This window comes from Suncus etruscus, chromosome 6 (genome assembly GCF_024139225.1).
Source record: "Suncus etruscus isolate mSunEtr1 chromosome 6, mSunEtr1.pri.cur, whole genome shotgun sequence".
NCBI classification, from domain to species: Eukaryota; Metazoa; Chordata; class Mammalia; order Eulipotyphla; family Soricidae; genus Suncus; species Suncus etruscus.
This window is the reverse complement of record NC_064853.1, coordinates 94,921,760-94,993,689: the sequence shown is the minus strand read 5'-3', so window position 1 is coordinate 94,993,689 and position 71,930 is coordinate 94,921,760. Positions and strand designations below refer to the sequence as shown.

General features: G+C 44.2%; 1 protein-coding gene and 2 non-coding genes across 3 annotated transcripts; 2 read left to right on the top strand and 1 right to left on the bottom strand.

The window, feature by feature from the left end:
• Positions 1-38,614: 38,614 nt before the first annotated feature.
• TRNAK-UUU (transfer RNA lysine (anticodon UUU)) lies at positions 38,615-38,687 on the top strand. The gene has a single exon. It is a non-coding gene; the product is annotated as a tRNA-Lys (tRNA).
• Positions 38,688-41,972: 3,285 nt separating this feature from the next.
• LOC126012923 (U6 spliceosomal RNA) lies at positions 41,973-42,079 on the bottom strand. Its single transcript, XR_007497266.1, has one exon. It is a non-coding gene; the product is annotated as a U6 spliceosomal RNA (small nuclear RNA).
• An 11,086-nt stretch (positions 42,080-53,165) lies between these two features.
• On the top strand, positions 53,166-54,530 carry MAGEF1 (MAGE family member F1). Its single transcript, XM_049775884.1, has one exon. The coding sequence runs from the start codon at positions 53,323-53,325 to the stop codon at positions 54,223-54,225; it is 903 nt and encodes a 300-aa protein (XP_049631841.1). The 5' UTR covers positions 53,166-53,322; the 3' UTR covers positions 54,226-54,530.
• Positions 54,531-71,930: the final 17,400 nt, after the last annotated feature.

Sequence of the window (71,930 nt, the reverse complement as noted above, 5' to 3'; positions counted from 1 at the left end):
GACTGGAAGTGAGCATTTCTCCTTTAATTAGGTGCGAAATCTCCGTATCTATTTCAGCCTTTGAAAAGTGAAACTCAGGAAGGCAGCTACCCCGGCAGAAAGGAGAGGTGTGTGCAGTTAATATTCCATCTCCATTTTTCCTGTGTAATTTAATAAGTTGACTAAGCTTATCAGGGGCGGGGAGAGGGGTTCCGGGTTGCACGGAGCCCCTGAGCCAGCTGGGTTCACGCTGTCACCTCACTTGGTCTGACAAAGCTCACATTAGAACGGTTCACCGGTCTGGCCAGGTGAGTTGGGGTGAAGGTGAAGATGAGGGGGCCCTCTCATCTCATGTGTAGTCAGTCCCAGGTTTCCCTTTGCTCCCAATATGTCTCTTCTTCTTAGAACCTTCTAGCCAGATCCCTGAGCAGCCAAGGATGCCACTGCTTCCACCTTGTCTGCTGGGTTCTGAGTCTGGGCCTTTATCATCTTCCTTCTCTCTCAGCCAAGGCTTGGCCTCACAACAAAAGAAAAATAAGGGCTGAAAGATAGTCCAAAGGCCCTTCCCTTCCATGTGGCCAATCCGACTTTAATCCCAGCATTATATATGGTGCCCTGAGTCTGTTAGGAGTGATCCCTAGAGCTAGAAATAAGTCCAGAGTTTAATAGGAAGAGTGGGGAACACTGAGACTATGATGGAGGAAAGTAGACACATGTTCAAACAGTGTTCAAACATTGTATGCGTGAGACTCTTTCATGGACAGTGTTGTAAATCACAGTGACTAAAATTAAATAAAAATAAAATAATTATCAAAAATAATAATTATTACTTTTTTTTTTTTTAAATCATTGGGCCTTACAGTGGGTAAGGCTCTTGCTTAGCATGTGGCTGACTCAGGTGTATTCCCCATAATTCTATATGGTCTCCCAACCATTGCCAGCAGTAATTTCTTTTTTGTTTTTGTTTTTGTTTTTTTGGGCCACACCTGGTGATGCTCAGGAGTTACTCCTGGCTATGCCCTCAGAAATTGCTCCTGGCTCTGAGGACCATATGGGACGCCAGGGGATCGAACCAAGGTCCGTCCTAGATCAGCCCAGTGCAACGTAAACGCCCTACCACTGTGCTATCACTCCGGCCCCTCCAGCAGTGATTTCTGAGTATGGAGCCAGGAGTAAGCTTTGAGCATTTCTGGGTGTGGCTCCAACCTAAAAAGTAAAATAAAACCACTATCAAAAATAATAATAAAAATTTAAAATCAGTCCAGAGCAAAGGCATCTGTCAGGAGAAGCAAGGTGACCTGGCTGAGGCATCTGTCACCCCATTGATCTCCAGGCTTGATTCAGCTTATCTGGCTGGGTAGGCAGGTGTCCCTGTCTCCCCTCACCATTCTATGTGCATTGCTCCTGAAGCTTCCCTCTTGCTGGAGGATGGATGGCCTTTCCCAGATAGTACATATGTAGCTGTGCTCCTCTGCTAGAACTTACAAAGCTTTCTGGGATGAGCACTTATGACCCCCAGCAGCCACACACGCCCTCTTTCCCCCTCTAACTAGAGAGCAATCCCAGTAAAGGCAGTTAAGACTCCCTTTCACAAAAATAAAACTTCCATAGAAAACTCCAGAATCCCTGGCAAGTATACAAATTGCTGTCTGTCTCCTTTTGAATATCCTCGAGGATCAACTTCGCTTGAATCAGTATGGAAGCTGTAAGTAATCAAATGTACATTTTCCCCCCTGAACACTAGAGCTGAAATAGATTTAAGAGCCGAGCAAGGCTGGAGCCATAGTATAGTGGGTAGGGCATTTGCCTTGTATGCTGCTGACCTGGATTCGATCCCCAGCACCCCAGTTATTCCCAGAGCACCGCCAAGAGTGATGTGATATCTGAGTGCAGAGCCAGGAGAACATCACTGGGTATGGCCCCCAAAAACAAACAAACAAACAAAAAACACTACACAAAACAAAATATCAGCCAATTCAATGACTTTGCAATGAGTCCCTAATAACAGTCTAATAACTCAGTGAATTTGCAAGAAGGATCAGGACATTGCAGCCGTTTAAAAGTGGTTTAAAGCAGAGGGTCTAGAGTAAAAGGGCCTGAGTTCAAGTCTTTGCTACATGGTATAGCTGGGCCAAGCTATATGCAAATTTGAGGCAAAGTTCCATCATCTGTAACATGGAGACCCTTCTCAGCACCTGGTGAGGTCAAGAAACCAGCTAGAACATTAGCTCCTGTGGCAGGCCTTGGTTTCCATTACTGATGCCTTCTCAGAGACTTGGCAATGTTCTGGGATACCTGGGATACCCTCAGAAATGAATCCTTAATAGGTACCTATAGCATGGTAGTCTTAGTCTCATGGCTCTCTTTCAAGGGTTCTTTGGTGGTGGTGGTGGTGGTGGTGGCGGTGGTTTGGGGCACACCCAGCAGGGCTTACTTCTGGTTCTGTACCAGGGATCACTCCTGGCAGGGTTCTAGAGAAACCCTAGAAAGTACCAGAAATTGAATCCGGGTCAGAAGCATGTAAAGCAAGTGCCTTACCTGCTCTACTCTCTCTTCAACCTTCAAGGTCATTCTTATCTTTGCTTTCTTCAAAGTACTTTCTGTTCAACAACAATCACCCTTTCTGTTCTTGTACCTGGGCTCCTTTCTCTGTTTATTTCTCGTATCCTTCTGTACCTGGGCGCTCCTTCCTGCCTGACACACAAACACTCACCTGAGTGTTCTGTGCTGCGGTTTCTTTCTTTCTCTATGTCTCCTCTGACCTGCAGGGGGAGAGGGAGAACTACGGGGCGGGCGAGTGGCAAGTCCAAATCCTAGTTGCTGCCCAACCCCCACCCCAGCCCCATTCAGCCTCCAAGCTGCAGCTCCCCTTTCTAGATCTGAATTCCTGGCCCATTCTTTAAGCTTCTCTGTGAGACCAAATAAATCAGAGGCTGGTTGAGAGAGGGGGGGGGGGGGAGAGAGAGAGAGAGAGAGAGAGAGAGAGAGAGAGAGAGAGAGAGAGAGAGAGAGAGAGAGAGAGAGAGAGAGAGAGAGAGAGAGAGAGAGAGGAAGGGAGGGAGGGAGGAAGGGAGGGAGGGAGGAAGGGAGGGAGGGAGGGGAGGAGGAGAGAGAGAGGGAGGAGAGGAGAAGAGAGACTGAGAATAAGAGAGATTGAGAGAGAAAGAATGAGAGAATGAGAAATTGAGAGAGAAAGAATGAGAGAGGAATTGAGAGAGAAAAAGAGGAGAGAGGGAGGGAGAGAGAATGAGAGAGATTGAAAGATTGAGAGGGAGAGAGAGCAACATTTATTTCTTGCAGAGGAAAGCTGTCTACTTATTTTTGCTTTATTGGTGGCAAAATTAGGACCCTCCTCAGCTAAGAGGGAAACAGAGTCAATGTGAGGAGAGTGAGGGTAAAGAAGGGTGGTATGTCCCATGAGTCATGGGGCACCCTGACACAGGTAGTATATTGGTCAGTTTTCTCTTCTGTTCAGGTCCACAGTTTCAAGAAAACTCAGAGCCTCAGAGACACACCTTCATTTGAGTCATCTGGGTGGAGCTGAGGGTTTTATCTGTGTTATCTTCCCCATGCACAGTCCTTCCAGCTGAGAGCAGGGACACCTCTGAGAGGGAATCTCTGGTCTCTTCTGCCTTTGTGGGTAAAGATCCTGGGTTGAAAACACTAGGAGTGAATTCTCCAGTTCTTCCAGCCACCCCTCCTCCAGTGGGATTTTGGGTTTGAAGTCAACCTGAATGAGTGATACACCCTAAAGGGTGAATCTGTAGAAAATGGAGGGATTGGAGGAATCTGATGGCGACTCAACCCTGCAAATCAACACAAACTCACTCGCTTAGACCTGAGAAAATTAGGTGCCAGGTAAATGAAAATGTGCTTAATACTAGAATCGATTAATGTTCATAAATCAAGCCAAAGGCCACTCATGATCTTCTAGACTCTAGAATCTAGAGACTGGATTGGTGGGTTCAAGAGATACACTGTAAGGTTATTTTTTCTTTTTTTCTTTTTTGTTGTTTTTTGTATTTGTGTCATACATGGCAGTGCTAAGTGGTTACTCTGGACTCTGGACTCTGCACTCAGGGATCATTTCTGGCAGTCAGTGCTCAGGGCACCATATGGGATGCTGGGGATCAAACAATGTAGTGATTTTGACTTTATAGTCCAAGCAAATAGCAGGACTTTTGTTCTCTTAACAGACATTACTAAAAAGCAGGTTGCATTGACTTTCATCTTCTTTTTAATGACTGAGCTGAATAAGGGTCCTAATTTACTAAATTAATGGAAATATGGGCTCTGTGCAGATTAAGTGGTTTCCTTTCTTTCAAGATTGGCATCCCCTATTTGTCTGAATTTAGATCTTAAAGGGCACAGTGCCTGTAAGGGTCCAGTACCCCCGTCCTACCCTCAGCCACATGGAAAGCATGTTGGGTAGCCTATCTTGAGAACTCCGTCCCTGCTGGAACTAGAAAAGGTGGGGGGAGAGTCTCTTACCCCTACTGAAGACCCCCACACACACCCGAGTGCAGGGGATGGAGCTCTGGAGTTAAGAGTAGGCCCTGGGGCCCGGAGAGATAGCACAGCGGTGTTTGCCTTGCAAGCAGCCGATCCAGGACCAAAGGTGGTTGGTTCAAATCCCGGTGTCCCATATGGTCCCCCATGCCTGCCAGGAGCTATTTCTGAGCAGACAGCCAGGAGAAACCCCTGAGCACCGCCGGGTGTGACCCATAAAAAAAAAAAAAAAAAAGAGTAGGCCCTGGCCAATGAGTTCTATCAATAGACGCATCAGTGTCACAATATGGTTTGCATACTTGTATGTGTGTTTGTGTGTGTTCCCAGCCTCCCCCCCTCCCCCCGCCCCCGTCACCCTATGGGATGATATTAGAGGGGACTTTGGGAGAAGACTTTTTTCCCAGAGTATAGTCTTTCTGAATGAGGTGAGGGGGCTCCCTTACAAGCAGGAAAGCTCTCTCATTCCTTGTGCTGTGGGAGGGTCACCCAAGAAGAGTGCTCTGTGAACCAGAAACCATGCCCTCACCAGACACCAAGTTAGCCAGTACTCAGAACTTGCAACCTCTGGAACTATGAGAAAGAAGCATTTGTTATTAAAGTACTAACCTGGGACTGGAAAGATAGCACAAGGGTTCAGCGCTTGCCTTACATGTGGCTGAACCCAGTTCAGTCCCTGGCACCACATGGTCTCCCAGAGTAGCTCAGACAATTCTCAGCAATGCAGAGCCCAAGCAACACCACATCTCAGACCTTTGCATTGAATCTCTGTTCCGTTTGACTGAGAATCCCTGGCAGGGTTTCCTGGGTTCCTGGAGCTACATTTGTGAAGCCCCCAAATAAGTTAAGTACTATATTCTTTATTACTTTTGCATTCAGCCTGGACAGATATGATAGGAGGGCTGAAGTGAGCCTTGGAGTCACAGCTTTGGGGTTGTTCACCCCAGGCAGGACCCCAGGTTGCTCTGAGTTCAGCTCTGTATAGCCTGAGACTGTCCCCAAATAGATGCCAGGCTTTCTGCCAGCTCTCCCTGGATGGTCCTACCTGCACTTAGGTAGGCTCTGATTCTTGGGTAGAAGTCCGATTGTGTTTCTTCTTCTTGGTGGCCTTGAAAATTTCATCATTTTAACCTCCAGAACAATCTATCCCCCCAGGGACCAGAATCTACCTTGGTTTCTAAAACTCCCTCCACCTCAGATGCACAGGACACCATGGTGCTCTAGACTTGGGGGTTTAAAGGGCATGGAGAAGAAGCAAAGGCAGCAGGAGACTAATAGGAAGGGGTGCACATGGATACAAAGGAATCTGACTTGGGAGGATAGAAGAAAGAGAGTTATAAATACTCCTTTGGGGTATGGCAGAGGCCTCTTCAAAGTATTAGTAGTGGCAAGTTGGTGAGTTAAACTGACTTCCAATCACATCTGACAAGAACAAAGACACCCTCCCCTTGAGAACCCTTAAAATGAGGTCTGATTTGTTTTGTTTTTGTATTTGTCTTTTGGGTTAGGACCATAGCGGATTCAAGTCCTGGTTATGTGCCCAGGAATCAAAGGGTGCCATATATGGTACTAAGAACCCAGATTGGCTCTGTGCAAAGCAAGCGCCCTACCCACTATACTATCTTTTTGGCTAGCAGACTGAATAGTTTAGCTTTTAACTGCGAACTCTAAGAGCTGACAGAAAGAAATGGCTGTTAAGAACAATTCTTTCAAAGAACTAATTCTAAGAACAATTCTTTCAAACTCTGTGTAGCAAGCTAAAGCCCTTCATGTCACCGCTCCCCCCCAACCTCCTCTGTTAGCTTTGCTGTAGTTCCAGGAACGTCCTTGACTTTCATTTTGTGGGCACTCAGTGTGTCCAGCAATCACCTGACTTACCTTGGTGCTCTGTGACACCTCACAATGGGCCTCGTTTCTAGTGTACGACCTCTTCCAGGTCAACACTCTGGACTCACGGGCAGAGAGAGGAGAGAAAACAATCAGGTCTCAGAAGCAAACTCTGAATATCTGCCTTTCTGACCTGTCATGGGTCCAAGACTCTGACGCAGATATGACGGATATTCAAGTTTTCACCTGATTACCTTAGACCTGACATACACACCCTGCCCGCCCCCACTCCCCAGCCCAAAATACTTGCTTGCTCCTATTGAGCTGAGTAGGAAATAGAAAATAGTCCTTGTGGGGTCCTTTTTGCTTGTCCCCTTTCATCCACAATCCCTGAAAAATATCCTCTTCAATTATCTTTTTAAATAATGACAATCTGCGTGGGGTAACTTACCTATCAAAATTTCTTTCTTCATTTTGTTTTGGTTTTGTGTCACCCCCAGAAGTGCTCAGGGCTTACTCCCGGCTCTATATTCAGGAGTCACTCTAGCAGGTTTCTGGAGACCAAATGGAATGCCAGAGATTGAATTCAGGCTGGCTACATGTGAGGCAAGCACCCTAGTCTCTGTGCTATCTCTCTGGGCCCTCAAATTTTCTGAGGGTAGCACAAATCAGAGAGAGCCACTATAACTAGGTAAGAGAGTCAACATATAAGGCAACCTTCATAGGTTGACAGGAGCAACTGAACTGAACAAGTTGAAATTGACTCACTGTCAATATAATAGCTTTGTGAACAGCACAGCTTCAGAGCTTCGAATTTGGAAGAGGAGGCTAAAAGGGCTATGTGTTGATTGCAAAAGTCAATTTGTGTCAAGGGAATACCGTGACCCTCAGACCTAAGGATATGTAACCTCATCATTGGAAATGCAGAATACAAAGGAAGGAGATGATGATCCATCCTGTTCTTCTCGGCATCTGGACCACACCTGATGTGCTGCTGGGCTTCTGACTCCATTGAGCCTGGAAGCCTGAGTACAAAGTATCTGTGCATCAGAGGGGCGGGAACAGGAAGATGGAGAATGTGGGAATTCGAGCAAATGAGGACATTCGAGGTGTTTTGTTTGGGGGTCACATCCAGCTGTGCTCAGGATTTAGTCCTGGCTCTGTGCCAGGAATCACTCCTGGTGGGTGCTCAGGGACCATTGTAAAGCTAGGAATGAAACTCAGGTCAGACACATCCAAGGTAAACACCTTCCAGGGGTCTCAAACTCAATTTACCTGCGGGCCGCAGGAGGCACAGTCGGGGTGATCCTTGAGTGCAAAGTCAGTAGTAAGCCTTGAACATTGGGGGGTGTGACCCAAACAACTAAAACAAAGCAAAACAAAAAAAGATTCCTCTAGGGCAGGGCCACAAAATGTTGTACGGAGGGCCTCAAACGGCCCCCGCGGGCCTCGAGTTTGAGACCCCTGCTGAAGTGTAAACCCTGTACTGTCTTTGGCCCCAAGAAATGAGGACATTTGAAAGAACTAAGATGTAATACCAAGAGCAAACAAGAAAAGGGGATTGGTAAAAAGATCTTGGGAGCCTCCTAAAAAGTGCTCAGTGGGCCTCAAGGTATTTCATTGAGTTTCAGTCAACTCAGCTGATGGTTCAATGCTCAGGCCCTGTGGTGCCAGGACCACAAATTCCACCCTGGCCAAGATCACAGGCTCCAAGGCTCCATGAAGTTGTGCTGGGTGAATCATGTGGTGTCAGGGACCACACCTAGGTCTCTCTCATGCAAGGCAAAAATAGGCCCTAACCCCTGTGCTGTGTCCCTGGCCTCTGTAAAAAGATTTTAAGGACAGAAATCATTTGAGGAACTTTCATATATATAATGGATAAAAGTGGGGCCAGAGTGATAGTACAGTAGGTAGGGCATTTGCCTTTCATACACCCCCAAACTAGGTTCATTTTATTCCCGGTAACCCTAGATGGTCCCTTAGGGCCCCAGCAGCAATGATCCTTAAGTGAAAGAGCAAAGTGAGCCCTGAGCATGAGTGGGTATGTTCCAAAATTAAAAAATGTGAAACAAACCCAAAACTTTTCTCCTCATGTCTAAACAATATTTCTCAACCTTCTTCCCACCCTGGACCCCTTTCGACCTTATTTTATCTTTTTGTGCTTCTCCCCTCATTCCTACCAATTGAAATCTAGGCTTATATGCAGATCCCAATCAATATGATTGATTGGCCCTGAGGCCAATCACCCGAGGCCCCTTGGAATATCCTGGGGGCCACAGGCCATATGAACCTCAGTTGAGAAATGCATCTCTATAAGACATAAGTTGATATGGGAACTGGAGAGGTGGTAAGAAGGTAGGGCACTTGCATTATATATGGTTGACCTGGATTTGATCCCATGCTTCCTATATCGTCCCCTAAACACAACAAGAGTGACCTCTGAATGCAGAGCTCTGAGCACAGCTGGGTGCAGCCACAAAACCAAAATAAAACTGAAGATATCTTTGGTTTGGGAGTTACAGGGAAAAATTTACAGAAGATAATTTTGATCAGAACAGAGGATGAGATTTCTGTTTTTACAGAAAGAACTGTCCAGAGTAGGGATGTCTATTCCCTGAGGTCACAAGTTCCCCCTCACTAGGGGATTCACACATGAGGGATGCTGCTGAGAACACATTTGTCAGAGGTTAGGTGAGATGCCTTTTACCGAGTCTTCCTGCTACTTCCTAGCAGTCTGGGGACTGCTACAAAACATATCTACTATGCTCAGCCCCACCTCTGAAAAAAAAAAAAATCAAGTTCCCTTTGGTAAAGAAATAAAGCTACTGAATTCTGGAACTCTTTCCCATTTCTCTTTTAGATTCCTTTTTATCATTTCAGACAAAGATTAAAGACTCTGGGAACAAGATTCTAGCTGTTACATATTAGCTGTGTGACCTTGAACAAGTTCCTTTACCACTCTGGGCCTCAATTTCCACATCTCTGAAAAAGAGCTGATAACAAGACCCACTTCATAGGAGTGTTATGAAGATTAAAGAAATTAATATGTGGAAAGCACTCAGAACACTGTCAATGTATATTAGGTTTTAGAAAGTGTTGGCTAAATTTAACAAAGAAAAGATCATAATGTAACATGGTTGAAAACAAAGAACTGGAATGGTCTCAAATTTAACGTGGTCCAAGGATGTTCTCCCTCACCAAATCAGACTCACAGTTCTGGTTGTTAAACAGCCAAGAACATAGAAGTGGCCAAAAAAAAAAAAAAAACAAGGATGCAAAACTCACACAGGCTTCCTACGTTCTCAGGGGGAATCCTGAGTGGCCTGTTATTAGCTTACGGTAACCTCTGAAAAGGCCTGTGTATTTAATGACACCAGTTTATCCCCACGCCCCCTCCTCTCTTCCTGGAGTTGCCAGGAGGCCAGCGGTGGCTGCATTGTAATAAAGCAGCGTCTGGGGCAGACACACAGGGCCTGTCCGCGGGAGCTTAATATCCTCTTACTGGAATAACTATTGTCCCAGCTTCTCAACAAATACCAACCATCATTAATAAAAGGGCTAATAAAAGCATTTATTGCATTCAGGCAATGGCCTCCCTTTTTCTAGCTCCAGGGCCTTGGCAGAGGCAGCTGTGGAGGATGAGGGCTGGGAAAGCAAAAGTCCCTGAACAGTGCAGGGATTAGCCGCTGGCCTGGTCCTGGACCAGGTCCTTCTCAAGGTCTGGGCAGCTGAGCAGTGCAGCTGCAAAGCAGGAAGCAAATGCATCATGGAGGCATCAAGCTCTTCTTGTTCAATGGTAAATATGGGGGTGAAGATAGGGGGATGCCTAGAAAAAACCTTGTCTTGGACCCTAGAGATGGGTCAGGAGGTAGGTAGAACACAGGTTGGGAGTGTGTGAGGCCCTGAGTTCCATCCCCAGAACCTTGTCTCTGCTCCGGCCCTGTTCCTGCCATGCTCTAGCCCAAGCAAGAAAATGTTAGTCTTTTTATAACGCTTCTTTAAGAAGTACAGCAAGTGGGGCTGGAGTGAGAGTACAGCAGCCAGGGTGCTTGTCTTGTGCATGGCCAAATCAGATTGAATCTCTGCCCCACCATGGTCCCCTGAGCACTGCCAGGGGTGATTCCTGTGTGCAGAGTCAGGAGTAAGCCCCGAGCATCACCAGGTGTGGCCTAAAGACAAAATAAACAAAGTATTCAAGCTTTGGATCTTTTTTATTTTTGGCCCTACTTGGCAAGTTCATTATATCCATTTTCCTCAAGGGAAAAATGAAAGCTCACAAGGGTAGTAGAGCCCAGGCAGTTCATAAGACAGTGCAGATCCAGGCCTGTAGCTCTGAAAGCGACACAGGGTGAGGCTGTGTCTATCTCTGTCCGGCAACGATGGGGCCATCACGAGTGCTGTGATCATCACCGCTGCTCCTCTAAATTATTATTGTTGTTATTATAATAACTAGTGGGTAGAGTCAAGTGGGTGGTGGATAGCAGATAATTACTAAGACCCCAAAATTAAACCGTTGAGTCTTTACTTTTCACAGCTGGTCAAAGATGAGAATGAAAGCTGGTTTTCCTCAGATCCCTGGGAAGAGACCTAATCTTAGCAGAGTCCAAGATGGGAACTTCAGGAGAAAGGCCTGTCTTGATAGTCTAAAAGGTCAGTCCTTGAGAGTTTGGGATTGTTGGCTGTAGATGGCATGACCACACAGGAGGTGCAAAAGAAAAAACAATGACCCAATGTTTGGGGTTCAAATCCTGTCTCTGCTCTTCCTTTGCTCTGTGGTTATGGGAGAGTTACTTAATCTCTCTAAACTTCCTTCACCCACCATCCCTCTCCACTTGAGCTGTTGTGAATGAGGATTAGAGGCGAGGCCAGAAACATTAAAAAAAGAAGAAAAGTGTGGAGAAGAAAGAGCCCATCTTCCCCTCTCTGAGAACAAAGCTTGGCCAGAGAGGAGGACCTGATTTTGTGGAATCTGACTTTCCGGACATCAAGGTGACACTAGGTGGCACAGTCATTGTCTCAGGCCTCTCCGTGCTCCCTGGAGAATAACCTTGGCCTTAGTTTTCCCCCTATTTAAGACAAGGCAACCGAATCTCTGCCCTGGACTCCTCCCTGGCCCTGAGGGTTGTCAGATGGACGAAGGAGATAGTAGCCTGGGAGGAAAGGTGGGAGTTAATAACAGCACCCTGGATCTCTGTGATTATTGTCATTATTCCAGCTCTGTCCAGTAAGCAGCGGGGACCCAAGTGACTCATCGTCTGCTCGTTACAGCTCCGGATCCTCCTGTTGGGACTTGCACCTGCAAGGATGTCACCACCTATGAGACCACGCCCCTTGTGCCAGCTCCTCCCAGAGCCTCTGCATCAGCCAATGGGAAGCGGAGGCAAGGGAGCCTGTGCACTGCGGAGTGGCCAGCTCTGAGGGGTGTGGATTTCTCCTCTCCAAAACCTGAGGATGGAAGGTGTGGGGCTGGTGGTGATGCTCAGACAGACCAATCACCATTTGTCAGAGTTGCTCAGATATTTTTCTTCTTTTTCCTCTTGCCCTGAGCATGCAGAAACCAGGGTTAGAGAAATGAGAGATTCAGAGTTCCTGGAGCTTAGGACTGGGCTCCTGGGCAGAGTATAGAGAGAGGATGACACTGTGAGGAGTGAGCGATGCCCCTGTCCATCTCCAGGGAGCTGTTCCACAAGGCAGAGGCCCCTGGGCAACAGGAGCCACCTACAAGCTGGATGGCATCTAAGGATCGCTTCTCAGCTTCATAATTCAAACACCAGGACCTTGAAAATCTCCACACTGCTGGGGCAAATGGGAAAGGGAAGTGGGGCGCCCCGCCTTTGCCAGCCACGAAGCCCCCTCCCCCCAGCCTTGCACGCCACTCTATAAATGTGATCTGAGCATCTGTGACTCACTCGCACACACCCCTGCAGTTTCATGGTGAGGACATGGCTAATCATAGCTGGTGTTGGGGGAAGAAGGGAATTTTTGCCACAAACCGCCTTACAGCGGCTCCCTCTGGCTGCAGGAGCCCAAAGCGGAAAGGACTGGCCAGAGTTTCTCCTCCCTATGGATTGAATTGGTTCTGTAGAGAGAAGCAAGTGTTCCCTCCCCCAGAAGGGTCGTTAAGTGTGGGTGGGACTCCTTGGCTCCTGATCAGAGGTCAGGCCAGGAAGACAGGAAGTGGATCCCTACCATCATCTCAAAGTTGTTTGTTTGGATCTGATTTCATGAGAGCTGGAAGGCACCCAGTTCTGGGACATCACCTCACGTTGCTCACCTGGATGAGGAAACTGAGGACTGGAGAGTGTGACATGACTTGTCCCCAGTGGTTTGGGTTTTAGAGGCAGGGACACCCGACTCCTACCATTAGGGTACCTGGGATGGAACCCAGGTCAGCAGCATCCAAGACAAACACCTTACCCTGCTGTACCTTCTCTCCAACTCCAAAGTCCATTTAAAAATTTTTTTATTCTGTTTAATTTGGTTCTTGTTGTGGGGCTCATACCTAGTGGTGCTCAGGGCTCTATGCTTAGGGATCATTCCTGGTGGGCTCAGAGGATCATATGGGATGCCGAGATCAAATCCTGGTTGACCAATGCAAGGCAAGTGACCTGCCTACTGAACTCCAGCTCCTAGGTTCGTTTTTGAGTTTCCAAGAAACAACCATGATCTCCACATCAGCTCTGGTTCTTAGACCAGCTGACTACACCAGTTATTAAATGGGATACCATTATGAATATCTAAGGCCCCCAAATAATTACTAAGACCCCAACATCAGGACAGGAATTTAGGTGAGAGGCTCAAACATCAAAAAAGGGGGAGCCAGAGACTGGAGAGATAGTATAGTCATAGTGGGTAGGGTGTTTGTCTTGCATGTGGCCAAGGATTCAGCCAGCCCAGAGTTTATCCTTAGCACCTCATATGGTCCCCTGAGGCTGCCAAGAATGATCCCTAAGCTCAGAGTAAGGAGTAAGCCCTAAGCCCCACTGGGTGCAGCTTAGAAAAACAAACAAAAAAGGCCCAAAGATCAGTTGCCCATTTCCTTCTAGGTCTAAGACAGGATTTTTCTGTGGTATGCGTTTTCTGATTCACAGACATCCAGTCTATACTGCTTTCCAACTGAACTTTCTCTGTGCCAACTCCTCTACCTGGCCCTGGGAATTCAGAGATGAAAGAGGAAGGGAAAAGGAAGGTGTCCCTGACAATGCCCCAGAATTAATCATTTATTAGTGCTATGGACTAAGGATCAGGACCACAGAGAAAAGTGGCCCTGAGGATGTGGAGAAGACTCCCAAGTACACTTAAGTAGGGCTTTGGTGGGTGAGGTAGGATTATTGATTGGCCAGGTAGGATTATGGATAGGAGAGGTGATGGGAAAGTGAGAAAATAGCATGTGGAAGAGCCGAGAGCAAAAGTGCTTTGTGTGTCAGGAAAGTAGTTTAAGACAGAGTGTGGCAGGATAGAGGACAGAAGGTGGGAGATGACACTATAGAGTGGGCTGAGTCAGTCTGAAGAATCTACAGAGTCCTCCACTCAAAAAGTGCATCTCTGGGGCTGGCAAGGTGGCGCTAGAGGTAAGTTGACTGCCTTGCAAGCACTAGCCAAGGAAAGATCGCGACTGTGGTTTGATCCCCTGGCGTCCCATATGGTCCCCCCAAGCCAGGGGCAATTTCTGAGCGCTTAGCCAGGAGTAACCCCTGCGCATCAAATGGGTGTGGCCCGAAAAACAAAAACAAACAAACAAAACAAAAAGTGCATCTCTGAGTGTCTTCTCTGAAAGAACTGGGATTCTAGGGCTGGAGCAGGGTAAGGTTATTTGCGTTGCATGTGACTGATCAGGCTTTAATCCCCCAGCACCCCATATGGTCCCCCCCCAACACTGTCAAGAATAATTCTTGAGTACAGAGCCTGTAGAGATCCCTGAGCATCATTGGATGTGGCCTAAAACCGAAAAAGAAATAAAAGAACAGGGCTTCTGTTCCATGCAGGTTTCGTAGGTTCATTCTCCCTCTATCCTGCCCTAGTTCCCAACTTCCCTCCCCCCACCACCATTGGACTGGGCACCTGCAAACGTGTTTGTCCACCTGGGATGCTAATTAGGCCCTCTGGGAGTGTGACACTAACAGCCAGCTGTGGTCACCACCTCCAGCTCTTGGCCCTGGCACAGGAACTTTCTTGGGGCTCCTCTGGTGTTCCCCTCATTACGGGACATTAGCAGGGTCTTTACCCTGTGGCATTGGGCTTGGGTATGCTCTCCAAGAACACCTGTTGCTGACTGGCCATGTGTGGGGTCTCTTGTGGGGCTATGGAACCACAACAACTCTGCTGTTCCTGTTCTGCCTCACTCCCCCTAACACAGCTCTGCACCCCAGGAGGACCCCCCGCCCTTCCATCCACTTTCTGTTATGAAAACACACCTTTCTTTGCATTTTCCCTGGACACTTTCAGCCCACGCTACTCTGGGAATCCAGCAGATTCTTCCTTCTTCTGAAGGAGCTATAAAGAGATTCTCACCCACCAAGCTTATATTTTCTCCTTTTCGTTTGTTCGTTTGTTTGGGGGTCACACCCAGCGGTGTTTGAGTTCCTCTGGGTTCCTCACTTAGGTGCTCTGGGGACCGTGCTGTGCTGTGGATCGAACTCAGAGCTTCCCCTGCACAGAGCATACCCCATTGCCTTGGTCCAGTTTTCACTTTTGACTTTAGCTAATCCTCCCTGGGGAGACTTCTGGAAAGCAGACAGAAGCTGCATTTCGGAACCTGCCTGGCCTGAACCCTGGTTGTGTGGCCTTTAGCCAATCCCTTCTCTTCTCTGCAGTCAGTGACTGTCTGCAGAGCCAGACCATGGGCCCTCCCTGCGCAGGGATTAAAGGCACTCCCACACAGGATGACAATCAGAAGGGCTGAGCTCGCACTCAGACCCAAGCAGGAAGGGACACATTCCTCAGCTTCCTCTACCTTAGCTAGCACCTGAAAAACATAAACAAAACAACATGCATTGGCAGACTAGCCCTGCACAGCTGAAGGAGACTCAGGAATGAAAGGGCTGGTGCCACCCACTTAGAAACCCCCAGAAACTCTGGCGGCCATAGAAGGTAGGGACCCTGGTACTGGGGGGCATTAAAGGCTGTGGCCAGCCTCCTTCAAAGCGCCACACATAGGTGGAGCTGAGGCTGACCTCTGCCAGGCCGGGTGAGCCCCAGTTTCATGGTTCCACCCCATGCTGCAGATCTGGTTGGTGGAGTTGGCTTAGAGAAGGATATTTTGTTATTTGGCTTTGCGAATGACTAATGAATGAGCTGTCTTCACTGTAGGGAGAATTATGCCACTTAAGCAAAACCCAGCCGGGCTGGTCGGCTCGGAGATAGCTAATAGGAAATGCCTGTCAGAGCACTGACGCTTCAAAGCCAAATATATTCTCACTGTGCTCTCTGTTTGCTAAGTTTACTTTATGCAAAATAGAACTCAGCTGAAAATATGTTGATGGCACCCAGCTCTTTCCTGCCCTCTGGAAGGAGTGGTAATGGAAGATAGCAGTTCCCATTTAACCCTGCTGGACCTGCCTTGGAGAGGACCTGCCTTCTCTGCCAGAGGGCACAAACTCCACCAGAAGGAAACCCAGGCTTCAAACCCAGGCCACCCCTGCTACTGTGGAGCCTGCAGACAATGGAAAGAGGGAGCTTGGATAGCAAAGAGCACCCACAGCTCACCCCCTTTTTCAGTCAAGAGCTGCAAAGCCCCAAAGGCCCCTAGCTAATACATTGAGATGTTTGCCCTTTAGTGATTTGTTTTTCTTTGTGGCAGTGCTCAGAATTTACTCTTAGCTCTCTGCTCAGGAATCACACCTGGCGGTGCTGGGGGGGACCATATGGGATGCTGGGGATTGAATTCAGATTAGCCGAAAGCAAGGCAAATGCCCTAAACACAGTGTTATCTCTCCAATCACACCTCTTTAGTGGTCTTACCCCAAAAACTACTTCCTCACAGTGAAGACGAAGTCCTCAGACCAAGCAAAGACCCAGAAAAGTTAGAGCTCTCCTGAGACCTAGCTGGGCAGCACTGGCCCCAGGAGGACAGCAGAGCAATGGAATATGTAGGGAGAGCACTAGAGGGGATCAAGGTCTCCTGCCTCTTGCCGTTTCTCTTTGAGAGGACATACTTACACCCAGGCCTGGGCTTCACTCTCTTCACTCAGGCATTGCCGGGGTCACATAACCTAACACTGCTCAGGTACAGATAGGCTGGAACAGCTATGCAATTAAGACCCACTTCTCAATGTCATGCCTTGTAGGTAGCTGAGCCCAGTTGGAACCTTGACATCATACATATATGGGCTCCTGAGCATGACCAGGAGTGATGAGTGCAGAGCCAAGAGTAAGCCCTGAGCATTGCTGGTTATAAGCCTTAAATGCCACTGAGTATGGCCCCAAAACCAAAGGGGATGGGAGATTGCATCATCTCCTTAATTCTATAGAGAGAGTTGGAATTTCTTTACACTGGAGTGTGTTAGATTTCTCAAAGCTATAAGGGAACAGAAAGGGTCTCCTCTGGCCTATGTTTTCAAAGCACAGGCATGGCCACCACACAATTTGGTGTTTACTTGTCTCCTCCTCCCCAACTCCCTCCCCTGGTGAAAGGTCTTGGGGATTCATTCCCCTGGCGCAGAAGCCAGAGTTGGGCTGTAAAAGCTTTGGGCTTCCCAGAAGGCCATAAGAACAGGTCACCAGCAGTGACAGTGCTGGCAGGGTGGGAACATAGTGTCCACAGCTCTGCTCTCAGTGAGCGCCCAGCCTCCTCATGAGCTGAGCATGCAAAGGAAATCATACAAGCCACAGGCTAGGCACAGGGCACGTGTTAAAGCATTGGGAGCAGACAAAGCCCCTGGGCTAGGTGAGGATGTCTTAAGCTTTGGTCCTCATATGTTAAATGAAGATAATGACCACCTGCCATGGCCAGAAGCAAAGCATGGAAAAGAACTAATACATTACTTGGTGCATCCTTATCATTTGATAAAAGGAAGCTTTCAGATTGGGGATGTGGCTCAGTCATAGATCACATGCCTTGCATGTGTAAGGACCTGGGTTTGAACCTTGGTACCACACAAATACACACAATTTATTAAGTAATCAAAAATATATTCTGTGGTCAGCAAGAAAAGAGCTTGCCTTGCATACAGCTAACTTCGGATGGATCCCCAATATCAGATATAATCATCCAAGTACTTTCAGGAGTGATTCTTGAATGCAGAGTCAGAAGTGAATCCTGAACATTGCATGGTAAAGCCCCCAAAATAAAACCAAAAGAGAGGGAGAAAGAAAAGAAAGAAAGAAAGAAAGAAAGAAAGAAAGAAAGAAAGAAAGAAAGAAAGAAAGAAAGAAAGAAAGAAAGAAAGAAAGAAAGAAAGAAAGAAAGAAAGAAAGAAAGAAAGAAAGAAAGAGAAAGAAAAAAGAAAGAAGGAAGGAAAGAAAGAAGGAAGGAAGGAAGGAAAGAAAGGAAGAAAGGAAGGAAAGAAGAAAGAAAGAACAAAAGAAAGAAAGAAAGGCAAAGAAAAAGAAAAAGAAAGGAAGAAGGAAGGAAGAAAGAAACAAAATACAAAACAAAAAATATAACAATATAAAAGCTGTTTTAATTTAATTATTAAAAAGGAAGTAGACTGAAGCAATAGTATAGCACTTAAGGAGCTTGCCTTGCACACAGCTGACAGGTTTGATACCTAGCACCTGATATGGGTCCCCAGGCCTGTCAGAAGTAATCACTGAGTGCAGAGCCGGGAGTAAGCCCTGAGCATGACTGGGTGTGAATGACCAAACAAACAAACAAACAAACAAAGGAAACAGAAAAGAAATAGAGTTTATTCTGGGGATGTAGCTCAGAGGTAGGGTACTTGTCTTGAGTGTGAGGCCCTGGGTTCAAAATCCAACACTGCAAAGAAATAAGAGAGAAGGGGGCAGAGAAGCTGCTCAATGGTCTGAACACATGCTTTACATGAGGGAGACTTGGGTTCCCTGTCTGGCACCTCATGGTCTCTTGATTCTGCCAGAAACAACCCTTGAGCACAGAGCTAGGAGTCACCCTTGTGCACCATCAGGTATGGCTCACAAACAAACAAACAAAAAGAAGTGAGGTTCGGGGGTCATAGCAGTAGTACAATGAAGCATTTACCTTGTACATGACTGACCCTGGTTTCATCCCCAGAACCACATAAAGTTTCCCAAGCCCACCCGGAGTGATACCTGAGTGCAGAGCCAAGAGTAAATTTGAGAATCATCAGATGTGTCCCAATCTTCCCCATGCCCCCAAATAAAGAAGTAAGGTGATATAAGGGGACATAAAAGATCTGAGGGCTCGAACCTGGACAGGGGCCCAGCTCCTTCCCCTTAGTAACTAAGTATGTCTGAGGTGACCCTTAGCCAGCCTCAGTTATTTGTTTTGTTTGTTTGTTTGGGGCCAACATCTGGTGGTATTCAACGGTTACTCCTGGCTCTATGCTCAGGGATCACTCCTGGCAGGTTCTGGGGACCATATGTGATGCCAAAGATCAAATCCAGGGTTTAACCATGAGCAAGGCAAGCACTCTACCCAGTGTACTATCAAAACACCCCCTTAGCTTCAGTTTTCTGATCCCTCATAGGATCAGAAAAGTGAATGAGTAAAGAGTAAATGAGGCCATTTATAAAGTTTCTGGAATTACCAAATGCTCACAGGACTGGGCCAGCCCTGCAGGATTCAGGTTCCCAGAAAATAGAAAGGGATTAGAGGCTCAGCGGGCAAAACCTGGTAGAAGCATAGTCTTAGAGTTGCTGTGAGAAAGAACAGTAAAGGACCCTGAAGGCATCCACCACAGACATCCCTGATGACCACCACCTCCTCCCTACTGACCCTTCCTTGAGTAATGCCATCTCTTCCAGCCTCAGTCAGCTCATCTGCAGAATGGGGACATAATGAAGACAGCAGAACCTGCCTTTTGAGATGACTGTTATGAAGACCATAGAGATAAAGCCAACAAGAGGGTAGTCAGAGATACAGTGGGGCTCAGGACTGAGACCTGAACCCCAGCTCATAGATCTTTCAAAGTGAAAATACTTTCTCCCTGCAGAACTAAAATCAGAGGGTGCTATGGGGATGCCCTGGAAATGTGCCCTACACAGACCTTTGAGAGCTTGGAAGGATATTCCATTAGATGTGGCCAAACTGGCTTAGAACTAGGTAAGCCTGCCTGATGATGGAGTGCCACAGCCAGAAAGGGCCAATGGAGGGAGAAAGATTCCCCTCAGCTCAGTGAGGGCCTGAGTTCAAATCTTATTCTTTCTGTGGCAGAGCCATAGACACAAGGGTTAGCTATCTGGTTAGGGTCTCTATGCCACCCCTACTCCCCCAAAATGAGCCAGGGGAAAAGCACTGAAGTTCACTCAGTGGGAGTAACAAGCAGAGGACCCTGCATAGTGCCTGCCATGACTCAAAGAGGTACTGAAAGTTGGGGTTTCAACTGAGGACACAGTGATAGCCTGGGAAGGAAAGAGACAGATCCAGCTCTCCCTCTGGCTGTTTGGCTCTGGAGCAGTTATCTATTTTGGGTGGTGGGGTCTTCTCTCCCCTCTTCTGTAAGATGGAAATAATAGAATCTGTGAGGTTTAAGAGAAGCTGAAATACTAGAGAACATGCCTAGCATGCTCAAGGTCCTGGCTTGGACCCTCCTCTCAAATCTGCCCTTCCCCAACCAGAGCACCAATTAAAAAAATAGTACTTGCTCTCAGGGTTTGGGGTAACTATTAAATTTGATGACATACAGCAATCCTGGATCTTAGGAGGTGTCCAATAATAGGTGGTATTGTTTCATCAAAGTGAGATTCTGCAAGAAGCTTGGAAGAGATAAACTGCAAGCCTTAGTGGTTGGATATGGGGGAAATGTTAGTCCCCTCTCTTCCCACTTCAGGCAGCTGGAATGCAAGGAGTCTCTGTTGAGGGTCAGAGCTAGAATTTCCTGCTGCGAATGGAGCTCTGGCATGGGGTGGCTTGGCAAGCACAACTGAAGTCCCTTCAAGCCAGGAGTCACAGCTCCTTGTCTGAAGCTAAGCCGAGTTCAGTCTCCAGGTTAAATGCTTCTACTTTGATTTTCTCCAGGTTTCCTCGGATGGCAGCTGGAGGCTTGCCCTAGTGCCCCAAGCCAGCATGCATGTCAGTTCCCTTTGGTCAGGGCAAGCTTTGGGGGAAAGATGCTAGACCAGAAGAACAGTGTGAAACCATCACCCTCTGCAGATGCAAGAAAATACAATAGTGAACAAATTCACTATTTTTTTTAAACTGACAGAGTTTTTGGTTCTGTTTTGTTTTTTAGATTTTGATTTTGGGGTCACACCCAGCAGTGCTCAGGGGTAACTCCTGGTTCTGCATTCAAGTGGCATTTGAGAGACCAGATGGGATGGAGGGAATTAAACCCAGGCCGGCCACACGGAAGGCAAATAAAAGCCCTTCCCTCTGTCCTTTCGCTCCAGCCCCATGACATCCCTTTGAAGCTGGAGCTGCCCAGACATGTCTCCTCAATTAGGATCAAAGATACCCCCCCAACAGACACACACACCAGGTCTCCAGCCGAAAAAGAACTGGAATTCTCTTAAGATTTTTTTTTGGGGGGGGTGAAGGAAAGTGGTTACACATAGCAGTACTCAGTACTCAGTGCTTACTCCTGACTGCACTGATGGGTCACTCCTACTGGGCTTGAGGGAACATAGGAGGTGCCTGGGATTGAAACCGGGTCAGCAACTTACCACGCAATTGCTGTGGTAAGTGCCGCTGTACTATTGCTCCGGCCCATCTCTAAGAATTTTTAAGCCCAGAGTCTCAGAGAGAGAAAGAAACCCCAGAAGATTCAGTCAGGTGAGCAAATATGGCCAAGGCAGTAGCGTGTAAGATGGCAAGCCTGCAGATCAGCCAGTCCACCTGCACCCAGCATTTTCTTCATGAGGCAAACTCCAAAGCAGTTTTTGCTTTAATCTGGCATTTGTAACCAAAAGCGACACAGTGCCACCCCCCCCACCTCAGCCATCCCACCCCAGGGGTTGCCATGACGACCCAAGTTCTTAGAACATGAAAGAACTGCCTCAGCAGTTTCCCTCTAAAACAAAAGCGAACCAGTCCAGGGTTTAGCAGCCAGGCCTGCTACTGGAGAGCAGGTTCTTGGGAGTTGCTGGTGATGAAATAGGAGCCCTTGGGGATGGGGCCTTCAGTAAAGCTGGGAAAGAAAGTGGGACTGACAGGATCCTAGAGCCCACCACAGCCTGTGGGCCAGGCAAACTGCTGCAGTCACCGCTGGCTCTCCCCTCGGCTGGGCCTCATTTGCCCCTGCAATGAAGCACTGCAAAAGAAAACACATCTTCTTGCCATGTGGAAAGGAGCAGGGGTAGAGAGGAGCAGCTCTTTCTTGCAGGGCTCCCCTTGGGCAGCCAGAGAAAACATTTTGGCCAGTGCTCTGCCCTCATTGACCCTCACAAGATCCCAGGTGCAGCCAAAGTCCTCTTGAAAGCTAAAGGTCCTTCTGATAAGACCAATCTCAGTCTTTCCCGGAACCAGCAAAAGCAAAGCTGTAAGAGCTATAGAGGTGACTGGAAAAAAACTACAGAGGTGACTGGGAGAACTGGAGCACATGCTTTGGATGAAGGAAGTCTGGGTTGGGTTCAAAGCACCACGTGGTTTCCTGAGCTGGGAGTAGGTCCTGAGCACTGCTGAGTATGGCTCAAAAACAGACAAAAAGGAGGTCTTTCCCTGTCTTGCATGCTCTCTGTCACAGTGCTTTCTCCACCTGGGAAAAATCTCTCCAGATCTGTCTGTCCCTCCAGACCCCCTCACCTTTGCATGATGCTTCCAAAGCTTCCCCATAAGGATCCTGCTGAAAGGCTGTGGCTCTCTGGCTCTGGCTGGGGTTTGCCACAGGGAAGCACCCACAGAGATGCATTATTGTGAGCAGGGCAGAGAGAGAATCAAAGTTACTCCCTCCTGTAAGATCCTACACGAAGATGCATCCCAGGAGGCAAGGAACTCCTATTAAGAGGACCTGATCTATGGGGCCAAAGCGATAGTACAGTGGGTAGGGCACTTGACTTGCAGGCAGTTGACTCAGGCTCTATACCCAGCATCCCATATGTCCCCCAAGCACTGATTTCAGAGTGCAGAGCTAGGAGTAATCCCTGAGCATCACTGGACATGGCCCCAAAACAAAAAAAAAAAAAAAAACTGCCTCCTCATGCTTCTTTTGGCCCATGGGTTCCACAGCTTTACTGCATTTGCAATTTGCTCCCCAATCCCCTAACCCACCTTTGCAAACTGCCCACTTTGTTTATTCACCCTTCCCAGCCTTCATTCCCTGTTGGGACCTTGACTTTGTGCTAAACCTTAGCCCATTCTTGAACCTACCTCCTCCAGGAAGGCTTCCTTCTCTTCATTCTGAACTAGCCACCCCTCTCATTGGCACCTAGAACCTGTGTGTGTGTGTGTGTGTGTGTGTGTGTGTGTGTGTGTGTGTGTGTATACCTTTGTGATGGATCTTTAACACTTCATTGAACTCTAGAGTATGTGGGGTGGGGTGGGGGATCATGTATTATTGCTCATGCATTGCTGCACCCCAAGATCTGGCAGAGAGCAAGCCCTTAGAAAACACTTATGAAAACAGAAACTTAGAGGGAGGCACACTGAGTTCATCTTGGAAGCCCCCTGCTGCAGCCGTTTGTTGGGTCCCTATCACAGAAACTGGCATTCCCTTCAGGTGAGCACAGGAAGTCACTCCGATCACAACCCAAGAATGACCCAACATGCAGGGCCTAGGACTGCGTCCGTGTGCTGGGCCAAGCACAGAGCCCTGTTGCTTTCTCCCCCACCCACTGCTGGGCTTCCTGGGAGGAGAGTGGGGCCTCTCTCAGCCCCAGGGAGACAATGAAAGTGTCCATTCTTGAACTGGGAGCCCTGAGAACCTGGCGTCAACCCCTGGAAAACTCACACCCAAGTTCCAAAAGACCCATTCTCACTGTCCCCCAAGCATTACACAACCATTCATTCATTCATTCATTCAACAAAGTGTTGATGCAAAGCACTAGCCTTTGAGTCACTCTATTGAAATTCTATCCAGGATATAGCTCAATGATAGAGTACATGCTTTGCATGTATGAGACTCTGGGTTTGGGTTCTTTCCCCAGTAATTCTCTCTCTCTCTCTCTCTCTCTCTCTCTCTCTCTCTCTCTCTCTCTCTCTCTCTCTCTCTCTCTCTCTCTCCCCAAAGATGAAAATATCTTTTTGAAGATTGTTCTCATTAAGTAGGCACAGGTCAGGGACCAGGAATCAAACCTGTGACTCTCACATACAAAAGTGCATGCTTCAGTCCTTTGAAGCACTTTGCCAGCCCAAAAAAAAATGCCTTTTTCTGCCTTCCAGCTTCAGTCTTGGCAAACCCTTAGGAAGAGGAGAACTTCCAGCTGAAAAGGTGCCTCCTGGGACCAGGACCAGCATGGAGGTGGATGGCAGACTCTGTCCACTGCAGGGAGACAGCACTAAGGTTCTGTGCTCTGACTCTCTGCAAACTTGACCTATTATTTCCAGTACCCAACATCTCTATGACTCACTTTCCCAAGTGAAGAAGGCTGGCCCTAAGGGACCAAGCTCAGAGAGCTCCTGTGATAGTTAGATGAAAACCAGAGTCTTCAGTAGATAGGTTGTCTGGAGTGGAGGATTCTATACCTATCGGGTCAACATACACTTTGGTGGAGGGGAGGAGAGTTGGGGCATAACTGGCAGTGTTTGGACTTGCTTTGTGGGTACATACTCAGCGATAACTTCTGGTGCAGTTCAGGGCATTACATGGGGTGCTGGGCATTGAACATGGGTCAGCCTTGTACAAAGCATGTGCCTTACCTGTACTATTTTGCAAGCTCCCTAACGTGTTCTTATATTGAATAATTGTTTTCTAATTGATTGATTGGTTTTTGGGCCACACCCAGCAGCACTCAGGGGTTACTCCTGGTTTTGCACTCAGAAATCACCCCTGGAAGACTGGGGGACCATATGGAATGCCAGGAATCGAACTGTGTCCCTCCCAGGTCGGCCGCATGCAAGGCAAATGCCTTACCACTGTGCTATCTCTCTGGCCCCATATTGAATAGTTTGGAAGACCATCTTTGTTTTTCTGAAATGAAACATACAGATAATATAACACATCTACACATATAATTTTTATTTTCTTATTTGTTTCCTTATGAAGGGTAGCATACCCAGCATTGCTCAAGGGTTACACCTGGCTCTGCACTTAGGATCCACAACTGATAATGCTTAGGTGATTCACGTAATGCGAGGACTCAAATCAGGTCTCGGCCACAGTTACATGCTAGAAAATGCCCGAACCCCTGTACTATCTCCCCAACTCTACAACATAACTTTTAGAGCAATATATGGCCTAGCTATAAGCTGAAGAACTAAAAAGAAATAACTTAGAATAAAATAATATGCATTTGAATCTACAAATGTCAAGCAAAACTACACCAGAGACTGTAAAAGGAATGTACCCACTGATGACGATGGATACACTTGGATTTAAGAGAAGTAAAACAATACACTCTGGTGAACCGTGGACACTTTTATATATCTAAAACAAGATTAAGTACTATAAATTCATACAGATATGTAGGTACACAGATGAAAAAGAAGCTGTTCTATTTGCAGCTTAAACTTAAAAAGGAGAATTTTGCTGCTAATATCACAGTTTTCCAAAATGGTGAACAACCTCTGATCAAGGTTGTTCAACTCTGATACAGATAAAAGAAATAGTGTTAGTCTCTCAGTTTGAATAGCAGTTTCATGAAAACGCGTAGTGTGTATTAAAACTGTACAAAAGTAAAACGAAGCTCAAGGTGAAGATCAATATGAAAAGACTTTCCACCTATATGAGTGTCTAGTGGGGCATTCAAATCTTGCCTAAAGTACAGGACCAATCATGATGCTCAGCCCAGCCCAAATAGCAGAAGCCGCCTCACCATCAACACAGCGCACCTCTCAAACATGCCTCTAGGGGGCAGCACTGACTCCATGAAGAGGAGTAGACAGAGGTTATGGGGTTATCCAACTGATAAGAAATCCTGGGTGTGATAGCAGATAAATCCTCCAGGAATACAGAGCAGACAGCCAGCAGGAAGGATCTGGCAGCACTCTTCCCTCTGCCTGCCCATACTTCCTTACTCAGCTGCTCTTTTGGACTGTAGGGTAAAGCCATTCTCTATGCCTAAGAAGCTCAGTCTCTCCCTGGAAAAAGTGTGAGGAAGTAATCAGCAACAGAATAGACAGAGCTCCTTCGCCTAAACTTCCAGGTAGATCAAAGGTTTCTGCAGACCACTCACCCCTGTATTTTACACCTCCTGGGCAACTATTAGGGCCACTTTGAAGAATCTGCCATCAACATTCTACAAAGAACCTTCAGTTTACTCACCTCCAACTCCATCATGAATCAGAGCTGCAGAGTATTGCACAATGTGGTGACGTTTTTTGCTTCTTAAATGAAAGCATCTAAAAAACAGAGCAAAACAAAACTAAACCATTGTCCTTTGTGGCTGTAAACCGTATTTCCAGCAAGACCAGTGGAGGCATTGAGGTAAGCGGCTGGGTGCCCACCGTGTTCCTTCCCAGAAGCAACTTCCAGGAGCCACAAAACAGTGCTGGAATCCTAGAGATGATTTCCCACACACACAAATAATAATAATAAAAAAATAATAATAAGGCAATAAACACTCTCCCAGGAAGTTGAAATTCTTCAAACAGAAAACACAACTCCAGATGGTGACTCCATGTGCAGGGTCAACTCATCTCCTTGCCTTGATTTCTCTGATGTAGTCATCTGAAGGGACTTTGGAGCAGGCTCTAAAATCGGTGTGATCAAGTCATATCTTGTAAAACAGATTACATGGAGTCATGTAACTCTGTTTATTTCTCTTTTGGTAACCCCAATATGAGCTGAAGGCTGACCTAAGGATCCAGCCTGGGTTAACTTGTGTGTGGGCTTGAGGGTGATTTGTGGCAGTGATGGATGAGTGAGAAAAACCCCAAAGGAAAATTCCAATGGCCTCCTTCCCCTGTGATGCTCCTTCCTCTCATTGCCTAAGCTCAGAGGGCCTGAGTCTGATTCATCACCTTGAGGATCCAGGTGAGCCATGAAGAAGGGACTGGCCATGGGCTAAGTTCACACTGTCAGGTGATCAAAACTTGACACAGATAGATTTTGTAGCAAAGAGACTCAAAACTGAGACAGTCTTTGGGGGTGTCTGGAGCACCCTTGTGTCCATTTTGACAGAAGACCATGTGGGGGCCACCAACAGTTGCTAGTGGGAATTTGACTTTGAGAGACTGTTGCAATGCATAGGCAGAAAAAAATTCCTCAGTGTTTGGAGAGGGGGGAAAGGTCAAGAGGGAAAAGAGAAGAAAATACGAAGAAACAACATGGAAATAAAAAAGTTATTTTCTGAGTTTGCTTTTCAACTCTTCCCATGGGAACAAGACCTAAAAAGTTCTTAGCCTAGAGCAGTGCCTTTCAAATAGTGGGGCGTGTCCCCCAGGGGGGCATGAGGCTCCCTAAAGTGGGGGGCGCATTTGACCTCGGCAAATACTGTCATAACAAGCTAAGCCCCATGTTTATGTCTCTGCATGTCTCTGGAGCTGAGAGTTGCTGTGTCCTGCTTCAAACCCTTCTACGAGAAGCTATGCATTGCAAAACATGCTCATTGTAGCCATTAACCCAGACATCACCGCTGATTAAAAAATCAGCTCAAATGATTTTATATATTTTTGTTTTGTAGGTTAAAATTTTTTAATAAAGATACAGGGCATGACAGAAAATAATTGAGAAGCACTGGCCTAGAGGCAGGAGGAGTTTTGGGTGCAGGGCCAGACTGCTGTTTTGAAACAAATTGCCAATATCCTTCCCAAATGTCCAGAAATATGTGACCTCCAGGGAGATAGAATTGAGAATTGGGAGTCATTCTCTACAAACACACACACACACACACACACACACACACACACACACACACATTGGAAGGCTATATAGAGATAGTACACAGGGTAAAGTGCTTGCCTTGCACACAGATGACCCAGGTTTTATTCCCAGCATGACATGCAGAACCCTGAGCCTGTCAGAGTAATGAACCTGCTAGTGCAGAAGCAGAGGCAAGTCCTGAGTACTGCCAGGTTTGGTGGGCTTCCCATCACCACCAAAAAGATGGGGAAGGAATGCTTTGGGGGCTGGCAAGAGCAGCCCATTGAATCGGTCCCAGCATTGAGTGTCTTTGCTACAAAATCTCAAGATTTACTCCTGGATTGGTGCTCAGCAGCCACTAGTGGTGGTGCTGGGAGAAGGGGGAACCGTAAGCAGTGCCAGGATTGAATCAGAATCAGTCACATGCAAAGCAAGTGCCTAACCTCTGTTACTCTCTCTGGCCCCTGAAATCTTTCTTGTTAGCAAACACTGCAGTCTCCTGAATATTCTTGATATCTCTACCCTCTGGCCTTCTGCTCCACATAGCAGCCTCCCCACCCTGAGGTCCATTTTGGGAAAGAACCAGAGAAGACCACGAAGCAGACAGAGCTCACAAAGGCCGCATGCTCCGTCTGTGGTTCTGAGCTCTGTGTGTGTGTTAGCATCACCTGTGCTGCTTTTAAACACTCCCAGACCTGGGACACACTGGCAGAAATTCTGATTTAATTGGCTTAGGGCAGAACCCTGGCTTGGATATGCTTTCAAAGCTCCCCAGGTAATTCTAAAGTGCAGCCTGAGCTGAGCGCCACTATATAATACAGCGGGAGAGGCCCCAGGTTTTTGCTCAGATCCCAGTTCCTCTTAATTTATAGATACTTCTAACAACCCAGTTGTCTAGTTTTTCTAGCTGGTTTAAGATTAAAAGCTGCACATTTATAAGAGGAGAGAAAGGCTGCTAATGAAAAGACACCAAAAGCAGCAAGACATAACAAATGAGAGTCTAATCACAAGTGCAAAGATAGAAAACCTATAAAAAGCCAACACAAGCCAGCACTCAGCCCCGCCCCTCTCCAGCTGCTCTTATTTACCATCAGAACCTGAGGGCATCAGCAGAGAGTCCGGAGAGAGGCAGTGTGAGGACACTGACTGCCCACTGTGTCTAAGACAGTCCTCAACAGTCTCAACCAACCTGACCTCATTTAATGCCCACCCTAGTTCCAGGAGGTAAATAACATTACCCCATTTTACAGATGAAGAACTGAGTCTTAGAGAGGCTCATCGGCTCTTCTCAAGTGGTACCAGTACTGTCCAGCAATGTTGAGTTTTATCAGGTCCCACAATTGTCACCATCCGTTTAAGTGAAAAGCTCATCGTCATCATTGGTTTGAATCAGAAGCTCACGTATGTTCAACATACTTTGTCTGCCTGGTTAGTTACTCCTGTTCCTAATGCTAACCCCAAGTCTAGAACCAGATCACTCTCAGGATCCAGATGTTCAAAATACTTATTGTAAAAAATAGTAACACACGTATGCTTTTTAACAGTGATGAAAGGATAGGACATCCATTAGAGAAATAAATAAATAAATAAATAACACAAGTCATTTCCCAGCTCACACCATTCATCCAAACAAATACCAGATGGCTAGAGATGGAAATGAAAGCTTAAAGGTACTAGAGGATTATAGAAGTGAATATTTTATCATCGCAGGATGGCTAAGGTCTTTCTAAATATGTCAACAAAAGCAGAAACCATACAGGGAGAGATTGATAGATTTGACTACATAAAAAATTAAAAACTGCTGTACATCAAAAACCACCATAAATTGAAAAAATATTCAGCCTCATGAGCATTCAAAGAAAGGCAAATTAAAACAGCAATGAGAGACTTTTTTTTTGCTGATCAGATTGGCAATGATTAAAAAGAATGATAATGCTAAGATTTGGCATGGGTAAGGGGAAGTCAACACTTATACACTGTTAGGGGGAGGATAAATGGAGACTATCTTTTTGAAAGGCATTTTGGCAATATGTATTTTTTAAATCACGAAAAATAGCACATACAAATCTTTTGACCTAGATTCCATGTATGAAAAATTTATCCAAAGGAAAAATTTAATCTACCCAGACTAACTGTACACACAGACTTTTTATCACAGATTTTTATTATTTGGAATACTAAAAAGCTGGAAACAATATAGATGTGTGCTACATACATAAAAATAAATATTATGGAGTTACCAAAAATGATGTCATTTGGATGTGCACGCCAATTTGAATAGAACAAAGCTTAGAAACAGACCCAGGCATATAGGAGTTTGTTAGTGATAACTACCAAATCAGTAAAGCAAAGAAGACTTGTAAAATAAATGCTATTTGTTTAACTAAAAAAAGATTGAAGCTGGACTAATATTTCACTTGAAGATAACCTTCAGTAGAATCAAAGATTTAAATGCACAAAATAAAAGCAAAAATTACCAGAATGATAATAGAACTACTTGCAATCTTGGCATAAGAGATCTTTAAAATTAATTCAAACACAGAAGTAAAGAAATTAAAGACATATCCATACAAAATTTTAAAACTCCTACATGGTGGAGCCAGAGCAATACTACAGTGGATAGGGCATTTACAGTGCATATAGCCAACTAAGGTTCAAACCCCAGCACTTCATATGGTGCCCCCAAGCCCTGCTAGGAGTGATCTCTTAGCACAGAGCCAGAAGTAATCCCTGAGCAGTGCCAGAGGTGCTCCTAAAACTAACAAATACCTAAAACTCCTATATGACAAAAAGTATCATACACAAGCAAAAATTAAAAATAAAGCAAGATTCCAAGGAACTATACCACTATATATATCCTAGGATATACTCTAGGAACACAAAAATACAATACAAAAATCCCTTCCTCACACCTATATTCATTGCAGCACTGTTTACAATAGCCAGACTCTGGAAACAACCTAGATGCCCTTCAATAAATGAATGGCTAAAGAAACTGTGGTACATATATATACAATGGAATATTATGCAGCCATCAGAAGAGATGACCTCATGAATTTTTCCTATACATGGATGTATATGGAATCTATTATGCTGAGTTTTGAAATAAGTCAGAGGGAGAGAGATAGATGTAGAATAGTCTCACTTATCTATGGGTTTTAAGAAAAATAAAAGGCATTTTTGCAATAATTCTCAGAGACAAAAGAGGAAGGCTGGAAGGTCCAGCTAAAGAGGGAAGTAGAAAGCCTGTCTAGAGCACAGGCCGGGGTGCGGTGGGGAGGAGGGACACTTAGGACATTGGTGATGGGAATGTTGCACTGGTGAAGAGGGGTGTTAAAAAAGAAGAAGAAGAAGAAGAAGAAGAAGAAGAAGAAGAAGAAGAAGAAGAAGAAGAAGAAGAAGAAGAAGAAGAAGAAGAAGAAGAAGAAAATTGTTTGTCTGAAACAGACTTGAATAACTGTAATTAACAGACTAAAAAGAAATCAATAAAATAATAGTGACAGTCTGGAGAGACAACACAAGGGATAAGGCATTTGCTTACATGTAGAAAACCCTGATTTAAAAAAAAAAAAGATTCCAAGGAACTGACCTGCAGGGTTATCACAACTCATTTAACAAAGGGTCAATAGTTCCAAATACATATTTTGTTTTTATAAATTCAAGAGATCAAAAACAAAGTAAGTATCCAGTTTCAGAAAACAAAAATTGCAAATTACCTTTAAGTAGGAAGAATGAAGGCTCAACTTTGTTAATAATATAAAGAGTTCAAATTATAGATACCATGATTTGGTCATTTTTCACATCTCAAATTTTTCAATATCTAAAATACAAAGGGCTTTGCATGTAAGAGCCCCAGTTTGATCTCTGGAACCCAGACCACCAGAGCAACCTCTGTACACCATACTGGGAGTTACCCCTGAGCACTTCTACAAGTGACCTAACAAGTGAAACTAAATTAAAAAATAAACCAAAATACATTTGACTGAGGAAGTTGTTGGAAAATAGGCACTCTAATTCCTTGCTAGAAATATAAAATGGCACAACCCTATGAAAGGCAATTTGGCACTTTCCACCAGTGGTAGTAATATATTCACTCCTTAACTCATCACTTTTACATTCAGTTTTTCCCTGAGAATATATTACATATTCATAAATGACCTATGTATGTACTATAAAACTATTTTAAAAGTAGACCTTTGGACATAACCCAAGAATCCAATCATTGTCCATACACACAATGTTATACCAGAAAACTCTCTATGTTGACAGGAAACAAATTCTCCTCTATATACTAAGAATTTTGTTTTAGTTTGGGGAACCCTGGTGGGGATCGAGGGTACATTTGGGATACTGGGAAGTGAACCCAGGTCAGATATGTGCAATTTCAAGTGATGTGATTATTTCCAGTTAGTGAAATTTAGGGCTATTTATTTAAATTATTTCTCTCTTTATCTATACATTTTTGACAATATCATGATTTAATTTTTTTTATTTTAGGTTTTGGGGATACACCTGGTAGTACTTAGGGACTATTCTTGGTGATGCTTGCAGTACCATCGTACGTGCTGCAGATCAAACCCAAGTTTCCTGCAAGCAAAGCATGTATTTGGTCTGTTGAGCTAGATTTTCAGCCCCCCAAAAGACAATATTTTTGTATGCTGAGGGGAGGGTTGGGCCATACCCATGGTACTGGCATTTCCCATCTTTCCCAGGTGATGCCACTCAGTGCAGTTCTTGGCAGGCAGTACAAACCTATGTCAATCAATGCTAGACTTTCCAGGTGGTGCCAGACAATGTCAATCCATGGCAGCCACTGCTAACCTGTGCCAGGTGGTTCCAGTCATTGCCAGCCTTGCCAGGCAGTGCCAACCTGTTTTAGGTAGTGACAACCAGTGCCCAGTGGTGCCAAACAATGCCTGGTATCAGGCAATACCAGAAAGTACCCAGTGGTGCTAGCATTTGCTGGGTCATGCAAGGCAATGATCACTTGTGCCAGGCATTTCCAGCCCCCAAAGAAGCAATCTTGCCAAGCTTTGCTTCTAAGCTCCAGCTCAGAGAACAAGTGTGTGCAGTGGAAGGAAGGTCATTCACGTGCTTGTGATTTGCCCCACTTGCACAGAAGGATGCCTAGGAGGAGAGACTGAGGAAGGGCTCCATTTGCCAGTCAGTACCAGATAGTGCCAACCAGTTACAGGCAGTGGCAATGTGCCAGTCAGTACTGTACCTATTTGTACCTGGTGCCCTAACCTGTGCCATTCAGTGCTAGGCAAGGCCAGTCTGTCAGAACCTTGACTATGTCCTTCTCCAATGTTTGTTAGCATCATGTGTCAACTAGTCACATGGCCACTCAAAACTCAGAGCTCTGTCATGAGCACCATCTCCCAAAAAATTCTCCATCAGGAGAATTAATAAACAAAGCCGGGCTTCTCTAGGCCTGCCCCACTTGTGCTCATTGGCACTCAGTTTCTCCTATGATGAAACAATTTCAACCTGACTGAGCTCTCTGATAAATTCTCTCCTGGACAGCTAATTCCCTAACCTTCTAACTTCCAGGGGTTGTAAGAAGGATTTCTGCCTGGCTCTAGATTTACAGGAACTGCCCTGTACCAATTGGCATTGGACCAGTGTGCCATCTCCAAAAATGTGCATCGACCCCGAAAAGGTGTGTCACCCCCAAAAGTGTCTAGAGAAGCTGGCGCTGTGACCATACAGAAAAATAAGGGGAGACAAGCCACGGAAAGTCTAAACTCAGTCCAAAAAGATCAACAAGGGACTGAGAGAGCTCAGACAGGCCTTGCATATGCCCAGCCCCAATTTAATCCCAAGCATCACTTGGCTCCCTGAGCATCTGCAGCTGCAGTCCGAGAAGACCCCTGAATTGTACCAATGTGTGACCCAACTCATCCCCAGCACTGCAGGGCCTGAGAAATACCACATTTCCAGGCCCTCAAATTGAACCTCTGGCTAAGTTGGCTAAGAATCATCAGGAGCATCTCCCACCCCTCAAATAATGATGTGACCACCTCCCAGCCCTTTTTTTTTCCCAGGGGTTCATTCTGCCCAGCACATGTGTCTTGTCCAAAATGGACCAGGGTTTCACGAACCTTAAATGACCTGTAGACTATTTCCCCATCCCTGGACCAGACTATGTCTAGGTATTTGTGTGTTAGGTGGGGTGATTTGTGAAGGCAGGGGAGGGGGGCTTAAAGTAAAATAACTGAAGCTTTAAAAAGAGTGATTTGCCTAAAGGAATTTCATTATTCAATTCTATAAATCTTTCTCAAGCTTCCATTACAGGCCAACCTCTGTCCTGGTCATTGAAGTCCTACTGGGGAGGCTTAGCAATGAGATCACCAAATATTTCCTAAGCTCCAGTTCCAGATAGGCATTGGGGATGTGATGGGGAGCAAGAGTCTTGTCCCCGGAGGCAATAGAGTGCCTAAGTGGGGCTGGACACTCTGATGGCTGTTGTCTCTGTGCTTTGGTGAATTCTGAGGGTCCACTTTTTTGCAGATCCACCCTCTGAACAGATTGTGGAACCAGTACAATAACTGTTCTTTCTCTCCCTGGAGATTTGTAACACTTTCTTTTCTCCCTTGATTGTAAGATTATTTGCAGTACAACACATTGGATGGGCTAAATAGCTGTTACATTGTCGATGCAGCTTTCAGCCAAGGGCATGAAGTTTTGGGGGAGAAATTGCCTACTGTTTGTGCTCTTCAAGCTCTTCTTGCTTGCTTGTCTGTTTCTTAGCTTGCTAATTTCCACTTTGGAGAAGAATGAATTCTCTCTTGAATATATATTTTTCCTCTTTTTCTCTTGAAAGAGGAAACCTCAGTTTCCCCTTGCCAGGTGCTGTGAAAGTGTCCCACTCTGTATATTTGTTTATGTTTCTGAGGATTTCTGGACTCTTTTGATAAATAGGAAGTCAACAATTCCAGCAGGACTGTAGAATTCTGAATTAGAGTTTAGGTTTACTGGGAGACTAAGATAATGGGCAATTCCTAAGGCAAATTGCCAGATGATAGCTCAAAAGACTGAGTCCAGCCAGATCGCTCTGTAGGATGCCTGCATTCTTTGTAACATTCTTTATCAATTGATAAGGAATGCAAAGAGTCTTTTTAAGGCCCAAACAAAGACAGTTTTCCTATAAGCCCCTCACAAAGGGCCATACTTAATTTAGTCCTATGCAAAGTTCCTCTCCACTTGGAGGATTCCTTCTCCTTTATTCTTTACTTTCCAATAAACTTGTTTTTCTACCTTCTCTGAGTCTAAGCATTTTTATTTCTCAGTACTCTCATTCTTGAAAATATTGAGGAACCTGAGAATCATGGACCAACAGAAACCCAACTCACAGCTCCTGTATCATTTTCACATCTTTCTAAGCAAGTTTAATTCAATAAAAACTGCCTTGCTTCATGAGAAAGAAAGAAAGAAAGAAAGAAAGAAAGAAAGAAGGAAGGAAAGAAAGACAGAAAAAGAAGGAAGAAAGAGAGAAAGAAAGAAAGAAAGAAAGAAAGAAAGAAAGAAAGAAAGAAAGAAGAGGGGGAGGGAGGAAGGAAGGAAGAGAGAAAGAAGGAAAGAAAGAAAGAAAGAAAGAAGAAAGAGAAAGAGAGAGAAAGAAGGAAGGAAGGAAGAAAGAGAGGGGAGGGAGGGAGGAAGAGAGAAAGAAGGAAGGAAAGAAAGACAGAAAAAGAAGGAAGAAAGAGAGAAAGAAAGAAAGAAAGAAAGAAAGAAAGAAAGAAAGAAAGAAAGAAAGAAAGAAAGAAAGAAGGAAGGAAGGAAGGAAGGAAGGAAGAAAAAGAAAGAGAAAGAAAGAAGAAAGAGGGGGAGGGAGGAAGGAAGAGAGAAAGAAGGAAAGAAAGAAAGAAGAGAGAGAAAGAAGGAAGAAAGAGGGGAGGGAGGGAGGAAGGAAGAGAGAAAGAAGGAAAGAAAGGAAGACAGAAAAAGAAAGAAGAAAGAAAGAAGAAAGAGAGAGAAAGAAAAAAAGAAAGAAAAAGAAAGAAAGAAGGAAGAAAAGAAAGAAAGAAGAAAGGGGGAGGAAGGAAGAGAGAAAGAAAGAAAGAAAGAAAGAAAGAAGAGCGAGAAAGAAGGAAGGAAGAAAGAGAGGGGAGGGAGGGAGGAAGGAAGAGAGAAAGAAGGAAGGAAAGAAAGACAGAAAAAGAAAGAAGGAAGAAAGAAAGAGAAAGGAAGAAAAGAAAGAGAAAGAAAGAAGAAAGAGGGGGAGGGAGGAAGGAAGAGAGAAAGAAGAAAAGAAAGAAAGAAAGAGAGAGAAAGAAAGAAAGAGAGAGAAAGAAAGAAGAGGGAGGAAGGAAGAGAGAAAGAAGAAAAGAAAGAAAGAAAGAGAGAGAAAGAAAGAAAGAAAAGAAAGAAAGAAGAAAGAAAAGAAAGAGAGAAAGAGAGAAAGAGGAGAGAGAAAGAAAGAAAGAAAGAGAAGAAAGAGAGAAGGAAGGAAGAAAGAGAGAAAGAAAAAGAAAGAGAGAAAGAAAGAAGAGAAAGAAAGAAAGAAAAAAGAAAGAGAAAGAAAGAAAGAAGAAAGAGAGAGAAAGAAGGAAGGAAGGAAGAAAGAAAGAAAGAGAGGGGAGGGAGAAAGGAAGAGAGAAAGAAGGAAGGAAAGAAAGAAAGACAGAAAAAGAAAGAAGAGAGAAAGAAGAAAGAAAGAGAAAGAAAGAAGGAAGGAAGAAAAAGAAAGAAAGAAAAAGAGGGGGAGGGAGGAAGGAAGAGAGAAAGAAGGAAAGAAAGAAAGACAAGAAAGAAAGAGAGAGAGAAAAGAAAGAAAGAAAGAGAGAGAGAGAAAGAAAGAAAGAAAAGAAAGAAAGAGAGAGAAAGAAAGAAAGAAAGAAAGAAAGAAAGAAAGAAAGAAAGAAAGAAAGAAAGAAAGAAAGAAAGAAAAGAAAGAAAGAAAGAAAGAAGAAAGAAAGAAGAAAGGAAAGAAAGAAAGGAGAAGAAAGAAAGAAAGAAAGAAAGAAAGAAAGAAAGAAAAGAAAGAAAGAAAGAAAGAAAGAAAGAAAGAAAGAAAGAAAGAAAGAAAGAAAGAAAGAAAGAAAGAAAGAAAGAAAGAAAGAAAGAAAGAAAGAAAGAAAGAAAGAAAAGAAAGATACAGGCTTTGACCCACTGAACAGATCTCATAACCCACGAATGTGGGCTATGGCCCATATTCCACCAGAAGGCTTAATTGGCCAGAGTTTAGTTCAGCACAACAGGGCTTCCTGACTTTTCCAGGAACTTGTTTTGTACTCTCACCTTTGGTATTTGTCATTATTACCCTTCCATTTTCATAGTGTGCTTTTTTTTTTAGGCACGTGTTTTGTGCTCAGAACATATTTTGTTGTAAGAGATTAGGGTCTTAGGCCATCTCCAGAACTTTCCTCTGTTCCTCAAATCATCCCCTTGAGCTCTAAGTTAGGTCTTATTTAAAACCCAGCTCCCCATACAAGCTAATTGTCAGAAGGTTGCAGATACTAGGTTTAAATTCAATGAGTACTTTTTTCCTCCCTTCCAAGGCTACTCACTGTGGAGGCCATGTTGTAAGTAAGCACTTTTAGCTGTTCTTATCTCAGAATACAGACTTAATCTTTTCTAGACTAAAATGAACTCAATATTAGCTCATTTCAGAGTCATGCCTCCCTTCTATTTCCCAGCTGAGTGCCATTTTTCCTGCAGAAATGTCAAAGCTGGTCTATGCATGTTAAGCCCTGAACATAAGATTAAAAGAAGAAAAAAGGGGCCAGAGAGATAGCATGGAGGTAGTGCATTTGCCTTGCATGCAGATGGATGGTGGTTCGAATCCCAGCATCCCATATGGTCCCCTGAGCCTGCCAGGAGCAACTTCTGAGCGCTGCCGGGTGTGACCAAAAGAAAAAAGAAAAAAAAAAAAAGAGTTATGGTTAGGGGCCGGGAAGGTGGCGCTAGAGGTAAGGTGTCTACCTTGCAAGCGCTAGCGTAGGACGGACAGCGGTTCGATCTCCCAGCATCCCATATGGTCCCCCCAAGCCAGAGGCGATTTCTGAGCGCATAGCCAGGAGTAACCCCTGAGCGTCAAATGGGTGTGGCCCAAAAACCAAAAAAAAAAAAAGAAAGAAAGAAAAGAAAAGTTACGGTTAACTGAAATTGGCTGGCCCTAAACACAAAGGCTCTTGCATTTGGGGAGGACTTTGAACACTGCACATCTGAGACTGTCTCAGGCGATCCCACAGGTGAAGGAATGAAAACACCCTTATATTACAAAAGCAGTATTTTTTATCTTTCTTAAATTTTATTTTTAAATCTTTTTAATTGGATCACCATGACATACACAAAGTGTTTCATTGATTTTCAGTCATATGGTTATCTAACACCAATACCTTCACTGTGCACATGTCCAGGCACCAATGTTCACAGTTTCCCTCGTCAACCCCATCTCCAGCCTGCTTTTATGGTTGATCATTTTCTTCTCTAATTTTTTCCTTTATGGGAACATGCATATCATTTATCTCCTTTCAGAATCTAGTTCTTGTCCAGAGTGATCATTTCCAACTATCATTGTCATTGTGGTTCCTTCTCTGCCTAACTGCACATCTCCCCACTTTGTGACAAGATTCCTACCATGAACTAGTCCTATTCACCCTCATTTCTGATGTCTTTGGATATGATTTCATGCTATTTTTTTAATATTTCACAAATGAGTGTGATCATTCCACATCTATCCCTCTCCCTCTGACTCACTTCACTCATCATGATACTCTTCATGTCCATCCATGTATAAGCAAATTTCATGACTTCATTTTTTCCTAATTTCTGTGCAGTATTTCATTGTGTAGATGTGCCATAGTTTTTTATACACTCATCTGTTCTTAGTGCTTAGATTATTTCCAGAGTCTGCGTATTGTGAATAGCACTGCTATAAAGACTAAAAGCACAATCTCTTTTCCAAGGGGGCAGAATAAAACTTGAAGCTGAATTGTCTGCTTGCTGGTCAGACTCCTGCATTCCTCTTCAACAGATAGTAGTAGTATCTTGCATTTCTAGAAACTCATTGTGGCTTCTCCAAGTCCTTACGTTCATGATTTTAGTTAATTTTCAAAGTCCTGCTGTCTTCTGGGCAGGCAGGTTCATTTATTTTTATGTTATAGATGAGAGAATTCAGAAAGGTTGTTGTGGTGTACCCTAAGACCCACCCATTTCTGGGAGGGGTCTGAACCGGATAGTAGGTGTAACTTTACCTGCAAGCCCCTCCCATTCCTGGGAGGGGTTTGGAAAAAGGTAGATAAGGCTGGAACCAAGGGAATTCGGCCCTTTTGGCTTTTTGCGCTTTTGCCGTTTCTCTCTTGGCCCGGCTAGCTCAGTCGGTAGAGCATCAGACTTTTAATCTGAGGGTCCAGGGTTCAGGTCCCTGTTCGGGCGCCATTTGTAGCATAAAATAATTAACGATGGGGCTGGATGGCGGTGGATGGAGGCCTTTGTGCTTAGGCCCCAGCCACGTGGCTTCATCCCCCATCCAGCTGGCAAGTTCCAGGCCCAGGTAGTCGGCGTAATCAAGACTCACTCACACGCAGGCTTCAGGAAGAATCATCTTTATTCATGCCCTAGCCACCACAGGTGTGTGGCCTATGTCAACCTTTAAGACCCACCCATTTCTGGGAGGGGTCTGAACCGGATAGTAGGTGTAACTTTACCTGCAAGCCCCTCCCATTCCTGGGAGGGGTTTGGAAAAAGGTAGATAAGGCTGGAACCAAGGGAATTCGGCCCTTTTGGATCTTTGGGCCGCATGGAGCCCAAAGGGAAGATGGCTAACAGGAGATAAGATGCAGGGCGAATGCTTAAAAGGTTGACATAGGCCACACACCTGTGGTGGCTAGGGCATGAATAAAGATGATTCTTCCTGAAGCCTGCGTGTGAGTGAGTCTTGATTACGCCGACTACCTGGGCCTGGAACTTGCCAGCTGGATGGGGGATGAAGCCACGTGGCTGGGGCCTAAGCACAAAGGCCTCCATCCACCGCCATCCAGCCCCATCGTTAATTAATTAATTCAACAAATGGCGCTCCGAACTTTGACCTGAATCCTGAACCCAAGAAATCAGCAACAATGGTAACATTTCTGCTCTTCTGTTTCATTTTGGCTCTTTTCGGGTGCACTGAGCCCAAAACACTGGGCCACGTGCAGCCATGTTCAAACATGGCCGTGACCCCTTCTAGGGAAACAAGGGCAATTAAAACAAAAGAGGTGGAAGCTTGCATCACCTCCAGCCCAGGCCCAGGCCCAAAACTGAAACTTTGTTACAAGAAACAAAAACCTGGGCCTCTTCAAAGACTTATTAAAAGTCTAAATTGGAAACGAAGGAGAAAAAAGACTGTATTTAAAGTGAACTGATTTTCTGAAAATGACCTTTGGCTTGAATTTGGATTTCAACTTTGGAAATTTCGAACTGAACTTTTAGTTTAAATCACTTGAAACTCTGAACATCCAAAGTGCTCCCAGAGGGGAAAAAAGGCAGCGGTGAAGCCCCTGCGGCAAAAAGCTCCAAGCGGCAAGCTCCAAGCAGCTCGGCTCGGCTGGGATCTCGGCTGGAATCGGCTTGGCTGGGCTCAGCTTTGCCTGGAAAAGCGAAAAACCTGGAATCCTCGCTCCAGATCACAAACCGGCAGCGGAGCCTGGAACTACGAAAAAAAGCCACGTGGTAAGATCAGCGTGGGACAAACCAACATCTGAACTTTAAAAGTTTACAAAAGCCACGTGGTGAGATCAGCGTGGGACAAATTAATCTAAACTATGGTTTTAGGTGTAGAAAATTAGTGGGTAGTAATATTTTACTCATAGTTGGTAATGGGATAAGTTTTAATTAGTTAGTGGTTAAAAAATAAAAATAAAGGAAGGTAAAACAGCTTAGCCCAACTAAAACATCTAATTTCTAACCACCTGCATCTTTGTCTTAAGTCATTTTCTTTATAATTTAAATGTGTTTTGTTGTCTTTCAGAGTTAATATTTTCAATTGCAAAATGTTTTACTGTGTATTTTAATGTACTTAGCCTGTTTTTAAAATGTATGTTATGCATGTATGCTGAAGTACTTGTGTATAGAAAAAATATAGCAACAGTAAAGTTCCCCCAATATAGTTTAAAAATATAGAAACATGAAAGTTCCAAAATAGTGCTTGGTAAAAAAGCATTAATAAAATTTTAGGTTACAGGTGTAAAGTATATTTTGCAAATAATATGTTTTTGAAAAGGGCTGGTATATTAATTTTCACTTTATTACGTTGGCGCATGAAAATATTTAAAAAAGGGGGAAATGTGGTGTACCCTAAGACCCACCCATTTCTGGGAGGGGTCTGAACCGGATAGTAGGTGTAACTTTACCTGCAAGCCCCTCCCATTCCTGGGAGGGGTTTGGAAAAAGGTAGATAGGCTGGAACCAAGGGAATTCGGCCCTTTTGGCTTTTTGCGCTTTTGCCGTTTCTCTCTTGGCCTGGCTTGGCTTCCTGTCTTTTGGATCTTTGGGCCGCATGGAGCCCAAAGGGAAGATGGCTAACAGGAGATAAGATGCAGGGCGAATGCTTAAAAGGTTGACATAGGCCACACACCTGTGGTGGCTAGGGCATGAATAAAGATGATTCTTCCTGAAGCCTGCGTGTGAGTGAGTCTTGATTACGCCGACTACCTGGGCCTGGAACTTGCCAGCTGGATGGGGGATGAAGCCACGTGGCTGGGGCCTAAGCACAAAGGCCTCCATCCACCGCCATCCAGCCCCATCGTTAATTATTTTATGCTACAGGTTGTGACTTGCTCAAGATCACACACTAACGCATAGCAGAAGAAAAAAGAAAATCTTGTGTTTCTGGTGTCCCCCCAACCTCAATCTTCTTGTGCTAAGCCCCTCAGTAACCCTCTACCCAACCTTGATCTGATTATACTAGTGGGTCCTTGTTGCCCACTTCCTTAAGCACTGTATTCTCCAACCAACAAGTTCATGGTGATCAGCCAGGTGTGTGGGAATGCCCAGGTCTTCAAGTGTGCTCACCTGCAGCTGCCTGGCTTAACCAAATGGTGTCGGAATCATTTGAACATGTGTTCAAATCCATTTTATCGCCAGCTCACTATAAATTTTGTGCCTTAATTAAAGACTATGTCTTGATTTTCTCCGTTCCACTTCACAAAAATGTGCAAAGCATGCCTGTAGGAAGTGCTAACTATTGTGGTCTGAAGAATTTCTCGGCTGGGACCATGATCAGGGCTTTGGTGACACTCAGAGCCTATCCCTACCTCTGTACTCTGGATTCACTTTTAGTGATGCATAAGGGACTCTACAGTGCTGGGGATGAAATGTGAGCCTCCCAGTAGCTATCTCATCAGCCATTCATGTTTAATTTGTGTGTTTGTTTGTTTGTTTATGGGTTTGGTGCTGCACCAACAAGGTTCAGGGGTTTCTCCTGGCTCTGTGCTTAGGAATCACTCCAAGCAGGTTCATAGGGCCATATAAAATGCTGACGATCAAATCTAGGTCAGCACTATGCAAGGCAAGAGCCTTACCCACTGTGCTGTCATCCAGACTCTGTCCTTATGTTTTATTTTATAATTACAAAATAATAAAGTAAAAAGTACCTTAAGTCTCCAGGATAAATAATTAAAAGGTCAGGTAATTAGATAATTAAAAATGACATTAAGGCAAAGAATTTAATATCTTTTTTTTTTTAATATGGAACGCTTCACGAATTTGCGTGTCATCCTTGCGCAGGGGCCATGCTAATCTTCTCTGTATCGTTCCAATTTTAGTATATGTGCTGCCGAAGCGAGCACAGAATTTAATATCTTTAACATTTAAAGAACTCTTCAAAAAATAATATAAAAAATACTGCTCCATGAAAAATTCAAATACACAATAGGATAAATGTGTGTATACTTAATGTATTTTTGGAGAGCATTGAAATGGTATTACTAAATACTGTTTAATGGTAAGCATAGTAATTATATATTGAGGAAGACCAGATTTACAAATAATATCATCTTAATAAAACTACATCTCTACTAGATTTAAAAATGTAAATCCTATAATGTGTACTAAATAAATATATGCACAGAATAAGCTTTGTATGGATAGGTTCTTATAAGTAAATAGATAGGATTAGATTAGAGAGCATGTCTAGGTACTTCTTTTTCTCTTGTTTCTCTTTTTGTTTTTGTTTTTTGGGCCACACTCAACAGTGCTTAGGGCTTACTCTTGCCTCTGGGCTCAGAAATAATTCCTGGAAGGCTGGGGGGACTTTATGGGATGCTGGGGATCAAACCTGGGTCAGCCATAAGCAAGGCAAATATGCCTTACCCATTGTGCTATTGCTCTGGCTCCATTTTATTTATTTACTTATTTGATTTTTGGGCTACACCCAGTGTACTCAGGGGTTACTCCTGGATCTGTGCTCAGAAATTGCTCATGGCAGACTCAGGGGACCATATGGGATGCTGGGGATAGAACAGGGTTGGTCCTAGTTAGACCACTTACAAGGCAAACACCTATCACTCTGGTTCCAATATTTCTTCCTTTAATTTCAATTTTCCTATAATGAAATGGTTCCTTGTATAATATAAGAAGAAAGTAATTACTTATAACATTGCCTGTGAGAGATTAGCCATATGGAACTTTATTACACTGCACATAACAATAATAATAATAAAACTGATCACAACTTAAATATACAATAAACATTAAAAGTTCCATGGAATTTGTGGAACATTTTCAATCATAAAAAATTACAGTATATTAGGGCCAATGAGATATTACAGCAGATACAGCATTTTCCTTACATGCAGCCAATTTGGGTTCAATCTCCAGCACTCCATATGGTCTCCTCACGTTGCCCGAAGTAAGTAATTCCTAAGTGCAGAGGAAGGAGAAGCCCTTGAGCATCTATGGGTGTGGCAAAAAAAAAAAAAAAACCCCTACAGTATTGAAAAGTATGTACCATATTTTCTGGCATATAGGGTTAGGCCTATATTCGCTGTATCAGACAGAACGTTCCTGTGCTGCATGCCTGTGCTCATGTACTACAGTGAGCCAATCACAACAAGCAAAGGTTCAAAGGTTATACTGTAATAGACTTCCTCTCTGACTCTGGCCAATCTGAGCAGGCTTTTGACAGTGTAGATTCGGGTCCAGAACATTGTCTAATTTGCATGCATAGAAAGCCTGCTTGGATTGACTGAGTTAGAGAGGCGGTCCGAGCAGTCTTGCAGTGATTGGTGTAGGATCAAGTTGGAAAATTCGTTTTGTGGCAATATTCAGACAATTTTCGTTTAGCAGCAGATTAAAACATTTTTCGGGATATACTCGGCGTATAAGATGACCCCCGATTTTCGGTTGACTTTTTTTTTTGTTTCAAAAGTCGTCTTATACATCGTAAAATATGGTATTAGTGAGAAATATTCACAGTATGTGAAGAAATATATATATCAGTTGCATACCAGTTATAGACAAAGTAGACCCATTTGAAAAAGTGGTATGTATATATGACTGGGGAGATAGTACAAGCTTGAGTCTGATTCATACAACAAAAGTAAATAGAGTCTGGGGAAGAATACACACCAAGTTATTTGTTAATTGTGATCCCTCAAAGTTTTGGAATTATACATGTTTTCCTTGCCCTTTTCATTTTCTTTTTGGAGCATCAGAACTCTACAATAACAATTGGTGGTGTGGATGGCTCCACATTTGGGTGTGGCACTTTTGTTTTGTTTTTGCACTTGGCAGTGTTTAGGATCGTGGTGTCATGCACTGGGGTGACCTGAATCCAGTCCAGTCTTATATATATGAGGCTGGTGCTACATTTCCCCCCCCCCCAAATAAATTATAGATAGTTTGAGAAAGAGCAGTAGGTAAGGCATTAGCCTTGCATCTGGTCAACCCAGGTTTGATCCCCGGCACCCATATGGTCCTCCAAGCTCTACCAGGAGTGATCCTTAAGTGCAGAGCCAGGAGTAAGCCTTGAGCACTGCCAGGTATGTCCCCCAATCCATAACCCAAACAATCCAGTTACCATTGTAAAAGGAGAGTGTTGGAGGAAGGTAGTCTCCTTTCATGTATAGATAAGGAGGGCTGAAGCGTGACTGTGATCCCTTCTGTCTCTGTCTCGCTAAGTGTGCCTACACTGCAGAGTGTAAGACACCATGCTGGGCATAAGGCACTGCCCCTAGCACTGAGCAGCAGGTCATGGTAACCAGATCAATGGACCAGTCTCTTACCTTTTTTTCTTTTAGGCAAACCTGGCAATGCTCCCAGCTTATTTCTGGCTCTGTGCTCAAACATCACTCCTAGTGATGCTTAGGAGAAATATGGAGAAACCAGGATTGAACCCTAGTTAGTGGCATACAAGACACTCAAGCCCACCTGTTTTACTATTTCTCCAGTCCCTCAGATCAAAATATTTTTATCCAAAAATCAGAACTTATCAAACTTTCCTGCTGAAGCCAAGAGCAGACAAAATTAATACCTTTGGTTTTCCTCTAGGGGATGTTAAGTCTCCTACATTTCCTGCCAAGCAAACCCAAGTACTCTTTGAAGAAGTCTCTTTTCCCTCAAAAATTCATGAGAACCACGTTCATTCTGTGATATAGATGAATTTCTTTTAATAAGGAGATGTCAGCAATTTTTCACCTCTAGGAAAACCAGTGCTCCTGGAAGATTGAAAGAATGGGACAGCACAAGTCTCAGCTGGGGAACTGCTTCTAGCAGAAAATGCACAATCCAGACCTGTTTCTCTCTCTACTCTCTCTCTAGCGTGGCCCTAGGAGCCAGGGAGATTGCCCAATGGTTAAATCACCTACTTTCTACACTAAAGCTAAGTTGGATCCCAGGCAACCCCCTGGACACCATAGAGTGAGACCCTGGTAAACCCAGTATCACTGGCCCCACTGCTGAGTCTTATTCATTAGGAGTGTCCTGAGGGGCTCCACCAATACCAATATCCACCAGAGATATATCAAAATAGTGGGGCATTTGCCTTGCATGCAGCCAATCTGGGAGGGACCCAGTTCGATTCCTGGCATCCCATATGGTTCCCCAGCCTGCCAGGGGCGATTTCTGAGTGCAGAGACAGGAGTGACCCTTGATCGCTGCTAGGTGTAGCCCAAAAACCAATCAATAAATCAATAAAAAAAAATAACAAAACAGACCCAACATGCCTCTCAGGATGCCCTTTCTTCCATAACTTCTTTGTGCTCTCAGCCTGTCAGACCCCTACAATGCTTCTTTTCTACTCAATACCAGGTTCTTCCTAGGTTCTGTGTTCTCTCAGATCCTTCTTCCAATGAGCTCCACTACCAACCTATTGACAACCACCACCCCTAAAGGATTCAGGGGTTCAGACTTTCCTTTCCACAAGAGGCCTTCTGCATCCTGGGCCTGTCTGACAGATACAAGAATAGGAAGTTGGGCTGATCTTTACTGTATCCAATTCTCCATCCCTGGGACTAGAGAATGCTTGCCTTGCATGCTGCTGACCCCAGTTCCATCCCCAACACTACCTATGATCCCCAAGCACTACCAGGAGTGACCCCTAAGCAGAGTCAGGAATAAGCTCTGAGCACTTGTTGGGTATGGCCCTAAAATCAAAATGTAAAACCACCCCATCCATCATCCCCCTTCTCTCAGGAATCTTTTGTGAAAATAACTGTTGTGGGTGTCTTGTTTGAGGTGGGAAAAGAGAAGTGGTGGCCTCAAGAGGGTGGAAGGGGGTCTACAGTTCTTTTCTCTATACACCTGAATCACCCAGAGCAATGCTGGTAAAGTTCAGAACGGATGAGAATCTAATCTGAGCATTTGCAGAGTACAGTCCTCAAGTCCTTTCAGCCCCACAATGCAATCATCAAACCATACATGGGTTCCACTTGCTCTGCCCAGAATGGAAAATGAACCTTGCCACTCAGTTTCTTGGAGAGCAGTGAAACCCAGGCTAGAGTGAGGAATTGCTCTTTCCAAGAAAGAAAGTCAGCCCTAAATTCAACCCAGGATATCTAGGATTGTCATGCTCCTTCATGGAAAAGAAGCTCAGGCTGGTGATGAATAGCTGATGGTTAAACTTTATCTCTAAATAAGCTTTTTTAGAGATTACGAAAAAAGAAAGAGAATAAGTGATGCATTTGAGATCAAAAGTGAACTTTTCCAGAGAATCAATCACAGGTAGAGATTCATACACTCCCCTACACACACACACACAGACGCACGCACACACACACACATCACATCACATCACATCACACACATCACATCACACAATCACACACAATAGAGGCGCACCTGCTTGCCTGTGCAGGGTTGTTTTTATAAGTTTTCTCCCAAACTGCCCTGCTATGGGGCTTCCTATGGAGATTAAGAGTCTATTGCTAGGACTTTGTCAAGGAAAAGAGCCTAGAACTTTAGGTAGCCTATATTTAGGCTCTTTGTTCCTGCTGAAACATCTCTCCTGTAGGGAGTCCAGTCTTTTCTGGGCTGTCATATTAAACCTCAGTTCCTCTGTCCACAAGTAGGTCTGGCCACCTTTAAATTCCATCTTGGTTTAATTCCTTAAAATTATTGAAGCACCTCTCCTGGCAAGCTGCCTATTTCAGAAACTCTGCTTTTGCCCCAGGGGGTCTACAAAAATTTTGGAAGTTATGGCATGGATGTACCAATCACATGTGCTCTGAACCCCTCCAAGTTTGTCTGTACACCATGCATGCACAGCACATGCATTTGCACAGTCATTCTTTTCTGGAATGCCTTATTTCCCCCCAAAGAGAATGTGTAGTTCCCCACATCCCAGAGCAACTTCTTGTATTACCCCCTCGATGCCACAGCTTGAAAGATTTGCGTTATTACATCCGACACATTTACGAAAGAAGAGTCTGTTTTTCTGAGAACTGCATCCTATTGAACTTGGTGAATGCCGAGAACCTTCCCAGCTTTTCCTTTCCTGCCTAACCTCAGCAAGATGAGAGGCTGGGAGCCACCCACAGAGCCCATAAACACCCAGACATGACAGCCCTGTCTTCAGCCTTCCCACGGCACCTCACTCTGCACCACGCTCCGCTCTGAGAGCACACCTAGTAACTGCTTGTGGCATAAACAACAAGTTTCACCCAGATGACAGCGTGGGGGAAGCCCTCTCTAAATTAGCCAGTTGGCCTTCAGAAAGGGGTCATTGTTGTGGGAGGCAGAATTAGAAGCAAGTCCTCCCCCCCTCCAAGCCTGGAGCAGCACCCCAATTACTCCAGCTGGCCTCCGACTTGCTGTGTGTGAGCCGATTAAAAAGCACCCTCTTCAGTGTCTGGAAACTCCTGCGAGGAAAGTTTGCTGCCCAAAGTTGGCTTTTGACTAGAGTCTTAATAAGAGGCCTCAGCAGGCTATGGCTGGAGAGACAATGTCACTTAGAGGAGCAGCTTGAAGCGGCAGTTAGGAGAAGAATTATTTTAATGAATACATTTCCTTTCAATTGTATGGGAATATCAAGATCCCATTAGAATAGGGAAGCAATTAGAACTAATAAAGATGAATGCACAGTGCTCCGTGCGTGCAGAATAACAAGTAGCCGACAAAAGGGCTGCGGAGAGCTGCTCTAATCCAAATGAACCAGCCGCCAGTGGAGGGGAAGGGGCTCTGTTCAGCTTCTCAAAGCCCCTGTGTCCATTGCATTCTAATCACAGCCAGTGGATGGTGTGAGTTGGGCCTGGGAGGTGGGGGATTGAGTCCCCCCACCCCATTACCCCCACTTCCCTGGCCCAGGCCAGTTCTCTCCAGGATAGAGATGGGCTTGGCAGCCCCTTGGTGACGACCATTCAGCCCAGGGGCCTGGCTCCCAGCCAGCCTTGTGCCTGCCCCTCGCACTGGGCCTCATTGTGTCCAGGTGGCAAATGCCTTTTCGCCAAGGCTCAGGTTTGGAGAGAGGGTGGGACAGCAAAAGAGGGAGTAGGAGTGTGGGGGGGCATGCCCCCCACACTTCTACTCTCCCCCTCCCTGGCTAGGGGGCTGGTCCCCCCTCTGGGTTTGGTGTTATGTTACACTGTGGGTGAGACACAGCCAACCCCAGAAGGACTGTGGCCAACAGAATTGCTCTTCAAATAGTGACAAACCATTTCATTGCCCAAATAAGATGGAATCCTCCAGCCATATAGCCCCCATCCCTGGCTCACTTCAGGACTGGGTCCACCCCCATACATACACATTCAGCCCTTTTTTTCTTGGGACCACACCAGCACAATTTTGCACCTAGAGCCAAGATATGGAACAAAGCTCTGCATTTGATAGGTGTGTGCCTTGACACTCAGAAGAAACAGGGGTATCACAAGTACCTAAGCAGTTTAGGGGCCCACTTAGATTAGGGTAGGCAGCTACCTAGTGTCTATGTGAAGAAAGCACTCGGGATTTTGGAGGACTGCATCACCAAGTTTAGTAGGAATCTGACAAGATAACCTGGCTCTCCACCAAAGCACGTACAGTCTTTGGATGGAGTATGAAAACTTGACATTTCTTTATTTAATCTCTTTTGGCCAGACATTTTTTTTTTTCAAACAGGAATGTGTTAGCTCATTCCAAAATGTCTGCCTAAGAGGCCAGTCACACTCATGACTGAGATTTTTCTACCACTTCTCTTTAAAAAAAAAAAAAAAAAAAAAGCCTGTAACATTTATATTTGTTTATTGGTGATAGAGTGCTTTAAAAGTATGTTTATATTTCTATTATTATTTGTATTTCAAAATAACTCCGTGGGGAAGGACAAAGTCAGAAGAATTGGGCCTAAAGATGAGGAAATAATATCTGTGAGATGGGAAGGGCTGGGAGAGGTGGACAAAGTTACAGAACAAGTGAGTGAGGAGGGATAGGAACACTCAGGTGCTCTGACCTAGTTTTGTGCTTTACTTTAAGACACACCTTTTCTACACCTACAGAGCACTGGAAATTGCCGGGATAACTCATCCTGCAATTTTCCTTCCTAATGTGGCTCACTTCTCCCTCTCCCCATCAAAACTATGCACAGTACTGCTATCTATCGTATTCTACAAAGGATCCAGCTAATCTAATAATAGTCATCAAAGTATTTGTTTCATCATGTCCCCTTTCCTCCAAAGCAATACAATTTTCTTCCCTTTTAATAGCTTAGTGAAGAAATCTTTCAGTTTTGTTTTTGTTTGGGTTTTGGTCCACACCTGGCTCTGAACTCAGGAATTACTCCTGGTAGTGCTTGGAGTACCATATGGGATGCTGGGGTTCAAACCTAGGTCAGCTGCATGCAAGGCAAGTGCCCTTCCTACTATATTATTACTCCAGCTCCAGAATTTTAAGACTCTTAACTGGGCTAGATAGTACAGCAGGTAAGTTTGCCTTTTATGTGGCTAACATGGGTTTGATTCCCAACATCTCATATGATCCCTTAAACATTACCAGAAGTAATAGACCTGAGTGCAAAGCCAGGAATAACCCCTGAGCATAACTGGATGTGACTAAAAACAAAATAAAAAATAAAAAAACAAGCAATACAAAGAGTTTAAAAATATGCAGTGAGAGGTAGGCATAAAGCTGGGAAAATAATTGTCTAGGCCCATGCTTATATAAGAGAGTAACATCCAGAGACCAGCAAGAGATAAATAAAACAAAACTCACTCACTTCTCATACCCTCACTTTTTCTCATACTTTATTGTCTATTGGGTTTATTCACAACCTTTCTTTACTTTAATAATTTCTAAACTGTTAGGTGCAAGGAAATAAAGGGTATACCTGGGAAGTTTTGATAAGGTTACATTTATATTTAAATTATGATATAGAACATTTCATTGCTCCCAGAATGTCCCTGAATATACATTTCCAATACACCTCACTTCGGGTCCCCACTTTTCTAATTCCTATCACTATAGATTAATTGAATTTGCACTGAAGTTGAGATTGAATGGAATCTGTTGACTCTTTTCTTTTAATTAATATGGTATCTCCAGACATAATCACATTGAATGAGCATGTTTTTAAGCAACCAAATGTTGTTATTTTTTCAGAGTAGTGCTAATTTGTCCTGCAAACTTATTTTCATTCTCCTTTCCTGTCTCTCTCCTTGACAGTGCTAGAAGTGGGGAAACTATGTAAGTAGAGATTATTTTATCCCTATTACTTTCCTTTAAAATGGGAGTGGTTCTCCTAGTTTTAGAAGAAATGGATAACTAAGCAGTACAGTCTGGTAGTCAGGAATACAGTCTTCAAAATAGAGCTGGACCTCATTTCCGTTCTTGCATTTACCAGATAAGTGGTTTGGAAAAGGTGATTTAACCTCTCCGTGACTGTTTTCCCATTTGCAAAATGAGGATAATAATACCTTCCTAATAGGGATTTGTGGAGTAAATTATATTGTACATAAAATGTTTGGCACAATGGAAACTAATAATAGCCCCAAGCTAGGCTGTAATAAACATTCTCCTGCTTCATTCACACACTTTCAGGCTTTGTAAATCATCTAGTATGAATAAGTATTTATCTTAAAAAAATTTTAAAATAAAGAGTTTATTATAACTTAAAAAGGAGAGTGCTAACTACCAGGTATTAAATTAAAATAACATTTTCCATAAAAAAATGTAAAGTCTTTCATCCTCCATCAATTATTTATATGACAAGTACCAACTTTTGCTGGGTTCTTTATAAAAATCATAGCCTAACTTTTAGGATGTTTGGTTTGGAGGATAATAAGATATGAACAAAATAATTATAATACATAGTATTATCAATAATAATTACCATCTATTAATGTAGTGGTTAAGGGAATGGTCTCTGGAGCCAAGCTATTACAATCATGTGATGTTTGGGAAATTACTTAATCATTGTGAATGTTACCTCCCTTGTAAAATGAGAATAATAATGCCACTTCTCTAACAAGGATGTTTATAAGAGATGGATGAGGAATACATATATGCAAGTCAGTAGCATAGTATCAGTACAATAAAAATGTGCAATAAATCATAGCTAACATTTAATAAACATGTAATATGTGCCAAGCACGGTGTCAAATGCTTTGTGTTACTCCACACAATTTCCATAATGTTATTAATATCATTATGCCCATCTTACAGACAAGGGAAAACTGGATGGGCGTTCAGGTAAGTTACCCAATATTACATGCCAACTGAAGAGAAAATATCATAGATAAGACATCTATAAAATGAAATTAATTGCATTTACCATAATGACAATCTAATTTAAAAAGTGCTGAGCACAGAACCTATGATATAATAGCCTATACGTAGATGTTAAATTAATATGAATTTCTGGGGCTAGGGATATGACTTAAATTGTTGAAGTGCAAGCTTTGTATGTGAGAACCCTGACTAGATCCCTGGCACTGCATATTTCAGGAATTTCTGTTGCATACAACAGGAAGTGGCCAAAAACACTAAGGATAAAATGTATAACAAAACAAAATATTAGGACTGTGATTTCCTCCTGTTGTACATATATTTTTAATTATTAGAAAATGTTCGTCCTTGTCCTTTATACCTTTTTTAACTCTAAAGTCTGTCATCTGAAATTAGTATGGCCGGTCCAGCCTTCTTAAGGGAGTTATTTGCTTGAATGATTGTCTTCTAACCTTTGAGTTTGAGTCTGTGTTTATCCTGGCTATTCAGATGTGTTTCTTGTAGGCAGCAAAATGTTGGATTCAGCTTTTTGATCCATTTTGTCACTGTATCTCTTAACATTTCGTCCACTGAATAAATGATTATCATAGGATTTAGTGTCAGCAAATGAGTACAAACTTTTATTGTGATCAGAGATAATAGTAAAATAATTAACTTCCAAGCATGAAGACCAAGTAAGGTTTTGGAGACATGGCATTTCAACTGGGCCCGAAACAGTTAACAGGATTTGTAGAAATGGAAGTGAAAGAAAGTGCATTTAGCTAGAAAGAAAAAGATAAGAAGTATGAGAAAGTTAAAAGTATAGTATGTAAAAAGCAAAAAGTAGTGAGAGAGCCAGAGAAATAGAGAGTGGGTAAGGAACTTGCCTTGCCCATAGCCAACCTGGAGCATCACCAGAAGAGATACCTGAGTGCAGAGCCTAAGTGTACTACTGGCATAAAAAAAAAGTTATGGAAATTCTTCAGTTCATTAAGTCCCCAAATCTCCCTTTTTCTTTTACTATTTCCTCTTCACTTATTCAAAAGACCTTTCACTGAACCTTTTTTTTTTCATTTTAAATTATTCTTGTAGAATCTGCTATCTTTCCCCCTTTCATAATTTAATTTATAAAATATATGGATCTCTTGTTCATGCCAAGCACAGCCACTACTCCATCAATAAGATAGGCCAAGCCTCAATTCCGATTTGACACTAGAATTAATACTCAAAACCATCTTCCCAGCTTTTCTTCGGTCCTATCCCAATTGTAAAGATCTGGTTGGGTCACTCTCTGGCTTAAAACAACCTGCAAGTTAGTTCCCTTCGTGTTTGGAATAAATTTCCATCTACCTTAGCATTCAGTTCCAGGTCCTTCACTAATTAGGCAGTAGAATCTTATCCTCCAATCTTCGCCTCTAGGCAACTCTGTACTTGAGCCATAAAAATCCACCCAAATCCTAGATACACACTTAAAATTAAGCACCTGCTGAAAGAAGGTGGATATAGCTAACCTCCCTTGCTATGAAAGCCCAGTAACCCCTCGTCTCCCCCTTCCCCAAATCCTTTCCAGCCAGCCCAAAGCACAGGGAACTGGGCAGAAGGCCTCAGCAAGCCCACCCCAGCCCCAGTCAGCCAGTAACACTTAGGTAGTCCGGCCCCCACTGGAGCCGGAAGAGGCGGGGCTTAAGAGAGCCCGAGCCCGCCATCTTGGCCGAGGTGGCCGGAAGTGTCCCGGAGAGCCGGCGTGCGGGTGTGTACTGAGCATGCGCGGCGGCAGAGCCGCTGGTCTCCTGTGACGTCACAACTCTCTGCTTTGCAGTTCTGCAGCCACCGAGCTTGCCTTCCCAGCTCCGGAGCTGCAACCCTCCGCCTAGGTGCACGGCAACTCTCTCGGTGCACGCTTTGCAACTACGCACCTGGAAACATGGCGGAGCAGTCCGAGAGCGGGGGTCTCCGCAGCCCCCAGGCCGAGGGATCGGCGGGGGGCAGCCGTGACGGTGAGCCCCAGATCTTGAGCGCCTCCCAGGAGCTCGCGAGGGCTCGGGCCAAAGCCCTTGCAAGGGAGCGCAGGGTCCTTCGCCTCCTGGATCGCACGGTGGCCACGCTGGTGAGGTTTCTGCTGCTGAGGCACCAGAAAAAGACCCCCATCACTCGCGAGGAGATGATGAAATGCGTGGGGGAAGACCTGAAGCGTCTGTTCCCCGAGATCGTAGCCAAGGCCTCGATGAACCTGCGGTACGTCTTTGGTTTCGAGCTCAAAATGCACGATCTCAAGAGCCACACTTACATCCTGGTCAACAAAATCGGATCTCTGTTGGAAGATGAGGAGGAGGAGTTGATGAATCTGGGAGTCGATGGCCCCATCTTGGGTCTCTTAATGATGATCTTGGGCCTTATCTTCATGAAAGGTAATAGAGTCAGGGAGTCCCAGGTATGGCAGTTGCTGCGTCGCCTGGGGCTGCCACCCACAAAGTATCACTCCCTCTTTGGGTACCCCAAGAGGCTTATCATGGAAGATTTCGTGCACCAGCAATTCCTCACTTACAGGTGGGTGCCTAACAGCTGCCCACCGGAATGTGAATTTTCCTGGGGTCCCCGAAGCAACCTTGAAATCAGCAAGATGAAAATCCTAAGGTTCGTGGCCAAGCTGCATAAGAAACAACTTCAGCACTGGCCCGTTCAATACCAAGAGGCCCTGGCGGATGAGGCTGAGAAGGAAAGAGCCAAGGCTCAGGGCCAGAGCCAGCCTAGTCTTAGGATCAAGACCAGGGCAAGGGCCAGCGTTCACTCCTGGGTAGGTGGGTGGAAAAGTCTCCCGAGGGCCTGATAGAGTGTCTAGCCATTATCTTAGAAACAATCATTCTGGGGGAGGTGGGAGGGGTGAATGGTTATTCTGTCGCAGTTGTAATTGTCTAACTAGAGTGTAGGTTTTGTATCTTGCATTATTTACTATACTGTAAAATTGTTTATACATGAGTTCGGTCTACTTTTATAGGTAGGGTTTCATTGTAATCTTTGCTGATTTTGTAAAATGAATTGGAAAACGTTGCCATTTATTCTGTATTATTTTGTAATCCTACAGATGCCATGCTGCATTGTAATGTTATGCTTTGAGGGTGCTCAGAAGTATGATTGGGGGGGGGAGTTAATTATCTGTTTTTCCAACACTTTTTTAGACTATTGTATAAAGAATAAGGACTGACATGTAGCTATATTTTCTTAGCTATAGAATATATAGGAGAAAAAAATCCAAGTATACTGTCATGCACTTAATAAATTGTTTGTTGAACAGCTTTATTTGTGTGGTGACTGTTTGCAGTGTTTGAAAACAGAATGAATGTTCAACATAAAGGTTCTACTTTTTGAGCTGGATAGTAAGTATAAATCAGAAATGATAGTGCAGTCAGTTGAAGATTTCAGGGGACTATGAACCCAATGGGGGTGATTGATGAGATTCAACTGAGGTTACCTTTGCCTGAAGGGGCACAAGTTGGGGTTGGGGACAGGAGAAGAAAAGGGGGGAAGAAATTAAGGATCATAGGGAATACTTGAGGCCAAGCAATAGTACAGTGTATAGGTACTTGCCTTGCACACAGGCTACCTGGATTTAGTCTCCAGCATCCAACATAGTGTTTTGAGCCTGCCAGGAGTTCCAGAGCACCACGAGGTATGACACACTCACATACACCCCAATCATATAATGGAAGGTGGAGATCGTTCAGGTCTGAAACCCACGAGGAAGGTCTGGGTTCAAGCCCCTAAACTGCATGCATCATTGTTGGAAGCAATTTCTGAGCACTGATCCTATACGCTACCAGTTAGGACACAGAAACCAAAAATACTTCTTCAGATGTACCTCACCACCAAGGGAAGAGACTTCCAGGCAGGGTAGTGGTAAAACATACATGGAAAGTCCTTTAGAAACTGAGGCTCACATCCCTATTTCTGTCTTCCATTTCACCTTACAGGGATACTCATAAAGCATCTAACCATCTTCTGCCTAGGAAAGGCCTTTGACCTCTGGTGTTTACCACCTTCACTCAGTATGTTGTCGGAAAATGGGTTCGTAGAATAAGGAATCCAAAGGAGTGGGTGTTGGAAGGATTGTGAAACTCCCTAGATGCCTTACACAGAACTGCTTTCTCTACTTCCAGGCTTTGTTTTATTTGTTTATTTGTTTTATTTGTTTGTTGTATCCAAATGTTTCTGAGTATGTTAAGATAGCACGAAAATCAAGGCTGTGAGACTCATGCCCAGAATCTAGCAAGTCACACTGAAACCAAAAACTGGAAACGTACAGTAAATAAAAAGGTCTGGGGCTGAAGCAATAGTATAGTTACACCCAGCATCCATGGTCCTCTGAATACCACCAGGAGTAACCCCTGAGCATCACCAGGTGTAACCTAAAAAACAAAATACATATACAAAGAAGCTAATATACTAGTAAAAATTGGGTTTTAGGATTTATAATTCACAGACAAAAATACTGACTTTCACTCATGCACAGGACTTTTGGGGGCCCAAAGATTAAGATGGGAAGAATAGGACAGGAGAAATCTTTCAGTGGGTTAGCAAGTGCATAATTGCCTGTGAGAAGACTGAGTGCCACCCCAAACACTGGATCCTCTCCGCATTCCACTCCTACACTGCCACAAGTCACCCCAAGCACTGATTTGAGAGCAACTCGTAAGTATCTCAGTGTGATCTAAATGCAAAACAAAAAAAAAAAAATTTGAATAGAAACAAAATGGAAAGAATAAAAACCTTCAAGAACAAAAACAACTTCTCAAATACTAATTTTATTAACTGAGATGTTAGCAGCGGCCCAGAAATTTCCTTTAAGGGTCTGTTTACTTACGCAAACTAGCCTGAGGTCAGATAAGTTGCCTAAAGACAGCAAGTTTTAGAACCCACTTTCTTTTTTTTTTTTTTAATTTTTATTGTAACCAAAGTACATTACAAATCTTTCACAGAATCATTTATGATACATAGTGACAATGAATGAGGGGCATTCCCACCACCAGTGCTGTCCTCCCTCCACCCCTGTGCCCAGCATGTATCCCATATCTCCCTCCTTTACCCCCCCAGAATGCTAGTGCAACTGGTCTCCACTTTACAGCTTGTTGTAGATTGAGCATCCATTCCACCGTCATTGGAGATAAAGAGGATAAGAAAAAAGGGGGAAAAAAATTGGTAACTACCAAATAAAGAAGAGAGAAAAAAAAAAAGAGAAAGAAAAAAGAAAAATAAAAGCACCCAGCAAATAAAAATAAATCACCAAATAATAACCACAAGAGTGAAAAAGAAAAGTGGAAGAAAAAAGAGAAGAAAAATAAAGTCAAAAATTACCAAATCAAAACAAAACAAAAAGTAGGGGTGCTGGAGTGGGAGGGTTTGGCATTCCCCCCACTTTTTTTTTTTTTTTTGCATAGGCACAGTAAGCATTGGGGAAGAAAGGGAATTCCTGTGGCCTAAGAGATTCAGGGTTTCTCCATCCTTGAAGCATACCATCATGGGATCAACCCCTGGCTCTATATATGCTCATTTATTTATTTATTTTATTTAAACACCTTGATTACATACATGATTGTGTTTGGGTTTCAGTCATGTAAAGAACACCACCCATCACCAGTGCAACATTCCCATCACCAATGTCCCAAGTCTCCCTCCTCCCCACCCGACCCCCGCCTGTACTCTAAACAGGCTCTCCATTTCCCTCATACATTCTCATTATTAAGACAGTTCAAAATGTAGTTATTTCTCTAACTAAACTCATCACTCTTTGTGGTGAGCTTCCTGAGGTGAGCTGGAGCATATATGCTCATTAACCCATCACCCCAAAGGCTTTTTCGTGGTGCCAGGAAACTTTCAGTTGTGTGTGAGAAAATCAAGCTACTGTAGCTAGTGATCTTGTCATTTGTGCAGGTCATGGGACAGGGTCTAGGATAGAGTCTTTACTTGTTGTGTTCAGTCTTCTGTAACAATTGCTCCCTGTTTTTGTTCAGTCCCTAAGCTGAAGCCTAGGATATTATGGATCTAAAGGTTCTGCTCAGTTTCTGTTGTCCAAGTTGGGCCTCTGCAATAAGACATCTTGTTGTTGTTGTTGTTCTTGTTTTTTTTTTATGAGTCCTGGACTACAGCCTAGGGTAGGGTTTTCCTTATTGGTCCCAAGGTGGGACCTAACATTAAATGGAAATCAGAAGAGGTGTAGTCCTTTGAACTGTGAAAAATAAGAGCACCAATAAGAGAAAACTGACTTTGACAACCATGACTGAACAGAACCCACTTTCTAACCCACTTGCTAGCCCACTTTTTTTTTTTTTTTTTTTTTTTTTGGTTTTTCGGCCACACCCGTTTGATGCTCAGAAATTGCCCCTGGCTTGGGGAGACCATATGGAACACCCGGGGATCGAACCGCGGTCCTTCCTTGGCTAGCGCTTGCAAGGCAGACATCTTACCTCTATCGCCACCTCGCCGGCCCCTCTAACCCACTTTTTTAGATTAGATTTTTTTTTGTTCTAACCCACTTTTTTTAGATTAGAACCCTCTTTCTGCACTCCTCCCCAATTTAATACATCTTACTTTAGAACAGTGTTCCCTGTTTCCAGGCTCCAGGGCATTGTGTGTGATTTGAGCACAGCTCCCCCAAAACAAAAGATACACTTGGTGGATCTCAGTGGCCACTGCAGTAGTCACAGGAAAGTTAGGAGCCAGAGAAATAGTACAGTAAGCACTGTACTTATTTTCCTTGTCTTGAATGAGGCTGACTTGGGTTTGGTCCTCAGCAGCCGATATGGTCCCTGAAACCTGCCAGGTGTGATCCTGGAATGCAGAGACAGGAGTAAGCCCTGAGCATTGCTGGAGATAGACCAAACTTCCACAGCCCCTGCAAAAAGAGAAAGGAGTCAAGTGTAAAAGCTCCCCATTTTAGTCGCTTTACTGACAGCAGCACTATTTGCTGAATGTTAGATATGGAGTTAGTGCTGAGGTGGAGTTTACTAAAGAACAAAGTCAGAGAGCTCACTCACTTTTCACAACACTATTGTAAATGGTCTCATTTTATAGACATTTCTGATAGCAATACTGGCCTTTTACTCAAAACCTACAGTGGGCCAGCTTTTATGTGCTTGACATGTCTTAGTGGTTTTTATAATAATCTTATAGAAGTTATTATCAAACTGAGACTCAAGGAAACTATAAAGTTCTCACAGTGAATGACAAGGATTGGAACTGGTCTGACTGAATCAAAATTCAGTAACTCAATCCCAGGGGTACAATTGTCTGGGAAAGTACATGTCTCAAATATATGAAGCCCTGGGTTCAACCCTCAGGACACACACACATATGCACAGGCACACAAGCACAGGCATATACATGCTTAAGGTCAATTTTCCACTATTTTCTTCTTGGGACTCCTTCCAGAGTTGGGTCATCTACTCATGATGTTTCTTCCAGCACTGTTTCTGAAGCCACAAATAAAGTTTTTGCAGCCAAGGAAAGTAACATGATACTGGTCTGTTGTTAATGGGCGTATTCCCCATGAACCTTGGTGAACTCCCCTGAACTCTTAAGTGGGCAAATCCCCCATGAACCCAGGTCCTAGCTGAGACTGTTCTATGTTCACAGAGCACTGAGATCTTATAGAATATCGATGTTCTGCTGAAACTCAGCACATTCTATTGTTGTAGGCCATGTTCCTCCAGTCTTCTTTAGTCTTCTCTGTTCACTAAGCCTCAAATTAAGTCTTTCATGCTATGGAACAATCAAAGAACATTTGTGGACCTGCAAATATCATTCTCAGTGTTGTTTCCAGATGGTACAAAGGGCTGGCAGAACTTGTACCCTTGCCTCAGGATGAAAGAGTCCCGAGTCACAGATGCCATCATCAACTTCTCGGAAGTATTGAAAATATGGCCTCTGGGCCCATGTGTAAAACAGACATTGGCCATAGTCAGGGCAGAGGCTGGATTCTCTTCCTGCTTAGGGTCATTCATGTGAGAAAAAAGGAACACCCAGGTCCTCTACCTCCTTCCCTCCGGCACAAACAAAACTAGAACTTCCTGGGTGAAACGGTATTTATGGGAAAAAAGGGGAGCTGTGAGGGACAGATGAATTACTCCCCATAATGCTGATTACATTACAAGCAGAAAGCAAAGCCTGGGAAGGAAAGTCCTTTTTAAAATACAAATTGTGAGGCCAGAGCCATAGCACAATGGTAGGGTGTTTGCCTTGCACGCTGCTGACCTGGGTTCAATCCTTGGCATCCATGTGGTCCCCCAAGCTTGCAAGAAGTGATTCCTGAGCACAGAATTTGGAGTAGCCCCTGAGTATGGCAGGTATGACCCAAAAATAAAAATAAAATATAAATTGTGGAGCTGAAAGTTGAGCAACAAGCTGAATAAGTGCTTTCTCGGTAAGAGGCCCAAGTTCCCTCACTGGCATGGTCCCCTGAGCATCCTCTAAGCACAATCCTTGAGCAACAGACCCCCCAAAACAAAAATAATTAATTTCCTAAGTATGAATTATTTCTTGGATAATGGAAAGGTCTCCCTTCAATCAGACTCTTTTTTTTTTTTTTTTAATAAGGAGAGAGCTACTTCCAGCAGTATTAGGAGTTGCTGCTGCATACAAAGTGAAAGCTTCACCCCTTTAATATCTCTCCAGCTTGTCTTCTAGGGTCTGGAGTCAGGGCTTTGAACCAACTAGAACATGGAGGACCAGTGTTTGGAAACAGGTTGAGGTTGATTACAGCCCCTAGTATCTCGCCTGCGCAAAGGGCTCGGGAGGTGGCGGTGCATTTGCAGCCCCTCCAAATCAGGCTTCCATTCAAAGGCTCAATCACAGTTTCCACTTGAGATAATTATGCTTCAGGCCTCGGTCATGGTGGCAATTGATGCTTGTGCAAATTATTCCTCAAATTGTGTAGCCCAGCAGGGATGGCAACAATTACCTCCCAGCAGAAACACAGTTTGTAACAATGCTAAAGGTGAGGGATTCTGAAAAGTATCCTCATCAAGACCTTCCAGAAGTCCTGACTGTGTGACCTTGAACAAAGAATTGAGAACTTGGAGGACAGAAGCTGTAAGGTGTAGTGAGTGAGCTCGAATCCACACCTTGCACACTATCATACCTGCTGAGTGCAAGCTTATTTGGGGCCACTGAGGATCACAAGCAATAGCAGCCTGCACCTCTGTCTGTGGCAGGCACAGGCCAGATTTGATAGCCACAGTGGCTTTAGCTTCTGCACCACAGCCCCAGGCTGCAGCTTTGCCACTTGCTGACAAGACCACAAGGGAAGCATGATCCCGTCCATTCTGTCTGCAAGTTTAGCTGCTCACCAGCCTTATGATTGAACCAGTAAGCCACAGACACACAATTTGAACCAAAATCTCCCGAGTTTCTGCTGGCATTCCTCTTTGCCATTCTTCACAAGGTTTTTAGGTGACCTAAACAGTTGTTTTAGGGAAAACGGGGACTATATGAGAAGGGAAGAAAGCTTTTTCATCTGATCATTTCTCCTAAAATGAACCCCTGAATCGCCTAGTCAAGCACAGCCCCAGAACCATGCTAGTCAAAAACTTTCCTGCACATCTGTGGCAAAATGACAGTTACTTAACACTTGCTGTGCCTGGTTACTGGAGCGGCTCCAATCCCTGTCTCACAGGTCTGTGGGCTGGAACTTGCAAAGACAGAAGAGCAGCAGGGCTTGAGAACAGGAACAGGGAGAAAGGAGCACTTTTGGCAGGTGGGGTTTGAAGTTTTTGTCACAAGAAGAGACCAAGTAGCATGCAGTGCCCAACTTCAAGAACTGATCCATTTGCGCCATGACTGATTGATTCATACAGGGAAAGAGCAGCCTTAGCCCATAGCTTCCTGGTGGTTGGTGGGACTGAGAGACAAGAGAAGAGCCAGAGGTACTCGGAAATGGAAAGCTCTAGGCCATGGGCCCAATGATCTGAATTCCGGTCCCTTTCTTCATGGACAACCCTGCAATATCAACTGAACTATCCAATCGCTCTGAGCTTAGGCTGCCTTCTCTGTTTATATTGGGGTAGATGCAGGGAGCAATACCACATCTAGTGGTATTGGGGTAGACAACTCCTGGCATGAAGATTATTCCTGGCAGTGCTTAAGTGACTATGTGGAGCTAGGGATCAAACACTAGGCTTCAGCATACAAAAATGTGCTCCAGCAATTTGTGCTTGTTCCCTAGCCCTGAGGAACTCACAATTAAAGAGGAAAGACTTATGGTGAGCAGAGCCATTGTCTTGTATGCAGCATACCTGGCACCATATGTGGTCCCCTGAGCCCACCAGGAATGATCTCTGAGCACAGACCCAGGAGTAAGCCCTGACATGACCCAAACAAAACCAAAATGGAGAGGAGATGGAAGAATACTACAGTGTGTGAGGCCTTTGCCTTGCACGCAGCCAATGCAGGTTCAATTCCCAACATCCCATATGGTTGGTTCCCTGAGCAACACCAGGAGTATTTCCTGAGTGCAGAGACAGAAGTAACTTCTGAGTACTGCTGAGTATGACCTGAAAGTAAATAAAGTGGAGAGATAACGGAGAAGTTATGGTGCTTACTTTATGCATGGCTGCTCTAATTCAATCCCTAGTACTGCATATAGTACTGCCAGAAGTAATCCTTGAGCATTGCTGTGTAGACCCAACTCGAAATACAAGAGAATTAATGAATGCATCGATAAGTAAATAATTTGGAGATCATGACTGTGAGATCTGCCTCCAAATGCTGGGGCACTTAGTACCATGCCTGATATCCATAGATTGTTGCTAAAGTCAAATATATTCATTTGTCCAACAGTTGTTTATCAAGTATCTTCTATACCTATGAGGCAGTCATTCTAGCGAAAACATAGCAGAGATCCAAGTTGGCAGAAATCCTTGTTCTCATCAAGTTCAAGAACTAGTGCAGGGAATTAGGGAATGAAGAGTAGAAACCACAGCTGGCAGATGCCGATCAGTGTTGTAGGGAGAAATGAATCAGGAAAGGTGGTGCAGATAGTGAGAGGCTCTGCAATTTTTTTCTTAATCCTGGGGGGCCCTTTCCATATTATTTGGGTCTGAGGGTTAAGTGCTTCAAGATGCCTCATCCTGATAGTTCTGAGGACCACCAGGGCTGTCTCACCATTGCATAAGGGCTACAAGTGTTATACCAACTGGTGTTTTGAGGGGAATCACGTAATACTTGGGATCAAATTTAGGGCCTGTGCTTGCCAGGTTGTACCTTTAACTCTTTAAACTATCTTCCTCACCCCCTTATTTTAGGGATTTCATTTGTTTGTTTTGTTTTGGGATCACACCCAACGATGCACAGGAAGCCACTCGTGGTTCTGGCTCAGGGGACTATAGTGTGGGTCTCCATGCATGCAAGGCATGCTCTCCAGAGCCTTCTTTGTTTACTTCTTTTGGGTTTCTGGCATCCCAGCTGGAGGTTCTTGGAAGTTGTTCCCAGCAGTGCTTGGGGACCAGGGGTCAAATATGAGCACCCTGCATGTAAAAGATGACCTTTGAACCATCTCATCAGCCTTCTTTTAGGGTTTTGCCCTAAAAGGGAACCATATACAGTATCAGGGATTTAACCCCAAGCCGGCCCAGATTGATCCATATTACCACATAGTTTAGGGTGGAAGTACACTAGGCTGTTTCTAAGAAGTATTTTCTGTCAACAGAGAATGCAGAGACATGGCCATCCAGGAGAGCTGCCCCTTCCCCTGAAGGCATTTGCAAAGATGGCATATGTGTTTCCACCTGTGAATAAACCCCCATAATGCTCTCCCCTCTAGCCCCATAGTCACCACAGCATTTCAAGTGATCAGTGCAATGCTGGATCCAGAGGGGAAGGAATAGAACATCATCTTTATACATAGCTCTGACTTTTTACCAATACACATGGTGGAAATTATAGGAAATGCTATAAAAATATAAAGAAGAAAAGAAATTGCCTGGCTCTGGCACCGAGAGACAGTTGGGGTTGTGGGAAAAGCCTGAATTTCTCTCTTTCTTTCTTTTTTTCTTTTTCTTTCCTACTCTCTCTCTCTCTTTCTCTCTCCATCTACCATGGTAATGCTCTTGCTGCATTACCAATGAACTGAGATACATTCTCCAGGTTACAGATGATTCTGGTGTGTGTGTGTGTGTGTGTGTGTGTGTGTGTGTGTGTGTGTGTGTGTGTGTGTGTGTGTGTGAGTTTCCTCAAGTAGAGTAGTACTGGGAATCCCCGATGTCCCATGGCCCTAGTGATACATTCTGTGCAGGGGCTGGCAGAGCACCATCTGCCCAGCTCTATGCCCACACATTTCACCTTTTTTCTCTATGTCTCTCCAGCCTCCCAGAAACCTACTTGTCTCTGCTTCTTATCTCCTACAAGCAGCTCTCCAAACTCAGGCTGAAAATAGACCTCTCCACGGGAACCAATCTAGGCTCCTTCTTCCATAATACTATGCTCAAAATCCCAAGGAAAGAGAGATAAGGAGACCTGAGATTCATTTGGAACAATAAATGCCCATGAATAGCTAAAACAGTCCTTAGGAAAAAGATAATGGGAGGCATCCCCCAACTTTAAGTTGTACTATAAAGCAATAGTTATGAAAACAGCATGGTATTAGAATAAAGACAGACCCTCAGATCAATGGAATAGACCTGAGTACTCAGAGACTGACCCCCAGACATACAATCAATTAATCTTTGATAAAGGAGTAAGAAATACAAATGGAGCAAAGAAATCCTCTTCAACAAGTGGTGTTGGGAAAACTGGTCAACTACATGCAAAAAAGTGAACTCAGACCTCTCTTTAACACCATGCACAAAAGTCCAATCGAAATGGATTAAAGACCTTGATATCAGACCTGGAACCGTAAGGTACCTAAAGGAAAACATAGGCAAAACACTCCATGACATTGAGACTAAAGGCATCTTCAAGGAGGTAACACTACTGTTTAAGTAAGTGGAAGCAAATGGGACTACATTAAAATGAGAAGCTTCTGCACTTCAAAGGAAACAGTAATTAGTATAAAAAGGCTACACATGAAATAGGAGAAACTATTTACCCAAATATTCATCTGATAAGGGATCAATATCTAAGATATACAGGTACTAGCAAAATTTAACAAGAAAAAAAATACAACCATATTTAAAAATGGGGAGAAGTGAACAGACATTTCCTCAAAGAAGAAATATGGATGACAAAAAAGGCACATAAAAAATGCTCCACATCACTAATCATTAGGGAGATGCAAATCAAAACAATAATGAGATATCATCCCACACCACAGAGATTGAGACATAGAACAAAGGACAAGAACAACCAGTGTTGGCATGGATATGGGGAGAAAGGGACTCTCATTTACTGCTGCTGGGAATGTTATTTAGTCCAGCCTTTCTAGAAATATGGCTTTTCCTCAAAAAACTAAAATTTAGATTCCATATGATCCAGCAATACCACTTCTAAGGATATACCCTAGGAACACAAAAACAGTACAAAAATGCCCACTGCACTCCTATGTTCATCGTAACACTATTTACAATAGTCAGAATCTAGAAACAACCCAGGTGCCTGACATGCATAAAGAAACAGTAGTATATCTACACAATGGAATACTATGCAGCCATTAGAAAAAAATGAAATCATGAAGTTTGCTTATACAATGGATGGACATGGAGATTATTATGCTGAGTGAAATGAGTCAGAGGGAAAAGAACAATCTCCTGCATCTGTGAGATATAAGAAATATAAAAGAAGTAGGGTAATAATATCCAGAGACAAAAGAGATGAGGACCAGGAGGACTAGTCCATGGTGGGAAGCTTGCCACAAAGAGCAGAGAGTACAGTTAGAATAGAGAAGGGTCTACTATGACAATGTTAGTTAGGATTATCACTCTAGACAGAACTAGGTACTAAAAGGGGGGTAACATGACAAACATGGCACTCTTTCATTAACAATAGTAAAAATTAACAATAGTGTCAGAAAAGAGAAATAGAGAGAAAGAGTGAGAGTAAAGTGCTTACTCTAGAAGCAGGCAAGGGAGGGTGGGTGGGAAACAATGGTGGTGGGAAATGTGCACTATACTGCAAATCAAAGTGTCTAAAAGGAAAAAAAAAACAAAGAAAGAGAGAGATAGAGAGTAAGAAAAATGTATGTCTTAAAGACAAGAAGGGGAGAGGACAATCTGGGAGGGTGAAAGGGAAACTGGAGACATTGATGCTGGGAGCTGTGCACCAGTGAAGGTTGTTGTACACTGTATGACTGTAACTCAATCATGAACAACTTTATCCATAAAAAAAAAATAAAACCACCTGTTGGGGCTGGGGCAATAGAACAGTGAGTAGGGTGCTTGCCTTGCACACACTGACCCGATTTTAATCTCTGGTATCCCATATAGTTTGGTCCCAAGACCTCCACCAGAAGTAACCCCTGAGCACTGCCAGGTGTGGTCAAAATCAAAACAACAACAACAAAACCCAAATGTATTGTGAACAACCTTTAACTACAGTGTTCAAATTTAAAAAAGAAAAAGAGAGATAAGGAGAAAGGCAGTAAGTGCCTTTCTTCCAAGGTAGAGCTATTTCCAGGGCTGAAAGAGAGGAGGGAGCCTGGGCCACCAGCCTCAAAGTCACCTTAAGCCTTAGGATGGGTGCTGATTTCCCCAAAGCAAAGCAGGCCCAATCCTCTCCAGCTACCAACACTCATCCCTTGCCTGTACTTTCTCCCTCTTCTTCCTGTCCTGTGTACTAAACCTTAGGGATACACTCACCAAGGATGTGCTAGACTGTTAGAGATGGCTAGCATTTATTTATGATTCTTTGCTTTATTTTGCTTTGGGGGTTGGGAAGGGGACAGGTGGGCCACACTCAACAGTGCTCATGGTTTACTCCTGGCTTTGCACTCAGGGATCACTTTTGGTGGGATTCAGGGGAACATATATAGTGCTAGAAGGCAAATCTGGCTTTGCTATATGCAAGGCAAGCAACCTACCTTGAGGATTAATGAGGATTTAAGTGAACTTCTGGAAGAGGAGGAAAAGAGTTCCTGCAAGGGAAAGAACCAGCCATTGTTTTTCCCAGTAGTTGAGAGGGAACTAAGAGAAGCTGGAGCAGTGTGTGAAGGGTAGGGAGAATGAGAAGCAGAGGCTGCTTTGGGTGAGAAAGGGGTGAGGCTGGAGGTAGGGAGGCCAAACAGGAGGCACACAGAGGTCATGGACAGACTAGCCAGAGGAACAGTAACAGCAGGAGAAGGGTATGAAGGACAGTCAGTCCCTTGATATGAATGAATAACTTTAATAAGCATCAGTACTTGTGACCATGACTTGCAATTTCAAGTGGGATCCTTGAAGAATGCTGAGACTGTTCATTAGAATAGCTGGACACACCATGGAAGCCAGGCAGAGAAGGAGGGTTGTTCAGAGTCAAGAAGATGGATCAGGGGGCCGGAGAGATAGCATGGAGGTAGGGCATTTGCTTTGCATGCAGAAGGACGGTGGTTCAAATCCTGGCATCTCATATGGTCCCCCAAGCCTGCCAGGAGCAATTTCTAAGAGTAGAGTCAAGAGTAACCCCTGAGCGCTGCCGGGTATGACCCAAAAACAAAACTACAACAACAACAACAACAGCAGCAGCAGCAGCAACAAAAGATGGATAAGGGGCCAGAGAGATAGTAAAGTAACTAAGGCATTTACCTTCTATGTGGCTAATCCAGATTCAGTCTCTGGCATCTTACATGGTCTCCTAAGCTCCACAAGGACCAAGAGTGATCCCTGAGCTTAGAGCCAGGCATAAACTCTAAGTACTGCTGGTGTGGTACCTAAATCCAGCCCAACTTTCCCCCCCAAAAAACCAAAACAATTGCACTCTATAGGCACACACTGTTGGATGAAGTCAGGCCTCACCATGGTCAAGGACCCAGCCCAGGTGATTCCACACTTAGTGACCTCTTTCCCTGAGTTCTGCAGTGGAACTCCTTGCTTGGAAAAGAACTTACCAGGCAACACCATTTGATCAGACCTTTGGCATCACCCCAGCACAAGACCTGTCCTAGGGGAAAGCTTCTCAGTCAGGAAGCTTCCATGCCCTGAGTTCTAGGACACCCTAGTCCTGACACAAACACACACTCTGGAGATGTGTGTGGAAAGATCTCCTCTAAGGACATGATGGGACATCACTGTGACTGAAGCCATGAGGCCACAAGTTCAAACCCCAGTGACACCATATGTACCCAGCACCAGCTAAGAGCTTTGCCATTTAGAGTTCCGGGAGCAGTCAAACATGCAACCACAACTGAAAAATGAATGGGTGGGGGGGCATCTATAGTGGCACCACAGATGAGAAGCTGTGGAAGCACCATGTCTAAAAGGAGGACCCTGTTGAGCACATGTGAGAACTCTGAGCAACCCCGAAAGCACTGCTGCCAGACTGTACATAAGCGCCGCATCTAAAGAATGTGGGAGCCCCACAACTTGAGGTGTGACACACACACACACACCCATCATCAGCACCACAGTCAAGCATGCACCCCACCCCCAGGTCATAACAATAGCCACATCAACAAAGGAAAGAGGGTGGGGTAGGGTTGATTTAAATGAAAAACTATTAAAATACAAACAGTTCCTCTAATCCTTAGAAGTCACAATGAACAGAGATCACCTGGCAGCTATCACGTGTATGTGCTGGGCCTGGGACTTTCCAACTGTTTTCATGTGTAGTCACACAGCCACACTGAGAGTTTATTTTCTTATTTTATAGAAAACAATGAGGCTTGAGAAAGTTAAGAATCCTGTCTCCAAGGTGGCAGATGCTTCCTAGGCCAAGTCTGCTTGTGCCCACATGTGTTACTGCTCTTTATTCTTTACACATGTGTGTACAAAGGCCTACATACCCGCATACAGCCCTCTCTCTAGACACAACGTCCCCATAAGGCATAATGTCCCCATAAGCAACTTGGGGGTTGAAGACATCATTTTGTCACTGACACCTTCTGAGGCCTGGAATATAGGGTTGAGCTCATAGTATAAGCCAATGCTTCTCAAATAGTGGGGCACACCCCCCAGGAGGGGGCTCGAGGCTCCATAAAGGGGGGCGCATTTGACCTTGGCAAACACTGTCATAATAAGCTAAGCCCCGTGTTTATGTCTCTGTATGTCTCTGGAGCTGAGAGTTGCTGTGTCCTGCTTCAAACCCCGCTTGGAAAAGCTCTGCATTGCAAAACGTGCTCATTGTAGCCATTCATGCAGACATCACCTCTGATTCAAAAATCAGCTCAAATTATTTTATATTTTTTTGTTTTGCAGGCTACTAAAGTTTTTTTTTTTTTAATAAAGATACTATTTACAGGGCCGGGCGGTGGCGCTGGAGGTAAGGTGCCTGCCTTGCCTGCGCTAGCCTAGGACGGACCGCGGTTCGATCCCCCGGCGTCCCATATGGTCCCCCAAGAAGCCAGGAGCAACTTCTGAGCGCATAGCCAGGAGTAACCCCTGAGCGTCACAGGGTGTGGCCCAAAAACCAAAAAAAAAAAAAAAAAAAAAAAAAAAAAAGATACTATTTACAGTCTCACGGGGGTGTGTGCAAAAAATGTCTTATTCCTAGGGAGACATAACAGAAAATAATTGAGAAGCGCTGGTATGAGCTAAGGAGGAGTTTATGGTGGTTCAAATTGTTGTGTATGTAAATATTTTGGGGGATTACTATGTTGCTCACCCTAATCTGATTAGGTGATTGTGCCCTACCCTAGGGTGTGACCTGGCATTCTGCCCCCACCCTAGGGTAGGACCTGATTCTGCTTCCACCATTGGTTGGTATCTGATCCCACCATTGGGTGGGACCTGACTCTGGACTATAAGAGCAAGGGTCTGTGGAAGGCGAGAGGCTTTTTGCTGGCTGGAACTGAATCGGAGTCTTTGGACTTCAGTTTTGTCCATCCGAATAAAGCAAATATTTCCACGAGCCTGATTGTCTGCGAGCTGTTTACCCGCCGTTTCACCTCAGAACCGTGGGCTAGACAGGGTGGCAGACACGTGCTCCGAGCTGGAAGAAAAGCGCCTCATTCTCCATCCCTCCATCAGTCAACCTCTTCAGGGGCTGTCCTGCTACATAATGACGCCCGGACAGGGACCTGAACCCTGGACCCTCAGAACTGTAAGTGAAATATTTCATTGGAAATTTCCTATGCTGACCATCAAATGGTTTCTGTGGTTAGTCATGTGGATTTTACCACCCTTAGTCTTACGCATTGGTGCTCTAGTATACAAGTGGATCATTCCATTTTGTTTAAAACTAATTGGTTTTGATCTAAGGACAATCACTGCAGTTGGATGGTTGTGGTCTATATTTCAAATGAAAAGTGTAGTGTCTCTAGCCATCATAGTTTGTGGAATTTCTGTGTTGACTAACGTTATTATTATGAGCATAGTTATTTGCTGTTATTTCTATTTAGGAAATAGAAAGTGTAGAAATGGTGAGGCTAAAACCAGTATAGATAATAAGGAAATTTATCTGACGAAAACTCAGACCAAGGTGCAGGCTGACGAATCCAGCCCCACCATCAACAATATAGAAATTTTTGCTGGAAGAAAAACAACTCAGAATGTTAAGCCTGATTCTAGTGAATTGCTTGACAGTAGTGACTCAGATAATGATCTACCTCCAGTGCTAACTCCACGAAGTATGCCTCCTTCTAGTCACAAAATTGAATCGCAGAGCAGAGCAGATTCAAAAAATGAACCACATGCTCAGTCTCAGAGCTCTATTCAGAGTAATTTTGCTAATCAGGCCTTATCCCCTATAGACGGGGTAAATGTTTCTAACTATGTACCCTATCAGATGGAAGAATTAGATCGGTTTAAAAGATCATGTAAAGAAAATGGGCCAAAATCGCCATACAGTGTGGAGTTATTAAGACTTTGGAGTCATAACTCATCTTGGACTTTGTATGATTTTAAAAGAATCGCTGAAATATGCCTGTCATCTAAACAGCGAACTGAATGGGAAATGTACTATTCAGAAGGCGTAAAAGCTAAATTATATAGTCCGGATGGTATGAAAAAGCAAGTGGCAGGTGTTACTCTATCGTATGAATTATTGATGGCAGAAAATCAATTTGCAAATATTCAGACACAAGCAGCTTTACCTAAGGAAATCTTAAATTTAATCAGGGAGATTGCATTGTCAGCATGGGAAAAAATTGATTCTAACAGCATTGGTAGAGGAAACTTTTTAAAAATTACCCAAGGCCCTTATGAGTCATTTGCAGAGTTTGTAGGTAAGATTAAAGATGCTCTGAAGTTACAGGTGGAAGATGAGGAGATTAGAAACTTCCTAGTAAAATCTGTGGCCTATCATAATGCAAATTCAGCCTGTAGATTAGTATTGAATACATTAAATGAAAAGTCAGATCTGAATGATTACCTTTATGCCTGCGGGAATGTCTATGTGGAACCCCAACCCCCACCCCACTCAGACTCAGTACAAACCTTCCCAGTTACCAAGGGAACAATGTCTTACTCCCCTCGGGGACAGAACACTTTCCGGAAACCAGGTCTTTGCCCAAAATGCAAAAGGGGTCGCCACTGGGCGAAAGATTGCAGATCCAGAAACCTCATTAATAATAACCTAAGTAGAGGTTTCAACACAGTCCCCAGGAGGCAAATCGCCTGCTACCATTGTGGAAAACAGGGACATATCAAAAGAAATTGTCGTCTCCTTATAAATTCAGCTCCCCAAGAACACACATACAAGATGCAGGGAAACGCCCACAGGGCCTCCCCCCAGGCCCTTCCAAATCAGGGGCAAAGTTCACAGACAATAATCCTTCCAAGCCCAGCCCAAGAAAATTCATCACGATAAGGGAATTAATCCACTCTACTTCAGGGAGTGCCGGATTAGACATATTATGCCCAGAGGACATTACAATTTACCCAGGAGCATGCCCTTACATGTTAGAAACTGGCATTGTAGGCCCGCCACCCCCAGATACCATGGGTTTGATTCTTGGCAGAAGTTCCCTCAACATAAAGGGTATATCAGTAATCACTGGTGTCATTGACTCAGATTCCATGGGAGAAATCATTGTAGTTATTACTGTACCAGTTACATGGACCTTTAAAAAAGGAGAAGCGATTGCCCAGATAGTAATAGTGCCTTATGTCAAATTTGGGACTTCAGATAAGACTAGAATTGGAGGTTTTGGAAGCACAGATCCGGGTGCTGCTCAAAACCCAATCGTGGCTCTGGTTACTAAATGTAAAGATGAACACCCAATGATCAAACTTCACTTGGAAGGCAAACCCTTTGATGGAATGATAGATACGGGTGCTCAGGTTACCGTAATTTCTGATAAAGAATGGCCAGAAAATTGGCCTCTTCAGGAAATCCCGTATTCCCTAGAAGGAATAGGAGGCCTGAGTTCCTGTCTGTTGAGTACGAGGACTATACTATTTTACGGCCCAGAAAATCAAAAAGCAATAATCAGACCTCACGTGGGCCCATTTTCACCATCCCTGTGGGGCCGTGACCTACACA

Coding starts and splice junctions, on each gene's coding strand:
- MAGEF1 (XM_049775884.1), top strand. CDS start 53,323: ATGGCGGAGCAGTCCGAGAGCGGGGGTCTCCGCAGCCCCCAGGCCGAG.